At 38.0% G+C, this 70854-nt stretch overlaps 6 protein-coding genes and 1 long non-coding RNA gene across 13 annotated transcripts; 4 read left to right on the top strand and 3 right to left on the bottom strand.

Moving 5' to 3' along the window:
• Positions 1-7881: 7881 nt before the first annotated feature.
• On the top strand, positions 7882-16145 carry LOC131010315 (uncharacterized). Of its 2 annotated transcripts, none has more exons than XM_057937774.1 (7): positions 7882-8104; positions 10198-12189; positions 12275-12329; positions 12705-12853; positions 13412-13498; positions 15498-15626; positions 15754-16145. In XM_057937774.1, exons 1-7 carry the CDS (start codon positions 8036-8038, stop codon positions 15865-15867), a joined length of 2595 nt encoding a protein of 864 aa, XP_057793757.1. In that variant the 5' UTR covers positions 7882-8035; the 3' UTR covers positions 15868-16145. The 2 variants fall into 2 exon arrangements, with proteins under 2 accessions (XP_057793757.1, XP_057793758.1); XM_057937775.1 differs by having other exon boundaries at positions 7916-8104; positions 10223-12189.
• Positions 16146-27352: 11207 nt separating this feature from the next.
• Positions 27353-32200, top strand: LOC131010308 (kinesin-like protein KIN-7E). Its single transcript, XM_057937765.1, has 12 exons — positions 27353-27523; positions 27800-28124; positions 28196-28285; positions 28369-28469; positions 28545-28658; positions 28726-28807; positions 28889-28956; positions 29031-29096; positions 29367-29491; positions 29563-30362; positions 30432-31572; positions 31656-32200. The coding sequence occupies exons 2-12, from the start codon at positions 27914-27916 to the stop codon at positions 31975-31977; spliced, it is 3120 nt and encodes a 1039-aa protein (XP_057793748.1). The 5' UTR covers positions 27353-27523; positions 27800-27913; the 3' UTR covers positions 31978-32200.
• Positions 32201-32841: 641 nt separating this feature from the next.
• LOC131010317 (protein ACCUMULATION AND REPLICATION OF CHLOROPLASTS 6, chloroplastic) lies at positions 32842-37853 on the bottom strand. 3 transcript variants are annotated; one of them, XM_057937778.1, is made up of 6 exons: positions 37298-37853; positions 36162-36386; positions 35638-35898; positions 34597-35563; positions 34221-34354; positions 32842-33322 (listed from the first exon to the last, which is right to left on the bottom strand). In XM_057937778.1, exons 1-6 carry the CDS (start codon positions 37787-37789, stop codon positions 33032-33034), a joined length of 2370 nt encoding a protein of 789 aa, XP_057793761.1. In that variant the 5' UTR covers positions 37790-37853; the 3' UTR covers positions 32842-33031. The 3 variants fall into 3 exon arrangements, 2 of the variants coding, with proteins under 2 accessions (XP_057793761.1, XP_057793762.1); XR_009096529.1 differs by having other exon boundaries at positions 33308-33322; positions 34601-35563; positions 37298-37800; XM_057937779.1 differs by lacking the exon at positions 32842-33322 and having other exon boundaries at positions 33702-34354; positions 34601-35563; positions 37298-37827.
• Positions 37854-39401: 1548 nt separating this feature from the next.
• Positions 39402-41358, top strand: LOC131010345 (uncharacterized). Its single transcript, XM_057937832.1, has 3 exons — positions 39402-39723; positions 40176-40531; positions 40620-41358. The coding sequence occupies exons 1-3, from the start codon at positions 39462-39464 to the stop codon at positions 41190-41192; spliced, it is 1191 nt and encodes a 396-aa protein (XP_057793815.1). The 5' UTR covers positions 39402-39461; the 3' UTR covers positions 41193-41358.
• Positions 41359-42481: 1123 nt separating this feature from the next.
• LOC131010390 (uncharacterized) lies at positions 42482-45050 on the bottom strand. The gene is made up of 4 exons (XR_009096542.1): positions 44711-45050; positions 44297-44341; positions 43155-44013; positions 42482-43042 (listed from the first exon to the last, which is right to left on the bottom strand). It is a non-coding gene; the product is annotated as an uncharacterized LOC131010390 (long non-coding RNA).
• Positions 45051-47994: 2944 nt separating this feature from the next.
• On the bottom strand, positions 47995-56133 carry LOC131010328 (ruBisCO large subunit-binding protein subunit beta, chloroplastic-like). 4 transcript variants are annotated; one of them, XM_057937803.1, is made up of 15 exons: positions 56053-56133; positions 55210-55462; positions 54998-55123; positions 50604-50741; positions 50428-50523; positions 50068-50310; positions 49738-49972; positions 49399-49568; positions 49225-49302; positions 49068-49139; positions 48877-48981; positions 48636-48728; positions 48467-48559; positions 48227-48350; positions 47995-48143 (listed from the first exon to the last, which is right to left on the bottom strand). In XM_057937803.1, exons 2-15 carry the CDS (start codon positions 55447-55449, stop codon positions 48130-48132), a joined length of 1827 nt encoding a protein of 608 aa, XP_057793786.1. In that variant the 5' UTR covers positions 55450-55462; positions 56053-56133; the 3' UTR covers positions 47995-48129. The 4 variants fall into 4 exon arrangements, with proteins under 4 accessions (XP_057793786.1, XP_057793785.1, XP_057793783.1 ...); XM_057937802.1 differs by having other exon boundaries at positions 55889-56121; XM_057937800.1 differs by lacking the exon at positions 56053-56133 and adding an exon at positions 55672-56022.
• Positions 56134-64654: 8521 nt separating this feature from the next.
• LOC131010307 (probable LRR receptor-like serine/threonine-protein kinase At4g36180) lies at positions 64655-68559 on the top strand. Its single transcript, XM_057937763.1, has one exon. It carries the CDS (start codon positions 64897-64899, stop codon positions 68287-68289), a length of 3393 nt encoding a protein of 1130 aa, XP_057793746.1. The 5' UTR covers positions 64655-64896; the 3' UTR covers positions 68290-68559.
• Positions 68560-70854: the final 2295 nt, after the last annotated feature.

Raw genomic sequence — 70854 nt, 5'->3', positions numbered from 1 at the left:
ACCTCGTTGGAGTGTTTGTGCAAATTCTGTCGAGTCATCAACCAACTCTTCGGCGCGGAATACTTGAAGAGACCGACTTCCGCCGATTACCTAAGGCTTCTAGCACTGCACGAGGCGAAGCACGGCTTCCCGGGAATGCTAGGGAGCCTCGATTGCATGCATTGGGCGTGGAAGAATTGTCCAACGGCATGGCAAGGAGCATACACTCGAGGCGATCAGGGAAAGCCGACCATCATCCTCAAAGCTGTCGCATCTCAAAATCTATGGATCTAACATGCCTTTTTTTGGGACTCATGGTTCGAACAACGACATCAACGTACTAAATTCTTTGACGTTGTTCAACGATCGCCTACAAGGAAGGGCTGTGTCGATCACATAAATCAAGTCAACAATTCCTACTACATGAGTGGGTACTTCTTGACTGACGGCCGGCATCTACCCCAATTGGCCTATTTTCATGAAGAGTCCAACACATTCGACGGACGCAAAGAATAAGAGGCCCAAAGTGATGCAGGAAGCGGCTCGCAAGGATATCGAACGAGCTTTCAACGTGCTTCAAGCTCGTTGGGCAATCATCAAAGGACCATCGCATCTTTGGCACAAGGAGGAGTTGAGCGACATCACGATCTCGTGCATCATTTTGCACAACATGATCATCGAAGACGAAGGTGAGCACGCAATGGAATGGGAATAAGAGGTCGCCGACGAAGCTTTAAGTAGCGCCGCCGCATCTCGTCCTCGCACCGGTACTTCGCCGGAATTTCGCGCATTTGTGGCACGACAAGCATCCTTGCGAGACACGGAGATGCATGCTCGCCTCACTTTGGATTTAAACGAGCACATTTGGTCTCGTTTTGGTCCGATTGAGTCCTAGAAAATTATTGTAATTTTTTTTATTATCGTATTTTAATTAAGTCTTCAATTTTATTTTAATTATTGTAATGTTGAATTTTAATTTCAATGAAAATTTGAAATTTTAAAATTAAAGTGTCGAATTGAGGATTTTGTGAAAATGAAGATTTAAGACATAAGGACTGTGGAGGGCTGTGTCTTAAGTGGGGACCATCACCTAAGACACAGCCTAAAACACAAGGGTTGTGGATGCTCTAATGTACGAGGGAGACGTTGCATATTAATTACTTTAGCTTGGTGGTGATAAGCCGACTGGATATATAGTTGATTATTATATTGACTATAATATAGGCCTTTCAAAGTAAGCATATATTGTGTTTTATTCTAAGTTATCGTTTGTCCTTTCAAGGACATTCCAATAGTGAAGACATAGTATTTATACTCCCTCCGTCCCACTGTATGTGAGACTTTTTTTACACGGAAATTAAGAAAAATGTATTTTGTTTATAGGTGAAAAAGTGAAAAAGTGTTTAAAGGGTAAAATCTTTACCAAAAAAGGAAAGAGTCTCACTTACAGTGGGACGCCTTAAATAGAAAGAGTTTCAGATACAGTGGGACGAAGGGAATATTAATAATGAGGTGTAAGATTCAAATTTCATCTTTTCTTTTTCTCAAATAAAGAAATTAAAAAGAAATTAACATTGTTTGGTGAAATGAGTAGATCCTGAAACATGGACTCAATAGTCAATACTGTATTCACTTCCTTCAGGGGGCATTTACATTATTTGAAGGATTAACTTTGATAAATAAAAATAGTATGATTAATCTCTTGTTTATGTTGATGGATTGAACTTTGGGATATTTCAAAGGTGGTCTTAATTATTTCTATCATTTAAACTAGTTTTACTTGATTTTATCCCATTGAAAAAATGGTCTTGGAGAAATCCAATTATTGAAAATAAAAATACTCATTCATGCAAAGTAAACGCCCCGTAGTTAATTCTATCATTTACTCATTATAGTCTTTTATTTAAATAATAATAATAATAACAATAATAATAATAATAATAATAATAATAATAATAATAATAATAATAATAATAATAATAATAATAATAATAATAATAATAATAATAATAATACTTTTATATCCTTATAACTCATTTTTAAAATTTTGATAAAATAATAATAATAAATGAAAACCTAAAATATGACTATTTGTATAGCCCCCAGAGAATTGAAGAAAGAAATAAAATGTCAAAAAAAATTACAAATATACTTTTCACGTACATAGGAATGGCAATCTACCCGCGTGTAACAGATATCCGCGAAAACCCGAACCTATTAGGGTGGGTTTGAGAGACATTTGATATCCGCGAATAGTTTCGTGGTTGCGATTCACTATCCATTTAGTTCATGGGTATGGGTTTGGATACTTACTATCCAAACCCGTGAAACCCGATTACCCGCAAAAAATACCCGTCAATTATCCATCATATTTTTTGTGAAATACCCACAAAATATATTTAAAATAGGGAGGAAATCTAAAATACCCACCTTTTGCAAACTACATTTTTCATATACCCACTTTTTCAAAATGATTTACCCCATACCCATTGTATTATTTTAATATTTCTTACCCTGAAAAAAGCTGTGCATAATGATTGGGCGTGTGATTAGCAGTGTGGATTTCCGTGTACTGAGTGATTCCGTTAGTTATTGTTTGCGCATAGTCAAAACTCTGCGCAATTAATATGCGCAGAGTTAATATTGGTGCGCATAGTTGAATTAAACTATGACCAATTTGCGCATTATTCAGTTTGCGCTTAATTCAGTCTGCGCATCAATTTGGTCTTGCGCATTATTGCAAATCAATATTTCAATAATTAATTCTTGCGCATAGTTGGTCTTTGAATTAAACTATAAGTAAGTATGCGCATATTTTAATTCTTGCGCATAGTTGGTTTGTTTGCGCAGAGTTGTTATTTTTTGCGCATAGTTGGTTTAATTCGGTAATATTAATTTTGCGCAGAGTTTGTATGCGCATATTTTTTGCGCAGAGTAGTTGTTTTAATTCTTGCGCATAGTTGGGTCAAAATCACCTACACCCAACTACCAATCATAAATGGGTCAACTGACACAACTTTAGAACTACAAAAAGTAAATAGTTCTGCCCAGCTATGTACCTTCTATGTACCTTCAATTATTTTTTTATTGCAATGGGTATGGAGTGAATGCATTAGGAAAAGTGGGTATAGTGTAAATTAAGATTGAGAAAGGTGGGTAGTTTTATATATTACCACTTTAAAATATGGGCTTTAGATTTACATATTAGATATGGCCTATGGGCCACCACATTTTAGATTTAAAATATATTTGAACTATGTTATTTGTGTTGATTTTTTTTTTTTTTGTATTAAATTTGTTATAAATTTATATTTAAATTCTGAGTGGCGGGTATCCGACGGATAACGGATTCGCGGATATCCGACGGGTAGCGGGTATCCGCGGGTGGCGGGTTTGGATATTATTTGATATACATGAATAGTTTCGTGGTTAAAAACCACTATCCATTTAGTTCGTGAGTATGAGTATGGATAGCCACTCTCCGTACTCGTCGTACCCCATCCCTACACGTACATTGTGGACGAAGAAATTTTAAAAATGAAAGTGAAGAGATTATCAATAGCCAATAGGATTCGAGAACTATAAAAAGTGATTCTCGATGCTTCGAGTGTTGATGCACTAATCAAATACATTTATCTCATTCTTTGAGTGTGAGCATCCGCATTGGGGGTTCCTTGATAGCCTACTTGATATTGTTTGTGTTATTGAGTAGGTAGTGCTGCATTGGGGTTCCTTGATAGCCTACTTGATAATATTAGTTTTGATTTTATGTTTTTCATTTAAATTTTATTGCATAATTTAAATAGCATAGTTTTGTAATAGTTAAATACTGGATTAAACATAAATTTAAAATTACTTAAAATATTAAAATTCGAATAAAATTCGAATTTTTGAATTTTTCCTTTTCTTTTTTTTTAAAAATTGGGCGCGTGCATTGCACGCGCCATCTCCTCCGCCCTTCGAGCATACTCGATAACTCGAGGAGTCCTCGAGGAGCTCCACGCCGCATCGCCCTCCTCGACGCCCTCCCTCTCCTCGAGGAGCTCCTCGAGTACCCGCGATGCGGGTGCTCTAATGATAATTGGGCGATACGTTATAAGCATTTTGAATTCTTTATTTTCCACTTTCTATTTTCAATGTTTTTTGTTTAATTTTATAATTAGAGTTATCAATTCAATTATAATTTATAACTAATTTATGTTGAGAAGCTGGAGGAGGATTTGGTGGTCGGTGTTGTTGAATATCCTTAAGAGGATTGATAAAAATCGGTGCTGTCTAATTAGGTGACCTTGAGATGATCGATAAAACCGATAAATTTTGTGGGTTAACGTGATTTGGGTGTTTCTGCAAATTTTTTATTTTCGTAAATTTGTGGATTTTGCTGTTATTTTTTTATGATTTTGTAGATTTATATATTTCTATTTTATAAATTTTTGGCATGAAGATATCAAATTCTGAAGCTACGAATATGGAGGTCAGTTTGAATTGTTAGTGTTCTTGAATTCAAATTCTGAAGCTACGAATATGGAGGTGAGTTTGAATTATCAATGTTATTGAATTCACAACTGAATCACTTGTGTTGGTTGTGAACTATAGTTTTAAAGCTCGAATTCACAACCAACACTATCTATAATTGTGAATTTAAGTTTTAAAACTCAAATCACAACTGAATAGTATTGGTTGTGAATTCAATCTTTGACATTTGAATTCACAATTGAATAGCTAGTGTTGGTTGTGAATTCGAGTTTTGAAACTTGAATTCATGACTAACATTATTTCGAGTTGTGAATTCAAGTTTTAAAACTCGAATTCACCACTAACACTAATTATAGTTGTGAATTCACGCTTTAAAACTCAAATTCACAACCAACATTAGTTATTCAGTTGTGAATTTACAACTAAAATTAGTGCTAGTTGTGAATTCGAGTTTTAAAGCTAGTATAATTTACAGCTAAGAATAATCTTAATTGTGAATTCGAGTCCAATGGATAATTTTTAAGTTTTTTATGTGAAGGGTAAATGGTAAATGTGGTCAATTTTTAATTTTTATTTTTTTTAATTTATCTTAGTGGACAATTTTTTTTACTATTCTAAAGTGGTCATTTTCAAAGTTCACTCAAAACATATTTAACTTCAATTAAAAAATTATAAATTACTTATATTTTTTAAACTAATTTAGTTAAATAACTATTAGCGTGCATCGGACGGGAGCAAAAATTTAGTAACTTTGAAGTTCAGGCTATTTTTGTTTTATGTTTTAAAGTACAGACCATATTTACAAATGACTCCAAAATTTGAGCCATAAGCTATAATTAACCCTATTTTTTTGGGAACCAACTCAATTAATGTTTATTATAACATGTGCACGATAAAAAGGAGTATTATTAGCCTATTAATAATAAATATTAATAATAAATCCTGTATTAGTGGCTCTCAAAGAAAAAAAAAATCTATCTTGTATTAGTGGTTTTCGAAGAAAATAAAAATCTTGCAAGACAAAAGCAGCAATTTAGCCCCTATCATTGACACTCCTATGACCTCTGGCACCCAATATTTAAGATTTGATCAGATCTGCATTGAAGCTATCTTCGGCCTCGCTGTTTGTGGCGGCCACAACGATGTTGGTGATAATGAACAAGCTGCAACCTTCGTAGCTCACTAAATTACACCAAGAAATCCAATGACGTTGACCCTACACGATTGTGTTATCGAAACAGACGTAGCAAAGGCAATGGAAAAGAGTACTAGCTCTGGATAGAGCCTGCCCACTTCCTCTGATCTGAGTATTGCTAGAGAAGTTTCCGGCGGAACTAGAGGCGACCGTGTGGTGGCCACCGCTGAACAAAGGAGAAGAGCAAGAAATATGTAATGGAGAAGGAGATAAGGGAGATTGTTAGCATTTTGAGGGAGAATGATAAACAAGAATGCCTCAAATTAGGCAACGCAATTCTCAAATTGAATAAGATGTTGGTGTTTTAGGGTCGGTAGACGTAAGATCTGCATTATCGGATCCTTCTTGTATTGGAGGCTTGGGCGTGACTTTTACAGCTGGCGGTGGCGTCGTGGCTGTTGCAGTGCTGGCAAGGGACCCACAAGATAATAAAAAAGAAAGGGTAAATATCACTTTATGTCTCATCGTTTGGTCGAATTATCGATTATGTCCCAACTTTTCGATAATATCTAATTGATACCCAACCTATCAACATCTTTTTAATTGTGTCTCGTAAAAAATTTCTGGCTCACGGAAATTGACGTGGAACGCCGAAGTTTGATTACATGGACTTATTAATCCACTTGGAATTGCCAAATTCATTATATTTTAATAAAAATAAATTTAACATAATCCATATCACCTCATCCTCTTCCCCTGCGCCAGAAGGACCGCATCATACCCTTCTCCGCCTCGCCACCGACCTCCACTCCTGCGACGCTGCCGCCACCATCATCACCGTCAAGCCTACCGTCAACGCCGTAGAAACACCAAAGGCCGTCTACCATCTCCAGCCTACTGTCGACTCTTCTCTTCTCCTCACCTTATTTCCTCACTCTCCACGAAACACCACAGGTCGTCTACCATCTCCAGTGGAATCCCGCATTCCCCGCCATCGCAGTGTTTCCGACGACGAGAACAGTCGGCCACCTCCTCCCCAATACTCAACAACACAAAGAATTTTGTTTATAAATCCTTATATTTCGATTTCTCTTCATTCTTCGATTTATGTTTCAAAAATGATCTATTGTGTAATAGTTGAAGTGAATCATGAATAGAGAAGAGAGCAAGAGAAAATCTTGATAGAATTTTGGTGGGTATACGATTTTGCTATGATTCTTGTAAGGGAATTTTGCTATGGTCCTCGACATCCCCAACTCCCTCCTCAGCCCCCAACCTCCCTAACGTCTTCCGCTACCATGTAGCCCTCTTCCCCTGCGCCAGAATGGGTCACCTCATCCCCTTCCTCCGCCTCGCCGCTTCCACTGCCCCGTGTTTTCTTGCCTCTCACCGGCTCTCTCCGCTGCTGTCGTCGATCTCCCTGTCCTCCGGGAACATCAAATTGACTTTAGGGTTCGAAATCATCGCACGATTGGAACAGAGGAAAGGTATTTCATGGCAGCGGAGGAATACCTGAGAGGAGAGGCCACTGCGTCGAACGTGTATTTCGTGGCGGTGACGAGCTTGGAGCGGCGGCCATCGTAGGTGCCCTTGCCCGACGAAGAGTTATTCCCTTTTCCCAAACTTTAGAATTTTTGAGTGCTGATTTGGGTTTTTTTTTCTTCACACTCGTTAGTATTGTTTTAGTGCCATATAATTATATATCTTTTTTTTTTAAAGTTTATTATAGCTGGAAAATCCAACTGTTTTAATATTTCCATGTCACAGTTTCCGACGTGCCACGTCAACTTCTGGGCGCCGAAATTTTTTTAGGGGACACAATTGAAAAAATGTTGTTAGGTTGGGTACTGATTAGATATTATTGAAAAGTTGGGACATAATCGATAATTCGACCAAATAAACGATGGGACATAAAGTGGCATTTACCTAAAAAGAAAATTAAATTTTACAATCAGTTGACCTTCATATAGAGCATGAGAGACTGTCTAATTAAATCTTGAATATAAAATATTAGAGATTGTAGGAATATATACGGGTGTTTAGTTGTTACTTTTGCCATGTTGTAACTTGGCCTCCAACTCCAAGGACCCAAAAACCGGAAAAGATATGAAAAACCGAGGATAACCAATCACGAGAGAAAAAGATGGAAGTTAATCATCATAATAGGATGGACTTATAACTAAAGTATTTTCGTTTTAGAATTGTGCTTAATTTTGGGAAGAAATAAATAATTAAAATTAAAGGGAAATGTGATGTATGCCCGTTGGTGACGCCCAATGACCAAATAGTCCAACTCTTTTTTTCCAATTTACAAGGTTTCTTTGTTCTCCTGCTCCCCGTTGGTCTCCACTGTCCCACCACTCCACACAGACTTTAAAATACAAAGAAATAAACAACAAACTGAAAGCGGCGCAGACACAAACGAGTTGCAGAAGGTGCACAACAATGGGAGCTATGGCTCCGCCTCCTCATTGGATTCCTCAAGACGACGTTTTGCTCAAAAACGCCGTTGAGGTACATCCCTTTTATTTTTTCTTCTACTATTTATTTTCCTTGAGCAAATTATTTTGTTAAATTTTACAGCCCCCACCAATGGCTGCTGCTCTTTTTCTGTATTCTAGGTCCAATTCATGAAAACCCCCTTTTTGCTACTTGTATTGATTTCGAGTTGTTTAAGATGGAATGTGAAAAGAGCTCATATTTTTATGGAGTTCAAGAAGTGTTTTGTTCCTGTAATTTCCCTTTTAGTATTTTTTTTCCTGCTATCTAGATTTCTGCGTTTTCCCCTTTATTCGTAATGGCGTACCCGCAGCTTTAATTTTTGGTTTGTTTATGTGGTCTCGTTGCATAATTTCGTACTTGATGTTGTTGCATGGATACCAGAGGTTCTTTGTTTTGTCTGCTTCGTGTTGATTTCTTTTGCCATGAGTTTCTTGAAACTTTATGTGAATTGACTTTTGATTTCTTTCGCCATGAGTTTCTTGAAACTTTATGTGAATTGACTACAGAACAACATTTAGTTATGGTGATTCTTACATTATGTGGAATGGGTTTAAAACTGATATCGTAATGAAGAGAAACCTGTAGAATTTAGTTTATTTTCAGTTAGAAATGCATGGTGTTACGATAAGAGGAAGTTTTCTATAATTGGTCATATTGATGAGATGTGATTTTATTAACTAAAATGCTCTCTTTTTCAATTTTCTATCTGTTGTTGTGAACTTGGAATTAGTGTTCCGTGATATGCCCTTGTTCCATAGGCTGTGGTTAAACGTGGTGATTCTAGGAATCCACATGTATTAGTTGTCCAAGATAGGCTATTATTACAATCGGGAAAAAATCTTTCAAGTGGGAATGAGCTTTTCATCGTAAAAGATTATTACCAACTAGTGATAAGGCTACGTAAGACACCTGCCAAATGGTAAGTTTGAACTGGCATATGTAACAAATAGTGCAATCTCTTTCTTAATGTTCTGTAATAGTTTTTGAGCAGCTGGTGCTGAATTTTGCCAATCTTAGCTAAACGTCAAAATCTGAGAAAAGTTGAGCAAAAGTAAAACGTAGTTTAGTTGCTATTGTAAATTGGTGATTTATTCCAGAACCTTGACTGGTTTTACTCACTGCATGAGTCCAGTAATAATAACATAACAAACTTTGCTAGTGAATATTGAAAGCTGCGGCATTGTTTGCTCAAATATTCTTAACAATTTGACTTCACACCGTATCGCCCTATTGCTTGTTCAGATCTCATGCTAGTTTATAATCCTTGGTGCTTTAAATAAAAGGTAAGGCTGCTTTAATTACTATGTGAAATAGATCACAGTAAAAAGATTTATGGAGATGAAATATATGGTGCTCTACTCAAATAGAATTACCATCTGCTATCTATGTGGACTGAGGTTCCTGCGGTTCATTCATGATAAAATCATGCAATACCTTTTCCGTAGTTACTAGTACATGTTAAGTAAGAAGGGTAATAATTATATAAGCCAAGTCCTGACGTCCTGGAAGCCCTTTTCTCAACTTAAGAAAGAAACAATTGTCAGTAAAGTCTGGGTGCCTTTTTTCTTTGTGTTAGGAATTAAGTATCACAACTACTCTTTTCCAGATTAGAGAAGTAAGGAATGTCATATTTGTGATATGTTTATTGTTGACAATGACATCAAGCAGGCAAGTAATAATTCTCTAAAACTTTATAATAAATGGCTCAATGTGAATCATATGTTATAGATGAATTTTGGTATCTTCTTTCCTCATATTATAATCTATTTATTTCCATTGCCTAGTTCTTAATAAGAACGGTTGAATGCGCATAAATTTCTATATAACTATATTCATGTAGTGCAGGCATATGTTTGAATAATAATCAGGGCGTTCTGTTGCATTCCTTGTTAATTCTTACCAAAATAACCAAATACAAAAACAAATGAAATTTTAAAAAATTCATTGTTTGCTGCATTGAGTATCTGTTTGGGAGACCATTTGTTACTTTCCACGTTATTAATCATGTTTGATTATCCTTCACGACCCTATTATCTGTACTTTAATGCACCAGAATGGTAACATAGAATTTCCATCTGTTCCTCTGTTTCTTATTTTGACTCTAGGCTGGTGCTTCTTTGGAATCTCTAGCTAAAGGTGCTGTGCAATTTTCTCGGAGATATACTGTACAGGAGCTGCAAGATCGCTGGGTTTCTCTTCTCTATGATCCTGTTATTTCTGTAGAGGCATCAACCTACATGATTTGGGTTGAACGTTTTGGGGTAACAAATCAATTGAGACCTAATAAGTTCGAAGGAGTAAAAGATATAGCTTGCAGTTCAGGGAAGAGAAAAGCTGAAAGTGTCCGGAAGTATTATTATGCCATGCGTAAAAGAATCTGTAATGAACCACTGGATATGATGGGTATCAATCTTGCTTCTGGACCTGGTTGTTCTAAATTTAGAGAGGGTAATGAATTCTCATCTGTAGATTGCAAAGTTGGCAATCCATCTTCAAATATTCTGGGAGGTCAAGGCCCAGATTACAGCATTACGCCTCATCCCTTTGCTGAATTTGGGCCGCATGCTGCCGAGTCCACTGGAAATGGTCTTACGCCCTCTTTCAGTGGTGTTCAAAATCATGGGCAAGAGGACCTTGGTGGGGAAAATGTGTCAAACAACCTTCCTTATCCATATGAAGAGAATATCTCATTAACTGGGGATTGCAGTGAGATCCCTGGATTTGGCCAATCAAAAGATTTGCCTCTCTGTAACTTGTTTGAAACTGAGGGTTTAGTGAACCAGGCTAGTGCGGTTTCAGAATTTGGTGATCAGTCATTTCCTAGTTTTGGGTGTTCACCTCCTATGCCTCAGATGCCAATTTGGCATAGTTCCGAGGACATTTCTGCAACAGAACTGCCCATTGAAATTGTAGATGCAGACCTGCAGCTAGGAGATGAATTTATGATTCCCCAGACTGCAAATGAGTCAGATGCATTAGGATATGGTTGTGGCCCCTCAAACCTTAAATTGGAAACTCCACTCTCTTGTGATAGCATGATAGATATGACTTCTAGCACACAGGAATATCTTGAGGTGTTGTTCGACCTTTCTAATGACGAAGGGCTACTCTACATGGAAAATGATGGAAAGGAGGGTATAGAAAAGTCTTATCTTGATGGTTTGAGTTCGCTTCTATTGGATTCTCCCAATCAGTGCGATTTGTCTGGTTCAGGTCTAGGCGAGGCTGCAGTGGTTCCAGATGGACATGTAGCTGAAAGAAGTGATACACATGATGGAGGGTCCTATGACAAGGGCATCCGTGATCAGCAGGAAGTTGCAGATGCTCAAGTGTCAGCCTCTGAATCTACTATGAAAGTAGGTCCTGAATATCGTAATGGAGTCATTTGTTGCACATTAAACACCGAAGACCCAGAAATTCCTAGCAATGATGATGTTTTTCTTCCCTTCCGGTTTCCTTCTCCTACTAATTCCTCAGGGGCTCACTGGGCATTGCATGAGCCTAGCTATCTTGGGTCCTCATCAGTTAAAAAATTCTCAAGCACTTGCAATGCAAATGGAGGACATCTTTTGATGAAAAACACCCGAAAAGATTCATCTGTTCCTTCTGGCAGGATGGGATCATTCCATCCGTCAGATGCGGGTTTAAGATGCCGAAGAGATAATGGAGTTAAATTCGAGCTGCCCGAAAGTAGCGTCCAGCATGCAGCACTTAGAGAAGCTCAGAACAGTGACAGTCCGAATCATGTCAGTTTAGCAAATGTGAATGCCCACAATTCAATCACTGGAGTTGTTAAGGGAGGTCCCACAGAGATGGGACAGGGAAAGAATATTGGTTTTACATCCCTTGGCCCTTGCCAAGACAAGCATGAAAGTAGTTTGCATCTTCATCAAAACCTTCAAAAGAATTCTATTGGCAGTCGGAGTGCAGTGGATGGCATAGCTGAAATTCCAAATAATGGGTCATCAAATGTGGACTTGAGTTTCCAGCAAACTGATGTCCCAAAGGCAATGGATCACTCCCTACTGTCAGATCACGAGGAGCTCTTGTCTGAGAGTGAATTTGACGTGCCTTATTTTTCTGATGTAGAAGCAATGGTATAGCATCTGAAGTTTCGTAATTCGTTATTTTCCTGTAATTTGCTCGCATTAATTTCAGCTTCTGCTTGACTACGTCCTGCAGATCCTAGATATGGATTTGAGGCCAGATGAATTTGATTTATACACCAGTCCTGAAGGTATTTCTCCACTTTTCTACATGTTAACTTGCAATTATTCCAAACTCTCGGCCAAAGGGATGCTCATAGATAATTACACTTTGGTCGTATCTTTGTTTTTCTAATCTAAATGAGTTTCTAGGGGGTATATTCGCTAGAGTTGCTTGTGGAAAGCTTAACTTTCCATTTTCGCATCTATCTAGTCTCTATGTTACCAGAAAAGAACTTGGCTGCCACTCCTTTGCTATTTGGCTATTAGCGCTTGGTTTATAGTATCCTACAATTTTCTTATCTTGTGTGCTCTTATATTATCTAAAGTAATACTCTGTCCCTTAGTTGTCTCTAATCTTTTAGGGTATCATGATTCTCAAATTATGCACAATGAAATCCTTGCAGTTCAGCTATATCAACTTGAAGAAACCAAGAGAACAATCATAAGACTGGAACAGGCAGCTGATGCTTTCACACAGAGAGCCATTGCTGGTCAGGGCGCATTTGCTGTTTTATATGGGCGTTGCTCAAGACATTTTATAAAGAAAACTGAGGTATGACCTCTCAACCAAGTCTATAAATCTTGCATAAAAAATGCTGCTTACGTCTGCCATAGTTGCATAATCACTCAGCCAGTGGAGAACACTGTTGCCTGCAAGATAACAAAATCTGCAATGAGCTTTCTCGGTTGTCTTCTTTTACTGTATATCAGTTCTTGGAGGTGGAGTTCCAACCACTGCCTTATTATTAATCAAATATTAGGTCAGGTCATCATTTATATTGTGTGAGGCTCAGCTAGGCTGGTTAAGGTACAAACCCACAAAGGGCTATACTAAGGCACAAACAACACAAACATCCACATTTGTGTCTGAAAATGAGCCATGTTTTTCGTGAGACTCAGAGCTTTGGTTCTTTAAAGCTTGTTTGAGCTCGTCTATTGAGGCCTGTTAAATTAAATGAGCCAAGCTTGAATTCGAGAATACTCAGCTCATTAACTCGTGATCAGCTTGTTAATGTACTTGTAAAATTGGAAATACTGTGAACTTTGAGGTACTTTATGTCCAATTTCCTGTCTGAATTTTACTTTAAAAATGAAACGTCATGGCTTTCAGGTGTTACTGGGCAGGGCAACAGATGATATTAAAGTTGACATTGACTTGGGAAGAGAAAAAAATGGTGGTAAAATTTCTCGAAGACAGGTATGCTAATCCCCAAACTTATGTTATGTGAGTAGATAATCATAATTGTTAGTTTTAGAATTTTCCTTTTGGGTCACATTGATCAATATAATACAAAATAGTGCTTTCACCATACTTGCCAAAATTGAGAAATTTGTGGTATGAGCTCATTGGGTTTGGGCGTTCTGTGTTTGTTCTCCTGAATTTAAGATAAGGTCCAACAAAAGTTGCTGCATGTAAGTCACTGCGTTCTGCAGAAATAATTATTAACTAAAGTGGGTTCACATAAGATAGGATGTCAGGCTAAGAGATGTAACTTTACCGGGACATGTAGGAATTAGGTGATTGGAAATCTGGGTTGCATTCTGGACCATGTGTTATTTGTTAACTATGACTGCCCAGCACTTTGGACGTCTCATTGTCAACAGCCAGTCCCCATATGGGTGAAGTGTTTCCTATTTGTTTCAAGTTGTACATACTGTCCAATAATAAGTGTTAATTCTCAGAACATGCATCCTACAATATAAAAAGGGATAATTGGTTGTAAATACACAAGCTTTGGACCTTCTCTGGGATCGCACACAATTTTATTTTTCGGCATAGAAATACATGAATTTAAGACTTGTCTGATTTGGCACACGAAATTGAATTTCCCCCAAATTGATTTTTACGTGGCAATCAAAACGAAGTTGTTTTGATTGCATAATTTTTTTTAAAAATAAGAAATAAAATGAAAGTACACCTAGCACGCCACCTCTCTCTCATCCCTCCAACAGCCCCCTTCCCCGGTGACCAGTGTCTCCAACACCACCACCACTACCACCACGCCCCCTCCCTGTCGACCACCACCAATGCTAATTTCCACACAATAGCGAATAGCGATCAATGAAAACCTTCCTCCTCTCACAATAATGGCCACCACTGTTCTCGTCTGACCACCTGAAATCTACCAACAACTGAAGCGGCAGAAATTGGGCATGGTGTCATACCTGACATGGCGCCGCAAACCGTCACCGACTGCCTGCTGCTCAGCCGTCACAACCTGCTCAATGCACTCAAGCTTGTCTGCAATCTTTGTGTCAAAGGCACCAGAAAATCCGATATGAGAAGGGTTCTACAACGCTGCACTGTGGCTGCTCAAGCACCACCCCAAAACCCTCGCTGGAAGAGAAAAGGTCTGAGTTTCGATTCCATTTTGGGGCTGATGGTTTGTCGGAGCAGGCTGCGTGTAGATGAAGGTTTGTCGGAGCAGGTGGTGGGTCTGATGGTTTCACACTCCATTTTGGCACTCCAGGAGGAGGGAGGTCTTTGTGGTGGGGGGATGGTGGTGGTGTTGGCGGACAAGGAGAGGTGCTGTTTGGGGGGGGGGGGGGTTGAGGGGGAGAGAGAGAGATTGAGGTGGCATGCTAGGTGTACTTATCTTTTTTTGAAAAGTTATGCAATCAAAACGACATTGTTTTGATTGCCACATCTATTGGTTTGAATTTCAAGTCTTAATTTTGGTGGAGTGCAGACCTTTTCCTTTGATTGTTGTATGAGATGAGAGCTGACGTTTCTTCATTCCTTAGTACATATGATGTACCTTTCCCAACTCACTGAGGAGATTTGTATATTTGTGTGCATGCTTTCTCTATGCTAAGTATAAATGATTGACACTGAACAATGCTTCGACTTCACTTTATAAAAAGACTAAAAGAGTCTTAGTCTTCTGAAAACTGTAATTAATGCCTTGGCAGTATTACTGGATAAGTTGACCGGTATTTCATTCTCCTCTGAAACCCACTATCTAAATTTAATCCATCATCTAGTGCCAACAAACATGCAAATACTAGTATTAGTTAGAACTTTGGCCTGAGCTGTGAATTTGTGTTTAGTTTCTTCATATCATTTACGCTGGATTTTCACAGCTGATTTAATCTGTTGTTAGAAGGTGTCTGCAATGCAAGATTCAAATTGATGTACTGCACAATATCTTATGCACTTACATGTATGTTTCCTTTTTTGTCGGGGCATTGGTTAGGCTACAATGAAGATGGACATGCATGGAGTGTTCCATTTGAAGAACCTCGGAAAAACTCCAATTTACATAAATGGCAAAGAAGTAGCCCCTGGACAGAGCCTAGGCCTTACTTCTGGCTGTCTTATTGAGGTACATCTCACACTTTAATCGTCTTACCATAATTCATCCTCTTTATTAAGCTAATTGTTCCATCTGGCATATTTCTTGTTTCTTTAGAATACTTAATCACAGATTAATGCAAGCCTCTAAATTCCAGGTAAGGGGATTGAGCTTTGTGTTTGAGACAAACCGTAAAATGATAAAGCAATACGTCGATAGCTCTGCAGGAGGAGAGGTTTTAGCAGATTATAAACCTTCGATGAGAAGTTGAACGAGATAATCATATTCAGGAAGGTGCTACTTTTTTCCCAACACTTTCTTGAATCGGTACATGTATAGAGTAGTCACCATTATTTTTTTTCCTTCTCTCATAGTTCCAACATTAGGTGGACTACAGCTCTTTTCTGCTAACGAGATTTTTTCTTGCATCTGTTTACTCCTAACCACATTTTTCTTGAACCTGGATAGCTACAAATTTAGCTTGTTCATATGCTGTAGAAACTCTAATTTCACAGGAATTAAGCCAAGTAGAAGAAAAGTTCTACTAAATGCCATTCAATTTGTGATGTTGATGCCACGGTATGTTTGTTTGCTTCCTCCTTCTACGTGCTTTGTATTGATCCAAGAGATGCCTAAATATTCTTCGATATTTTTCTCTTCTCACATATTTTTTAGTACTAATATTTATTTTATCTAACGAGACATATATCCGTGTTCTAGATATTATCTCGAGAGTTACAATTTGTCGTGCGTATCGATAATTTGGGGAGCAATAGACAGTGTGTTGGGAAAATTATGAAACAGACGTAATAATTACTATGAATTAAACTTGCACACGTATATTCGTCTAAAAAAATTGCACATGTATATTTCTAACTTTTCGAATTAAATGTGGTAAATTTATATGATTAAAACACATACTTATATTTCACAAAAATTTGGGTACAATCGGATGTACCATACAACTGAGTTGACTCGTACTCAGACCTTGACCCGCTTTTTTGATCTGACCTTGCATCCTGACTCAAATCGTGTAAATGACTTTATTCGGTTATATAAATGACACTGCCTATAATTGACACTATTCGGTTATATAAATGACACTGTAATATTTTAAAATGTTATAGTGTCATTTTCAATCTTATAGTGTTAATTAAAAAAAGTGTCATTTATATTTCTGAATAGTGTCAATTATACACATTATCATTTATAATGTTATAGTGTCATTTATACGCAGTATTATTTGTATAATTGAATAGTGTTAATTACAGACAGTGTCATTTATATAACCGAATAGTGTCATTTACACGGTTCGGGTCAGGATAAGGATGCGGGTTAGGGTGCAACCTTTCATGTTATTTGTTTATGGATATATCATTCATATATTTGTTTCATTCATGAATTCATTCATTTAATATTTAAATTATAAAAACATTCGGATGAAAATAATGTATCTTCATCTAAAAAAAATAACCTGCTAGATTTTCACTAGAACTTCCAATGGTATTAAAGTCCCCCGAAATCAAAAGGTTATAGTCGAAAATAGCAGCTAAAATATTATGGTCGATTCTTTAAAATTATGAATTTACCTTAAAAATGTAATTATGACCTCAATTTTGACGTTTTTTATTTATAACTTCACTTGTAATTTATTTTTTAAAATATCCCTTGTAAATTTGTTTAATTTAATCTCACAAAAGTTTCGAATTTAATTAATATCTAACTAGGTTCACCCGTAAAACATGTTTCTCGCGTTGTAGCATCATCTTTTTTATACCCAGCTCAAGAAAATATCCAACAATCGATCTTTTTTTGCGGGATAAAATTAAAAAAAAAAAAAGGTTGCAATGTTCATGATAATAAAATAAATTAAAATTGAGGTCATCAAAGAAAAACGCCACCAAAATTGGGTTCACAAACTATTGCACTAATGAATCATGTTATTATAATTCAATAATAATAATAATAAATAAGCATGTTCTTAAATGGTTCTACTTTTCAGTCTTTCGGTTGGTTACATCTATAAATTATGCAACACGTTGATTGGACTGAATGTATCATCGATCGAAATATTTTTTTACATGTATAGAGGATATTTTGTGGGTATTTCCTAAATCCTAAGGTTTTAGGATAATCGCATTCGCAATGAAGTTTGGGCCTTCAACGACATGAGCTGTCTCAAAATTTCCCATGTAAATAATACACACGCCACGCCAGAATCATGATTCCATCACACATCATGCATGAAACCACTCCCCCATTTTTTTGCGATTTAATTGTGAAATAGAATCGGTAACAATTGCTGTTAAGAAAAAGAAATGGATATATAAAAGTTATGTTATGTAAGGGAAAGAATAAGGAAATTATGAGAATGGTTTTGTTGTTGTTGCTGTTGATGTTTGCAGTCGATGTGGATGAAGCGGCGACGGTGGCGGTGATGAAGGACGACGAAGACTACCCGATATGGAATCCGGCTCCATATTTTGGTGGTGGAGGGGCTGGAGCTCCTATACCTCATGCAGAGGATACCTCCTCTCCTCGCCAACCATCATCTACTTAATTCATTACAATATATATTATCTTAAACACCAACACGTATTGTATTGTGGGAATAAATGAATGTGCACACGTACGCTCTTATGTTATGGTTACTGTTTTGTAACGTCTATAATTTGTATTTTTGTTCTAATATTTTAGGCAACTTGCATCCTTTTTCTTCTTGTCGTTCGATTATTCTTTTCACATTGTGAATCCGCAAAACAATTAATTCATCATGTCACCTTAATTACACTATCGTCACCTTAATCAAGTGTATGCATATGGATCTTGGTGATTTAATTTAGTTGGTATTCAATTGTTTTTTTGGAGTACTTCATATGATTCATTTTTGGGCTCAGAAGAAATCCTAACGAGTTTAGAATTAGGGCTCAGTTAGTTGCTATAGTATAAATAGTAGATCTCCATTTGTATATTGTACTCGAAAAATTATAGTCAAAAATCCTAGCTTGACGTTGCCCCCAAACATAGTTACATATAGTAACGAATTGGATAATAAATTCTTATTTGTCTTTTTCATTTTCGTGATTGTTTGTTTGTGTTGTTTCTTAACAGTAATATTGGTATTTATAGTAATTTAATAAAGTAGTTTAATTGATTAATAATTGTTCTAGACATGTACTGCATGCGATGTTTATTAGCTAAGTTTATTTTAAAGAGTAGAGCTTATAAGATGTTTGAAGAACTTATAAGATGTAGTTTCTTAAGAATTTATAAGTTGTCAAAGTGTTTGAGTAATTGAGCTTATAAGCTAAAGAGATATTTTTTTGTTAGTGAGAAAAAAATTGTTAAAGAGATAAAATCGAAGAAAAATGAAATTGGAATGATATATGATGAAAATAAAAAATTATAGTTGAGTTATTTTTGTAAAATGAGAGTTTCTTATAAGATGATGAGAAAATAAGTTGGGGTAGATGAACTTATATTTTGGGGAGCTTATAAGCTCTTAGAGCTTATTTTTACATCTTATAAGCCTCTTTATTGTCGCAGCCCGATATAGCCAGTGATAGCGTATACCAAGTATCGTACGACTAATAAAAGAAATAGTGAAAGAAATAGAAATACATCTTGTTTTAGCGGAAGCAATTGCAAACTTTACTCATTTTCAAGAAAGATGTTAAGACTAAAATAATTACCAGCTTGGGTAAACATAATTAAGCAATTGAAACTTAGCAAGGGTTTGAGAAGTATTTCCCTTAAGGGATATTACAGGCATAAGCAAATTAAATAAAGAGTTTCATCAGAGTTGTGCAGCGAGATGCGTTACTATATGTGTGAAGACATATAGCAGGGAGTTCAAATTCTTATAGAGTCAAAGCTTATAAAGATAAATGTGAGACATAGGAAAGACACAGCCAACTGACAATTTCAACAGCCTTCACCCATCCTCGCGCCAAGCCAGACCTGCACATTTAAAAATACATGCAGGGCTGAGTACCAAAAAGCACTCAGTGGACTCATGCCGGAAATAATTGAAATGTTGCTCTTAAAGCTATATGTCAATCTTGCCTTTTTCAATGCATCAACAGGATTTACATGAGATTAAAAATACATGTTCACGTTTTTCTGTCATAAACTCATTTGCATCATCATAATAATATCATTAGTCTGCAGACAATATATTCACGGTGTGTGCCAACTATGAGAACTCATATAACATATATATATACTAGGTGAAGAGAAGGAGGCCTCCTTCAAATCACCGTGACCGGCCGACTAGAGACGGCTCACGATCACCTCTGCGCACAAAACCTTTACTGTAATATAAATCAGTCAAAGGCCGATATCTTGCATCATGATCATAATCATGTCTTTCATAGAGGCAACATACCATATCTCATTCTTATCAATAATATATATGGCAAGATGACAATTTTCATAATATGCATCAATAATGCTTCAACATGCTTCATTTTCATAGTACTCATCAATAATGCTTCATCATGCTTTATTTTCATAATACTTTGCATTTGAACTCATTATTATGGTAGCTTGCCATAATAGAGTTAGAATAAAGCCCACCTGTCTCAGGAGTCGATGACACAACGCTCGGGATCATACTAACGCCGGCTGTCACTCGAACCTTTGGTGGCGCACGTGGTTTAGATTGCCATGTGACAAAATAAACTCTAGTTAGAATTTAATCTAACTAATATCTAATACTTATACTTGCATCAATGCTTAAACTCATCTTATAACTTCTCCACTATTTACCCAATTGGACCTCCCAATCTAATTGGATATCTTATCCAATTAAAAGACTCTCAATCCTAGGTAAATAGCATTCATAAAAATCACATAGTCATTCATGCTTCAAATAAACAAATATTTCACATAATAATATAAATGAATTATCTCAATAGTCAAATGACTTAAAAGTCATTCTATGAACTTGAAATCTTTTTCCTTGTAAATAAATACTCAAATATTCATGTGAGCTTTGGAAAATATTTACAAAACTTTCTAATAGCATTTTCATGCCATATCATGGTGTATAATTCCACCAAAGCTCTTTAAAAATTCTTAACACAAAATCAAGGTAAAATTTTCGAACACTACCAGTTTAACATTCTGTTCTGTCTCAACTTTAACGAATAAACTGCTTTAACTCAGGAACCTCCTGGATTCGAGACTTATACAGATGAAAACCTCTTTGAGTCTAGTTTCGTTTAAAAAAAAGTAGAGTGAAAAACTCCAAGTGGTTTAAGAGATATGGGTGTTTTCCCACAGTCTACCAGATTCGGCAGTTTTGCACGACTGGAAGCTAGGATTTTTGAAAAATAGTAAGAGTTGGCCAAAGGGTTTGAAATTTTACACGCATCTGTATAACACATGTATAATTCTACCATAAAAATTTGGGAGGCTGAATATATTTGGAGGTCACTGAAAAGTGTGACTCAAGGGACTGCCCTTCTAGATTTCCGGCGGAAATGTGCAGTAAAAGTTTTACATTTTAAAAAGGTAGTAAACGAAGTCCAAATGACTTGAAATTTTACCAGCGTCCTCAAGACACATATATCTACACACTGTACAATTTTGAAGATTTTTGGACGAGGGAAACCTCGTCGACTGATCAGTCCAGAACGTAAGAAAACTTCTCAAAATGGTTGAAATTATCACATATACACATATCCTTTTAGATCCATGCTTTCACCATCATTCTCATGCATTTTCACACTAATAACTCATCATGCTTCACTTATCATAACATATAGCCCTTTCAAGGGTTCTCAAGAATATATCTCTTCCTCTCATGCATTTAACATGTAGAGGTGTATGAACACATGAAGGTAGTGGAAAGTTGAAAGAATTCATCATGCTTTCTTTTTTCAAGATTTTCGAGAATTACAAGAGTAGAGAGGGGACTATCATGCTTCAATATACTTCAATATACATGCTTATACATCAAGGAAAGTATATATATAACATAAGAGGAGGATTGAGGTTGCTACCAACAAGATCAATGGAGGTGGAGTAGAGGATGATGCGTAGGCCTCTTGGAGTTTGTGCTTGAAGATTGAAGTACACTTGATAGCTTGGTGTGAGGGTAGCACTTTTGGCTTCCTTAATCCTTTCCAAAAATGGTGAAACAAGGAGAGAAGTGTGGTGGAGTGAGGAGGGGAGGGGGCTGCCGAAGGGAGTAGAAAAGGAGAGAGGGAAGCTTGCTTTGATGAGCTTTGATGAGATGATGTGATGGAGTGATTGCTTCATTCAATGTGTATCTTGCAATTAAATGGGATGATAAATGGTGAGTATGTCACCCTCTTAATGGTGCAGGAGAATGAGAAGAGAGAAGGAGAGGAGAGAGAAGGGAGAGAGAGCCGAGTATGAGGGAGGGAGAGGGAGAGATTTGCATGTGCATGTGTGATCTTTCCATTAATGCCCAATCTTGTAGTAAATGAAGAAGTAATGGTTGAGGATGTCATGAGGTGAGGTGAATAGAGAATGAGAAGAGAGGGGGAGAGAAGAGAGAAGAGTGAGGGACGAGAGAGAGAGATATGAGAGGAAGGTGTGCATGTGTTGTGAGAGCTTAAAAATGGGGATTATGTTTGGCTAGATAGGTTAGCCTTTTAGGGTGTTTACTATGCTTGCATGTGTGCTTCATTGATGGTGAAGAAAGAAGTAATGAGGGAGAGGGGAGGGAGTGCGTGAGGGAGAGAGTAAGACCGAGAGAAAGAGTGAGAGTGAGAGAGATCGAGAGATAGAGAGAGTGAGAGAGAGTGAGAGAGATCGAGAGATAGAGAGAGTGAGAGAGAGAGAGAGATATAGAAAAATATATACATATATGCTTGAATGACTTACATCACTAATTTAGTGTGTAGGAATATATCCCACGGAAATATATTTATCTCCGTGTGGGAAAAACTTATGGTATTACAATATCATAATAACGATGCATCAAAAATCATATGTGAATATTCTACCACGTAAAATATTAATATCACATAGATATCTCAATAAACATATAGGGCGAAGATAGGCTTCTCCATAATAGGATTTATAAGGCCCGAGAAAATAATATCGCCGCCTATTAAACTCAAAAAAAAATTCTTATCTCATTTATTCGCCCACGTGCATAATTCCTCTAGCTACTATTTAAAACTCAATTTAAATCGAGCTAGGGCACAAATAGTTTCTCAAAATACGGGGTGTTACATTTATGAACTTATTTTGCCAAATACTTTGAAGGACCTTATAAGCTCCTAAACAGCTTATAAGTTGCTTTAAAGTGCTTATAAGCTCAACCAAACACCCTCGTAGTCAAGTGTGAGACCATTCAAAATTTATAAATGCGTCTAAATTTTTTAATTTATATTAATAGAAAAAGTGTCTCTGGCATAAAATATAGATTGTCTATTATATATATCTCTATTATATATTTAATTTTAAGGGCAATTATGTAAATTATATATTATATACTCCAGTATTTAGAAAAATATATAAATTCATTAGATATTAAAATACTACAAAAATATATTAATTAATTACATTATTTTATTCCAATTTTATTTGATATATATATCTGAAACTCTTTTTAGAATCTTGAAAAATATAAATACCCTACAAAATTTAAATACTTAACTAAATAAATGAAAATAACAATCTCACTATTATATAAATAAATAAGTTAACATGCTATTCATAATTTTAATATTTTAATAATGATTAATTTATAATATTAACGGGACCTATATATTTATAAATTAATGGGGTTCTACAAAAAATTACTCTCCCCATCTTTTAAAAACATGCAGCATATGAGTGGCACGGGTTTTAAAAATATATTAGATGAGAGTTTATTGTGAGTGGAAAATGCCACTTTGTAAAGTGTTTAGTTAGATGAGAGTGTATTTTGGTGGGCCATGATGATTTTTTGTGAATAAGTATGAAAATAAGGGACACATTATAAAAAAATTGTGGTGTGGTAGTGTTCAAAGATAGAAAGTGCATATTATTATGAGACGACTCAAAATGGCAAAAGATGCATGTTTTTAAGAGATAGTTATTGATTTTTTTAATTGGCCCAAGTTGGGACTGACGAAATTTATTTATTTATAGAATTTATTGAATATTATTTTAAAGATGTTTCAATATAATTGTAGAATAAAATAAATCAAATTACTAATTAAAAAAGGGTTAATTACGCTAAAATTATGAACTTTGGTCGGATTTTCAAACTTTCCATGATTTTTTTTATAGCAAAAAATCCCTGAATTTAATCGTCTGAACAATTTTTCCATGATTTTCAAGAATCCCCATGTTGGCATGGCATTTTTAAGTGACCTGAAATATGACATGGCACCACCGGACGGGAACCAAAACGACGTCTTTTAGTTGGGGGTAAAACGACGTCGTTTTAAGCCCCATCCATGCCTCCTATCCGTAAAACTGATGAGACGTCGTCGGGACTGCTCGCTTGGCGGTGGCAGCCTCAGGTCAGCTACTCGCCGGAGTCAGAGACAACCAGATTCAGCAAGAGAGATGAGAGTTGGACTCGATTTCGAAGAGGAAATAAGACTAGGGCACAAATGAGAGTGGGGAACGCATGGAAACACGGCGATGGCGCCGAAGTTTGAAGGCTGAGGCGGTGGCTACGACTTTAATGGAGAAGCTAGGGCACGAATTGGGGAGGGAAGAATTTCTGGTCAATTTGTGAGGCTGAACACGATGAGGACAACGACCGAGCGATGTCGGGTGGCGGCGCCGCACGAAAGAGGGCGCAAACCCTAGAATTTTTGGGGGAGAGAAGAATTTCTGGAATGGCTCGAGGTCTGTGGTGAACGGTGGCGCGGAAGGTCTGGGGATAAGAAGAATTTCTGGAACGACGCGAGGTCTACGGTGGACGGCGACGGTAGAGGTCTGGAGGAACTCTCAGGAACTCTGTTCTGTCGTCGGGGGCGTTGTGGCTGAGGTTGTGCAGCCGAAACTGCGCGCAGACAACCAGTGTTTCGCCCGCGGTGGAGTTGATGGCTTGTGAGTTGAGATTTTGGAGGTGGAAGTTGTCCATTTTGTTAATCTGCAGGTTCACATTCATGTCCTTGGCGAAGGCGATGGATGTTTGGGGAAGAAGAAGAACAATTCTTTTCAATTTTGCTTTTTTTTAATGTTTTTTTTTATATTATTTTTCATGTGTCAATTTTCGGTCCACATAAGCGTCATGTCAGCTCGTATTGCCTAAGAATTGCCATGTCAGCCCGGAGCTTCACCGAAGGAAAAAATCATGGAGAAATTGTTCAAACGATTAAATTCAGGGAATTTTTGATTAAAAAAAAGTTTATGGAAAGTTTGAAAATTCGATCAAAATTCATGATTTTTCGCGTAATTAACCTATTAAAAAATAAATATAATAATTATTATATCTATATTTTTTATTTTTATCAAATAAGCTAACACTAATTACACGTACAACGTTTGCTATTTCTGTTAATGTTTACAAATAGCACGTTGTATTTTAGGTTTTACTTAATCAAGAAAATATAATTCAAGTTTCTTCTCGATATTAAGAGCATCTGCAATGGAGTTACATGATAGCTTACATGATAGCCTACTTTATGATGGGGGACCACATGATGTAAAGATGCTGCAGTGGGGTTACATGATAGCTTACATGATAGCATTAGTTTTGATTTTTTTCATTTTTCATTTAAGTTTAATATCATAAATTTAAATTCCACAATTTACTTCAAATTTAAATTGCATTAATTTTGAAATCCTAAAAATTACATAAAATTTAATAAAATAAAAACAAATCCTACAAATAACTATTCCGATCCTAGAGGTCCGAAACGTGCCCAAACATGCTCCATCAAATCATATTGGAGCGCGGCGTGCAACTGCCTATCTCGGAGAAGGACATCTCTTTGCACATATTCCTCGAATGAAACTGGGGTTGCTCGACCACTCTCCGTCGAGTCACTGCTAGACGCCCCATGTCCCGCGTCGTCATCTCTCCAATTGGTTGCTCCTTCACCTTCGTCATCGCATGAGCTACACCGTCGGATGAATCAGACGAAGAATCGCGGTCGGATTCCGCCATTTTCGGAAGAAAGAAGATGAAAGCGCTTGAAGGAGGAAGAAGAAGGAAAGAAATTGAAAGAAGAAGGAGAATTGTGGAGTGAAAGTGAGGAAGAAGAAGGAGGAAGATGGATTTATAAAGAGAAGAAAAAAAATTAAAAAAAAAATTCAAACGGTCAAATTTCGGCACAGAAACCGAGGAGTCAAAGCTGCCAATTCATTCAAAATTCGAACTTTTGATTTTTTTTTATATAGACGCGCCTCATTTCGACCGTTTAAAGGGCTACACGATAGAACGTGTAGCCCTCGTGTAAGCTGCGCCCGCAACGCTTACACGATAGTACACTTACACGAGTAAGCAGCTATCGTGTAGGCATTGCGGATGCTCTAATAAGGGAATTTTTTTTTCTCATAATCCCTAAACAATTTCAGAGAAATAACTTATGCTCCTCAGCTCCACTTAATTTGGCATGTATTTCTTTTTCGGGTGTCCTATTTAACTTGACAAATTTCCTTTTCAAATAATCAATTTTCACTACAATAAATATGATATGAACCCATACATTTTTATATTACAATCTTATTTCGTAAATAACTATGTCGAGAAAACTAGGCAAGTGAGGTGTGACTAAGGAAATATATATATTATTCATCAAAAAAGAAAGAGGCAAATATTAAAATAACCATTTTGATATAGCAAAGGTTAATAATAACCATAATTATATATACTTTTACCAAAGTATCCTTGTATTTTATTTATCAATAATTTAAAATAAAATCTTTTTAAAAATATATTTACAAAAATCAAAATATAAAAGAAAAAAAAAAAAAAACTTCCATCGTCTTTCTCTTCTAGTCAGGAGGTCACGCCACTGCTTGCATCACCTCCATCAAGCACCAACATCACCGCCGCCGGAACCTACCGTCGAGCCTTCTTTTATCAATTTCAATACAAAAATCAAAATAAAATCACAGCAGAATAATCGATGGATGTTGAGTTGCAGTTGCAGAAGGAAAAGGGAGTGGGAGAGAGGGGGACTACAACAAGATCGGACGAGTATGATTTCCGATGTAGAGATGAAGGGAAAGAAGAGAACGGGGCGGACTGAAGGTAGCTGCAGAGAAGAAGGGATGGGGGTGGGGGGAGGGAGGGGGATGGGGGAGAGAAGGGCCTACAGGCCTGGGTAATTGGTGAGAGGAGGAAAGGGAAAGAGGAGGGGGAAGGGGTTGGCGCAACTTGGCGGAGAAGTGTCGCCGGCGGTCTGCATAGTTGGCGGATAAGGAGAAGGGGAAGGGGGAAGGGGGCAACGTGGGATTAAATTTAAATTTTTTCTTTTTACAAATTTTTATATAGGAGTATTTCTTTTTCTTTTATATATTTTTACTATAATTTTCATTAAGGATAAAATAGTCAACTAACACAAAAAATTATTTTTACTATAATTTTCATTAAGTAAACTGGTTATTTAGAAGTATTAACACAAAAAGAAATACTTATATTTACAATAAACAGAGATGTATAGGCAATGTGCATATAGATATCTTTAGCAAAGAAAAGTTGTGTAGGCAATTAATTTTTATATTTGTCCGATGTTTTCTGTGAACTGTCCGAATTAGAGATTTTGGCGTGATTTACGGTATCAGCATGTCTCTCTTTCACAACCATAACCAAATATCTCTCTTTCTCCTCATTCTCTTTTTTGTGTATGTGTTCGTTTCTCCAACCCTACAATGGGTTATAGTTTCATCTTGCATATACCATATTAATTAATTTCTCAGTTTAGGAAAATCTAAGCCTGCGATTTCCAGAACATAATCAATCCACAATTTCATATATATCTACATCTACATATAAGGTCCACTCACTTTACCCATTTTCTGATTTTTACTTATATGTATCTTTGTTTGTGCTTTATTCATGAAAATTTTACGTTAATCTGCATGATGTAAAAGGTTGCAGTTTAACTTCCATTTGCACTACATCTTTTCATGTTTATGAGTACATCTATAGTTGTACGCATGCATGCAAAATCAAATTATTTATTAGATTAGATAGAAATGTAATAAGATGTTGTTACATTATTTGAACAATCAATATTTGAGAGATGTGATATATATGTATGTTGATGCAGATAAAGGAGAGCAGAGGCTTAACGTAAAAGGTGGGGACATAAGTCCCTCTCTTTGTTAAAAAGAGAGGGCAGAGGGCAGCTTCTTGAGGTGGGAATTAAAAATAGGATTAGAAAATGGCATCGGTTTGTGGAGATGAGATGGTGGAATGGGAGAATGCAAGTGCACATGAGGAGAAAATCTATGTTGCAGTGAGGGTTAGGCCTCTGAGTGATAGGGAAATCTCAAAGAATGATTTGTCGGATTGGGAGTGCATCAACAACACCACCATCATTTTCAAGAACACTCTTCAAGAACGTTCTCAACTTCCCAGTGCCTACACCTTCGGTAATCTCACAAAACCAAATCAAAAAAGGCAACAAATGAAGAGCTTAATTATATATATTATGTGACTGCAGATAGAGTTTTTGGGGTTAACTCTCCAACAAAGCATGTCTACGAGGAAGCTGCCAAGAAGATTGCACTCTCTGTGCTCAGTGGGATAAACTGTGAGTAGTTAACTTCAATAAATATAAATAGCCTTCAAATATACATTTTGTGATGGGCATGTTTGGAATTTGGTCATCTCCAGCAACTATCTTCGCGTACGGCCAAACAGGCAGTGGAAAGACATTCACTATGTGTGGAATCACAGAATGTGCCATAGCTGATATATACGACTACATACACAAGGTTATTATTTTCATCATCCTATTCTCTTTATACATAAATTCCATACTAATCGCCTCACTTGGTGCATATATATAGCATCATGAGCGAAACTTCGTTCTAAAATTCTCTGCCATGGAGATCTACAATGAAGCAGTGAGGGACCTTCTGCAATCTGATGGCACTCCCCTTAGACTTCTTGATGATCCGGAGGTGAATCTTACTGTCTCTGTTGTTACTCTTTTTTGAATCATCCTTAATGCTTGTTTCTCTGCTGCAGAGAGGGACTATAGTCGATAAGCTTACAGAGGTGACCTTAAAGGACTCGCACCAGCTAAGAGAGTTGTTATCTATTTGTGAAGGTAAGAAAGTAGTCATGACTTGTCACTAGAGTTCATGGATTTACACTTAGCAAGCACCATCTTGTGTGGTTTTTGTTTCAGCTCAAAGGCGAATAGGCGAGACTAATCTCAACGAACTCAGCTCTCGATCTCATCAAATTCTGCGCTTGGTATATACTTTTTGAGTCAGCTTATTTGTGTTATGAGGTTGGGGAGTTGATCGACTAGTTTTCAAATGCTGCAGACTGTTGAAAGTGAAGCTGTTCAGTACATGGGAGTGCCAAGTTCTAGCACTTTAACAGCTTCAGTGGTAAGAAATACTTTCTCATGAACTAATAAAACATCAATTTTGTTATCATAATCACAAAAAATGATAAATAATTCATAACCACGAAAGCTCCTTGACTTCATTTTGCCTTGTATTGACAAACCACGAAGCTTTTTAATAAGGCTAATTCACGTGAATCGAGGGCAAAACAGTAGTTTAAACCATGTTGAGAAGTAGTATTTACTATAATTTTGAGAAGAATAAAATGATTATTTAGATATAGTATTAAGCGTAGTGATAAATGCATGACAGAATTTTGTTGATCTGGCTGGGAGTGAACGTGCTTCTCAAACCAACTCAGCTGGAACACGGCTCAAGGAAGGGTGCCACATAAACCGCAGTCTACTATCCCTTGGAACTGTGATCCGAAAACTAAGGTGATTTGATTTGATTGAATGGGTTGTTTGGTTTGAAGTTTGAGACAGGATTGATAGGTGTTGTGATGCAGCAAAGGAAGAAATGCGCACATCCCATACAGAGACTCGAAGCTGACGCGCATACTGCAGAACTCGCTGGGTGGGAACGCGAGGACTGCTATCATATGCACCATGAGCCCTTCCCACAGCCACGTGGAGCAGTCGAGGAACACCCTTCACTTTGCCAACTGCGCCAAGCAAGTTCACACCAACGCCCAAGTCAATGTGGTCATGTCCGAGAAGGCACTCGTCAAGCAGCTCCAGAAGGAATTAGCCAGGCTAGAGTCTGAGTTGAAGAAGATTCACTCCCACTCCAACCCCGCCCCAACTGCTCTCAAAGAGAAGGAACTTCTCATTCAAAAGATGGATCAACAGATAAAAGAGCTCATTAATCAACGCGATCTCGCTCAGTCTCGCATGGAGAATATGCTGCACCATCAAACCTCAAGATCTTGGAGTCACGACGGAGCTTCCTGGACTGATGAATATCCGGCCTCCGAAGCTTCCGAGCTCATGGATCCCCTCAGGTTGGACGTTGTGTCGCAGTCTGGCAGATACCAACCCAGGATTGCGGATCAGTTCCCCGACAACAACGAAGAGCAGTTCCTGTCCGGTACCATGTCACCCAGAATCTGCATCGACAAGTACTTCGGCCCCGATCCATGCCAAGGATGGGAGAAGATGGCTCAACAGAATTGCACCAATTCAAGAAACTCCCTCTCAAGAAACTCCAACTCCTTGTCAAGTGTTTCTTCGCCACGCAATCTCTCTTCTTCCCCACGCCATCACTTGTCCACTGCTTCCTCTCCACGCACCAGAGAGCGCCTCTCAGGTACTAGTCGTAGCACTAGTAGTAGTCGGCCTTCATCTTTCGTGACTAATTCTTTCTGAAACTGTGTAGGGCGATCTCTTGCTTCCTCAGACTTTATTGCATCTGATCTGAGTCCAAAAACAGATAGGACCAGAAACAGTGTAGGCCGATCTCTTGCTTCCTCAGATTTCAATGCATCTGATCTGAGTCCAAGAACAGATAGGAGCAGAAGCAGTATAGGGCGATCTCTTGCTTCATCAGACTTCAATGCATCTGATCTGAGTCCAAGAACTGATGGGAGCAGACACTGTATAGGGCGATCTCTTGCTTCCTCGGACTTGAATGCATCTGATCTGAGTCCCAAAACAGATAGGACCAGAAACTGTGAAGCAATCCTGGCATCGATCATGAATGCGAGTGAAACACCACCGATTCTAGAGAAGATATCCGGTAAAAAGACACTGGCTGCTTTGCTCAGAGAGAACTCGCGGAGACTCTCTGATGCAAAGATACAGTCTATTACTGATTCTCTAGCCAGACAGGACTCGGAGAGGTTTTCCGACGTTAAGCTGCACTTCATTAGTGATTCTTTATCCGGAGAGGACTCCGGGAGGTTCTCCGATGCAACGATGCAATCTGTTAGTGATTCTCTATCCAGACAGGATTCCGGGAGGCTGTCTGATGCAAGAAGGCAGTCTAACAATGATGCTCTGTCTAGACAGAACTCATCCGATGTAAGAAAACAGTCGAATAGTGCTGTTGCTCTGACAAGACAAAACTCCACAAGGGGAAAATCTATGAGCATTGAGTCCCACCAACCTAAGACAGTGAAGCAACAGGAAACGAACAAGGTGAGTAGTGCTGCACAAGGCAAAGCTAAGAAGGAAAAGACAGCTGAAGAAAGTGCAGGTAGCAAAGCTAAGAAGGAAAAGGCAGTGGAAGAAGGTAAGAGTAAGAAGGATAGGAGGTCAAATGGCGGTGAAGAGATTGCTACACCTACTAAAGCTAAGAAGGAAGAAAGTGATGCAGATTGGAAGGTTGAGTTCGAAAGGCGGAAGCGAGAGATAATCCAACTCTGGGACGAATGCCACATCCCTCTTGTCCATAGGAGCTACTTTTACCTTCTCTTCAAAGGAGATCCATCAGATGCAGTCTACATGGAAGTAGAGCACCGCCGCCTCACCTTCCTCAAAGCTGGAAACAAAGACGCCAAAGATGAGGTCCCTTCAAGGTACGATTCATAGATAGACAGATAGATAGATAGACAGATAGGTCATGCATGCTTTACCAATGGGTTGTTTTGTTTCAACTCAGCCCAAAGGCTCTGCAACGCGAGCGCGAGATGCTGAGCAGGCGGATGCTGAAGAAGCTCACCAACAAGGAGAGGGAAGCTCTATTCCAAAAGTGGGGCATAGAGGTGAAATCAAAGCAGAGGAGGCTGCAGCTGTGCCGTAAGCTGTGGACTGATACCAAAGACATGGATCACGTGAACGAGAGCGCCGCAATCGTGGCCAAACTGGCTGGGCTCAAGGAAGCAGGGCAGGCCCCCAAAGAAATGTTTGGCCTCACCTTAGTCCCCAAACAGACCAACTCCAAGTCATTCAGCTGGAGGCATCCCATTCCTTCCATCATCTGATTTACCCATCAAATGGTTTTGTATTTTTTTTGTTAGGTTTTCGACTACCGTCTGTATATACGATACATTGTTGAGACCCTAACTCCTCTTTCTTATTTCCCTTCCTAATACACTAAAGCTCCACTGCAGTATGTGAATTCATCCTATCATTGCTTCATAACTTACATACAAGTAAGAGGCTCTAACATTATGAATTTAGTCAAAACCATATCTTTATTCAACACTCTTCATGTATGGGGCAATTTTCCATATACATATATTTTTGTATACTTGTCAATTCAGCTCAAAATCTATAAGACTTGACGACATTTAGTTTTTGGGTCATAACTTTCACTAATTCTTATCTTTTCATTTGATCAGTATATTCATGAATTTATTCATGTTATGAAACTCATAGATAGTACGCAGTATTATACAGAGAAACTCGTGTTTAAATATGTGATCCATAATATTATCATAGTTGTTGATCCTTTTGGTACTACTCACAAGTCAAATTTAACATTTTCTTTTGTTCTTTTCCTTTCCTCTTCTTATTCCTCCCTCAACAACTGCCTTCATTTAATTACATTATAAAACATGCCAACTTCTTTCATAAACTTGTTAGCCTGTAAGAAGAATCAAGAATTAGTACCATGCGTTCGTTGGCCTAACGGTAGGTTGTTAATACTCAATGTCTGAGATGCTGGGTTCAAGTCCACCGTCGTGCAATCTTTAAATTTTTTTATTTACTTATGTAATTTACCAACAAAGAAAAATTAGGACCAATAATAATCAACTGTAAGAATATTTATAGCCCAAACGAAATGACCCACCCAACAGCCCGATAGGCTAGCTCGGAATTGAATGTGATGAGCAGTCATTGGCTTTCTTTCGAAAAATTTTATTTTGCATCATTCTAAGTTCAACTCGAACATGTATACAACATGGTTTCACCTATGTACGAAGATGGCAGGAAAATGGAATTTCACCCTCTGTAAATACCATAAGCCTTCATGAAGAGCCAGCAAATTGTACAAAATATCACATGTACACAAAGGTTAGTTTAACAACGGATTTACGATTTGAGAACAGCTCCCTCGACAATTTTCCAGCCTGACTTTGAAAATGACATCTCATACCGCGTTGTATATGTTGTACTATACGAGTCATTATGCTCCGGGTGAGCCCCATCAGTTAACTGTGCAGACTCTTCAAGAGTTGCTTCCACAATAGCACGACGACCATCAACTGACACAGTCACGCTATCAATATTAAGGTTCAGAAGTTGATAATCCCAGAACCAGCCATGCTGAGCAATTTCCATAGCTCTGTCGGTCCAGATCTTTAGCATTTGACCATCCAATACCTAGCACCATAATTCAGTTGCTTTACTCATATAAGGGAGATGCAGTGTGAATTACCAGCTATAATGCACTTATACATGCAACAGGCAGAAGCACAATCCATCATGAAAACTTAAAAATCAGAGCACTTACAAAGATCAGAATTCTAGAGGAAAATGTGGAACTTATAGCGAAATGTGCATCTTTCTATAAATATGTCTAATAATTACTCCCTCCGTCCCGGCCAAGACGCTACATTTGCTTTTCGGCACGGGATTTAAGGAGTTGTAGATTAATGTTTTAAATGTGTAATAATAAAGTGATAAAGTAGGAGAGAGAAAGTAATAAAGTGATAAAGTAAGAAAGAGAAGGTAATAAAGTGATAAAGTAGGAGAGAGAAGGTAATAAAGAAATAATTAATTAGTATTAATTAAGTGTTTAAAATTCCTTATTTTTGCCAAATATAGAAATGTAGCATCTTCGTTGGGACGACCCGAAAAGGAATATATAGCATCTTGGGCGGGACGGAGGGAGTATAAAGAAAGATTCTGCCAAATTTCATTTTGTATGACCGATATCGCATAATATCATTTCATACAAGTGAAGTGATTCGCCCACCTGAAATAATCATTGAAAATTGTAACAGATTATGAATCATCATATGAGTAGATGAAAAGAAGATGCCTCACTCAAGCAATTATTGCAATTTCTGGAGTATGCTTCAGGAGTTTTTCCGACCATATTTATTTATTTTCTAGCCTCTACTTAATGTATAACTAACGGCAGAATCTGATTTTCCATGAGGATTACGAGGATAACATAATCAAATTAAGCTAAGGGCTAAAAGGTACCAGAAGTAGGGGGTTTTACAGAGAAAATAACAATTAAGTCAAAGCCAGGCATGACTGGCTAGTTTCTCACCTCTGATAATTTTTCAAAACAATGATCAGAACCAAGTGCTAGAGACTTGACAGCCTGCCACTTGCGCACCAGATTTTCTGCAAATCTTGCATCCATTCGGGGTACTTCTTCAGAATTTTCAACTAGTGGCCCACCTGAGAATAATATAAATATTTCAAACCACAAAAATTACAGACCAAGAACCATAAATTGGAAGAAATTATGATACATTAATACTCTTCAGTTAAACCACTGTTTAACCAAGGAGAGGATTTCTTTCCAATCATTCTTTCCTGGTTGATTTATTTATTTATATGCCGAGGAGAAGGAGATTTGGGTTCAGGAGCTTCTACTAAAGTAACATAATTAGTAATTACACTAATAAACTGAACCGTACCCACATTGATGACATTAGAAGCGATAGCAGTTGTGCCAGGGTCTTTAAGTAAATCAGAAGAGCCAGTGCGATGTGACAGGAATTTCAACCCCACTAAAGTCGCAAGACCAACCGCCACACCAGCACACGTGATCTTTATAGTTGCATCTTTTATATTGTTAGTAATAATTTCTTGCTGCTGCAGTTCATCAGGACTAGTCATCTCTGGAACTCCAAACCTGTAGGAGTCATCTTGATTAAGATCTATTCCAGTCTCTCCACTCACAACTGGCAGACCATAACTCTTGATATCATTCTTCTGATAAAGTCTGATATTCTTTTCCCCACTGCCAAGAGGAAATACTCTCTGCAGTGCCTGAATGGCACTAACCTTCACACTGTCAAGCACAGCAGTAGCTTCAGCTCCAATCCTCGCTATAGCTGCAGCAGCAGCCAAGGGTGAGCGTCCCTGACCTTCCAGTTTCTCTAAATACCTCAAAACTGTAGGATCGTCATAATAATCTCCAAGCTTGAATATAACATCTTGGGTCTCTCTAAATCTAGGAAATACCACTTCCATCAACCATGTCTCCAATAGTTTGCAGAGCCCAGGGAGGAGATCATCTTCTCTGTTGTCACTAGAGTGTTCAATAACAAAGTTAATTATCGACTGATCTCGATAAGGCGACTCTTCATTATCCAAGCCCAACCATGCACGACATTCATCTACTTCCCCAACAAGAAGAGAGCAAAGACCCCTCTCAAGTGCAAAGTCTATTTCACGATTTTCTCTGGTGCCATAGGCAGATAAGGAGCCCCCACTAGCAGTGATCCTGGTTTGTTGAAGTTGCTGAAAAAGGTTGTCAGCATCTTGAATGAGATGAGGCTTTTTGCTTAAGAAGGCTTGAGAAACTAGAGCAAGGGCCACATTGTATGCTTCAAAACTTTCTGCGGGTATGTTACGTGGTGTGGCAGCAAACAGATCAACCTTACATGAAAAAGAATCATATAAGAACATAAACTGGGACCTGAACATATAATTTGGATAAAGTAAAATAATACCTGCTCTGCTGCAGTCATACGCAGAAAAACCTCATTCATAAAATCTTCACGGGTGAATCCTCCTGCCATGGCAGCTGCTCCCCCTCCACCAACAGACCACAAAACATTTCGCACACCTTGAAGACCCTGTCTTCTTCTTGACTGGTACTCATCACCCAGTGGAAGTGCTAGGAGCTCTATAACACACTTGGGATTGATTTCTTCTAGGGTTTCATCAATCTGTGCTTGCAAATCAGGGGCAAGGTTGCTTGCACCTTCTTCCTGCGTGAAGAAGATTCATATGTATGTATGACACTTGCAAACAAAAAAAAAAGAACTTCACAGTGCAAAGAATTCTGGCCAAATGGATGATAAGATAATAATAATAATAATAATAATAATAATAATAATAATAATAATAATAATAATAATAACAAAAACTGATCCCAGTCCATTTCATAACACGGACAGCCAGAGTGTGCTGAAAATTATATTTTGAACTAGTGAAAAGAATACAAAGTATACGATGATAACAAAATTCTTACCTGCAATAGCTTGAGTGCCATCTCAAGCACTTCACAGCCTCTGATAAAATCAGGAGGTGACAATGCCATGGCATCCCTAGATAAATCAACATAAGCAAGCGCCATTGACAACAAAATGTCTTGCTTGAATGACTTGGGCAACCTCTCTTTCAACAAGCTCTCTCCAATTTGAAGAACCAACTCCGTCTCCCCAGCTTCTTGCAGTACACACAGGGCTCCAGGAACCTAGAATGCCCATCAGGTCAAAATTTAAAGAGGGTATCTAGTTAAAATTTGGATAATGGGAAGTTCAAGAATTAGGACTTGATTTTTGTGAGAGTTGTGTAATACTAGTAAACATCAATGTTTGTTATAGAATTGGGGGATAGTACATATAGACGCCAAATACTAGTAGTATATATTTTAGAAATGTGGGAAATAATTGTTACTATAGATGTATGTTTGTGAACTGAGGTAGAGATTGGATTGTTTTCTATTTCTCTGAATAAATAGATCCCAAAGTTGGGTTTCCTTAAATGTGCTCAATCGAACAAGCTCCAATGTTTCAATTGTAGTGAAAGCAGTGATTTTAAAAACTGTAAGGAAACCACCCAGGTGTTTTTTCATACTCCACAAATATATTGTGAAGTAGTCATCTAATTAGCAATCAATAAATACAAATCCCAAGGAGAAACGTCATGAGAAATAAGAAATAGTATATAATTGTAAACCAGCGGTAACAGTGACCCGATAACAAGGGAGCTCACGTAAACCATCTCACAATGAAAGACCCAAAAAATCTTCGTACAGAAACCAATTATTACTTCCCAAGTGCAGTATGAACACTATCCACAAATTGCTTGTTTCTCGAAAAAAAGGGTTTCTAAAAACATATCTTATTTGGTGAGATTTAATCAAAATGTGTATCAATTTTCTTTTCACATTCCCCAAACTCTATACATCAAGAATTTCCGATATTCGACAATAGTATATACTCCATAAAACAAAATATACGAATGTAGGAATAGAAAATATTACTTCCCCATTTCGCCATCTTCTTAGTAAAGTATTCCAGTAGAAAAAGTCCAATTCACAGCAATTGCAAGCAAAATATATTCACAATTAGCTTTTAAAAGTAACATTTCTAGAAGGAAAACCTTATCCCAGGGCACTTGAGTGAGTATGGTATCAAATTCATCATCAGCGAGCCCCTGATTGTACTCCCTGCGAGAACTGGAGTTAGCAAGGGTCTCACAAGCCGCTTGAAGAATCTGCCGCCGGCTAATCAAAGCGTCGTCGCTGTAACCATATTGCGGCGGCTTCGAAACCCTAGCGTCGTAGGCTCTGCGAATGCCGTCGCCAAGGAAATGTGGCTCCGCTCCCAGAACCCGATAGAAATCTAGCGGCATTGGAACGAGGCGCTCCGGGAGGGAAGGAAGAGGCGGAGGCGGCGCAGAGATTGCGACGTCTGGAGTGTCTGACGGGGAAGGCAGGAATTGGAAGTCGGCGAAGAGGCGATCGGCCCATCTGCTGGTGGTGGGGCCGCCGCTGACGGCGGCGCTAGGTTTAAAGTGAGGTTTTCTGTTGGGTGGAGGTGAGAGGAGGCGACGGGGGTAGGGTGCAATGCTCAGCTGCGTAAGAGCTTCCATTTTTGGGGCAGTGACTCTTACTTACTATACCAATAGATAAACGAAAATGAAATACTCCTGCTATAAATTTTGTTTTTTTAGAACGGTAAAGATTTTTTTACACACCTAGCGAAAAAATTGATTCTTGCTTAAATATTAATTTGGCCGATTTTTTATTATTTAGTTCTAAAATATTATTTTCAAAATTGAGCCAATCGATTTATAGTTATTTTTGAAGGTTATATTTCTAAAATTTTAGATATTTTTCTTTTTTGTTTTCAAAATTATATTATTGATTTATTTCCACTAATTTATAGATTCCCCTAAAAATAATCCTAAATTTGTTTCCACTAGTATTATTTTTTTTTTCAAAAAATATTTTATTTTATTTGTTTCCAAAATAATCCTAGATTTGTAGTTATTTTCAAAAGTTTTATTTCTACGTAAACAAGCTGATAAAACAACGATTTGTGATTTTAAATTTTGAATTTTTTATTTTATTCATGGAAAATAAATCATAGATTTATGATTTATGATTATCTCTATACATTGAGCAACCACATTTGGATAGATTTGAATTGTTTGAAAAAGTCCTAATTTGTGGGATTTATTCATGGAAAATAAATCATAGATTTTCTTTTCGACTATTTAATATATGTATCTTCTCATAAATAAAAAATAAAAAAAAGCCCAAATCCCTTTCGGTGTCTCTTTTTCCTGCAAAAAGCTTGAATCCCTTTGGGTGATTTACAATCTCCCCTCGTCCCTTTGGGTGCCAAAACCCAAATTCACTATAGTTTTTCTCTTTATCGCCACTATTTTGGAAATGTCTATGCTGCACAGTGTGCACATCCATATTGCCGCTCGAATTTTGACATGTACAATTCACTTTTTACTAACCCAGACCGGTTCTTCACATCAAATACCGCCGGTTCATTGGAGAATCTGGTTTCGGTTTGTACCAGTCCTTGTTTTCCACTTTTTCAAATTTGTGTTTTGAAACATTTGTCCTTAATATTCATACCTGGTATCTCAGATTTCCCTTTTTTCTTCTTTATATTTTCAAACATTAACAAATCCCTTTCGTACCCCTCCATCTTTCGAAGAAAATTATTTTCGTCGCAAAAAATGTATCTGAGCTTCGTTCCTGAGATGTCTTTGATGTTGTATTTTTAATATTTTGCCCATTTTGTAGTAAAGGATTGTTAATTAGTTTATTTTGAATGTTATAACAAATTTAACTAAGAATAAAAATACAATAACCGCCAAAATTGAAAGCCCAACATACATTAATATTAACAAAAAATTATATGCAATTCTCAAATCCAAATTAGAATACCGAGGAACGATTTCAAAGTCATCATAAAATAATAAGATTACTAGGAAAATGATTTAGAATTCTCAATTTTCAACTATACACGGTTACACGAATGCACGCTACACGGTATGTTCATTCGTACACGATGTGTTTAACATGGTATAATCATTCGTGCACGGGTTTCTTGTCCGTGCACATACTGTGTAACCATGTAAGAAATCGCTAACCATGTACGCTAAACCCGTGCATGTTTGATTTGAAGGAATGGATTTGTCCGTATACACTAATTACAATTTCCTTTGCTAGATTGAACTGGATTAATAAAAAAAAACGTGTTTGATAGGATGGGCAACATATGTATTTTATGTTTGGTTCATGGTATTACTAGTTAGATTATATGTTGGAATTACAAATTTACCCTCCACTAATTGCAAAATCCCAAGAGTCACCCTTATGCAATCCATGCGGCACAATATAAGGAATTTGGAGAGGCGAGATGATATTCCACCCGCCAAATTCGCGCACTACATCTGGAAGGATTTCACATCTGCTTGCTTGGATAAGGGTTCCACGGATCGTTTTCTTCTATTGGAGACGTTCTACCCAGCTGGTATCATGAGTTCAGCAGCAACTCAAGGTCTGTGATATATCGGTGATATCGTTTGTCCTATTGATTCGCCATTGCTGTGTGGTTTTGTTTTTTAATTTTTTTTTTCTCTTTTTGGGTTGTTGATGATGTTTCTATTTTATTGTTTGATGATGTTCGACATAGAAGTCCATGATGTCCTGTTTTGTGGGTTTTGCTGTTGCAAATGAACTTAGATTTTTAATAGCAGATTATGAAACAACTCATGTGTAGTGCTTGGTTGAACTTAGATCTTAACGAAGCTTCTTTTTTTAATGTTGGGTTTATGTTTCTTGAATATGCTTCATTCGAGATGTGCTATAGGATTCCTACACACAAATTTAAATAGAATATGTATAGTTACTCTGTAGCTCGCCATGTGAGCATCAACGCTTTATGTTTGAAACAGATTTGCATTCTCTAATTAATGGTGTTTTTTGGTGGTGTACTGTCGATTGTTACAGGGACCAATGAGGCTGCCCGTGGTTGTCGTAATAATAAGAACGACAAAACACGTAGGAGCTGGTCGGAACGAGAGGAAAAAGTGCTATTGGCAGCATTGAAAGAGTTAGTTGTGCAAGGGTGGAAATCTGATAACGGTTTTCGCGCGGGATACTTAACCAAACTGGAGGAAGCCATGAGGAAGGAATTTCCTACCACTGGCCTAAAGGCAATGCCACATATCAACTCGAAGACGACTACCTGGAAGAAGAACTACTACTCGCTCTGTGAGATGCTAAAGTTGACTGGTGTAGGATTCAATGCGAACGGAACGCACATGGTGGACTGCAACAATGAGCAATGGGAAGCAATCGTGAAGGTTTGAATTTCATAGCCTATGTAAGGTTGTTTTACATGTGTGGAAATAGTTGTATAGTTTACTAAATTATGGTCTTCGTGTGTTATAGAAGGATCCAAACGCCAGGCTGATGCGCTATAAAAGCTGGCCATATCTAGATGTGTGGAGAGAAATCTTCGGCAAGGATAGAGCTAACGGTGATACTGCCGAGGACATGATGGAAGCAGCCCACCAAATGTACCGCACCATTGATCTTGATCAACATGGAGGCGAAGGCGATTATCATGTCCAAATGGAGGATGTGTTCGAGCAAACTGCAGAACCCGAGAGTGCGAGTGAGACGAGGCTACCTGAGGTCACACCGCGTGTGATAAACAGGAAGCGTAAGACACGTGAAGCATTCAGCGGTGTGTGTGACACGTTGGTTGAGATAAGTCGTGGCACGAAGGAGAGTTTGGATGCAATCGGGAAGAGAATGGGGCACGATGTCGACATTGCCGAAGCAAGGAAGCAGGTTTATGTGCAGCTCAGTGTCATCCTCGGTTTGACTCAGAAAGCGATATTCGAAGTTTGTGACTTGCTCGCAAAGGAAGTCGAGCGTTTGGACATTTTCACATCTCTACCAGACGCTGCGAAGCCCGACTATGTGATGCACTTGCTCGAAGATAAATATAAGAAATGATTTGGAGAAGTAAGCTTTTGACGTAGTTTTTAAAGTATGAATCTCATAAGGAGATGATCTATTTTGTGTTTTATGACTTGGTTTTTGTAAGCGCTAATGAACGCTATAATTAAACCTATCTGTGCTTGTATTCGAACTTAGGTGGAAATTTCAAGTGCCTACTGTAGGAAGCCTTAATCCGACGGCCCTGATGTGTATATTTAATTAGTAAGCTCAAACATGGAAGTTTCGTCTTATATATTTGATGCTTAATTTCTTTTGCATTGAATCTTATCATATTTTGCAAATTTTGACATACGAAATGCTAATCAATTGAGCCTTGAATTGGAATACAAAAAGTTTGTGGGAACACACGTCATACATAGAGAAATACTTAGCAACTTCATATTTGATTAGTAGTCATAATCCAGCAACTAAACAACTTCGCCCCCTTACATAATTATTACATATCAGCCAAAAAGAAAGCTCCCTTAAACCATTGGTAACCCACAAAATGTATAAGTAGGAGCTCCCATAAACGGAGGCGAAGAAGTTGCAACAACAAATTACATCATTTATATGGCGAAGAAGATGCACAAGAGCTACCTCCCTTGTCGGAATCCGGGGTGTTGGCGTGGTCTTTAGGCTTCAGTGGGAACGCGTTTCGTGGTGGAAATTCGTGTGTCACTGCGAGGCTGTAGTTGCGCGGGGGCTGACGGAATGGAGCATTGATGTCCAAGGGTTGCGTGGGGGTGTCCGGGATAACACTTGAAGAGCCACCATCGTCAAAGATATTACGTACCACATTCAGCGCAGCTTTTGCAATCGGTGAGACAATTTCATCGCCAGATGAGTTCTCCTCTAGGACCTCTGTGCTCGCCTCTTCCTCCCACTGTGGCTCGTCATCATCCACATTAATGACAGTGGGTTGCCCCTCGTCGACGCCAAATAGTTGCTCGAGCTTGTAGATTTGTGGTTCACCTTTGTGGCGATATGCTTGGAAGAATCTTTTCTCCTTCAAAGAGACAAAGTATATAACAATCATTTTGTGCTTATTTAACAAGAATGATTAGGAAAAATTTCGCACATGCCGTTGGCAAGTACCTCGAAAAGACGAGCCCACACGGCATCGTCAGCGTGAACAACATTTCGAGGGAGTTCCCATCGCGTCTCAGCCATCTTTGTTAGTTTCTTGAATGTCACGAAATGCTTACACACGAGGTGAATAATCACATAAAATGAAATGCCAAGTTAAAACAAAAAATATAACAGTTCACATAAAATCAAATGCCAATTTAAAACAAAAAATATAACAATTCACAGTTTTCAAAGTCGAACATAAGAAGATTAATGCACTGTGAGAAGCAACACATTCTATATAACAAACGAGGTGTTTGTGAATAGTTTCACCTAATTAGGATTTAGATATTGGTTCCACATCTCCTCAGCCAATGCTTCTCTCATGGCATTCCATTGAGGTGAAGCTTCAATACTGTCAACGAAGTCATCAACCTCTCATTCTACACCACCCTGCCCCTCATGCATATCATCGTATTGTTGTTCAACCGGATCAATTGACATCCCCCTACGAATGAAGTTATGTAATAAAAAGCACGACATAATCAACCTATTTTGAATCTTTATGGGGTAGAATGTAGTGGATCGAAGAATTCCCCACCGCATCTTCATGATGCCAATGGCTCTTTCAATCACATTTCTCGCCTTGCTATGCCGGAGATTAAATAGTTCTTCCTTATTTTGAGGTCGTGAACCCATTGGACCCCATTCTTTCAAGTGATATCGTACGCCTTTGTAGGGAGTAAGAAAACCATCGCTGTTGGCATAGCCATTGTCACACAAGTAATATCTACCTATATATAACCCAAAGAAATAAAATCTCAACTGTTAGTAAGCTTTTTTAGGTGGCATATTGGATAAACATGTAACTAGCCATAAGGAACTGAATTGGAAGGGTTTAACTACCTCTTGGCACCTTTAATCCATGTGGCCTATTCAAAGCATCTCTTAAAATCCTACAATCCGATGCTGACCCTTCCCAACCGGAAAGTGCATATACGAATTGAAGATTGCGATCGCAAACGTCTAAAACATTTGTGGAAATTTCACCTTTGCGTGTTATGTATCTTGGTTTGTCGGTAGTACTGACCAAAACATTCACGTAGGTGCCATCTAATGCCCCTAAACAACCCTACACAAGACATAAGAAACAACCGTAAACACAGGTAAAACTCAACAAGTAGCCCGTATATATGTCAATTTATATAATAGCTACATTAACCAACTAGAGGTACCTCGAACCATTTCCACCTATCGTTTGTGCAATCGTCCGCGACAGCCTCGGGTTTTGCTAGAAATGTCTCATGTAATCGTAAAATAGCCCCTAATACGGCATGGACGTAATGTGATATTGTTTGGCCAGAACGCCAAAAATTGAACCTTACTATTCGATTTTTTTGTGATGGGCAAGGACCGAGACGAACATAGCTACTTGTTCTTCAACACTAACGTGTCGCCCATGAACTAAGCCCTCCATATCCCTTAATATTTGACACAAACGACCAAATGCATTACGGTCCATGCGAAGGTTATTGATACAATCTACATCACTACAGCCTATTAGTTGTCCTAAATGCCTCTCCTAATCAGGCATACGACATATCAAGCCGTAAGGAGCAGCTGCCCCCTCAAGCGTTCTTCTTCTTGAACACAAGCTATCAACATAAGCAACAACAATAGCTATTTGCATCAAATGTTGGCGCAACACCTCTTGCACCAACATATACACAACATCAGATTCTCGTATATGTTCCCTCCCCGACATCTACAAACCAAGAAGGCACAATTATAGCCCAATATGCAAATCAGTCCCAACCAAACATAAATACAAGGAAATGACTATACTACTCACAACAAATAAAACAATATTATCACTATTGAACGCAGAACAAAGAGCCAATTAAACTAGAAAATCACATCAGTTTATGTCCATGCAACCACACCCACAAGCATCAACTACAACTAGTACCACTATCATCGGCAAAATAAAGACGAGCCATACAGGGTCTAACATAAAGCATTGCATAAACAGAGGAAATCACGTATACCGTGTATTTGGGTTACCAAAATGGCGTTCCTCGGACCAGATGTCCCTGAAATATAAAAACAGCAACAACATGGTTATGAAACACATCCACAGATTATCAACAAACGAACTCAATTTATATAAATAAAAAATTACATAAAAAAATTATCTCAATCTGAACCCTAGCGTATTTTTTTTCCACCTTGAAGTTCTATAAGAAGCATTTTAGTAGAAAAAATTACACTACTTGCAAAATTGAGGGGAGTGAGGAAGTCGAAATAACAATCAATAATATAGAAATCAAGATTAGGGGCGAATTGGTTTTCATAAACCAAATTCGCTAGAACCAAATACAATATGTAAACCAACACTGAATCGAGAAGAGATTCAGTAGATCTTCGTTAGAATTCGATTTTTTTGAGGAATTGAAGCGTACCTTGGTTTGATTCAGTTGCTTCCGTCGATTTTTCTCCAAAGAAGATCAGAGTTCCCGGTAGGCGCAGAGAATTGGGTAGAGAATTGGGGGATGCGAATTTGAACAGTTTAATGATTGAATTTGAAAAAGTTGAGGGCAATTATGGTAGAAATAAAGTAGTATTAAAATCTGGAAAATGTATCGGAGGGGGGTGGCCGGCTGGGTAACACTGAATCTACAGTGAATTTGCATCGGGCCATTACAATTCTCAGGGCCATGTTGGATTTGTTTATAAGAAACCAAACACCCATATAAGCCTATATCCCTATGCTATCCACCCCTTTTACAACAAACCAAACGCACCCTAACTGTGTGCCCTAACCGTGACTTGTAAGAGATTGTCCATTATTTTGTTGATTTCATAATTTTCTATCATTTCCCATATGTATATTAACGCAAATATGTAATTGCCATATGTTACTATATTATTCAACTAATAGTCATTTGTTTTGTATTACATGGATGATTACTCTTTATGAAGTTTACTTACTAGTTCTAAAGTATTTCATTCAATTAGTATAGTTTGATCTATAGATGAAACTATAGTAATCATTCATATCGAAGATATTGTTCATATATAATAAAGGATATTTAAAAACATATTAGTGATGATATATCTGATATTTAATTACAAAAATATCACAAAAACTATGGTTTTCAACTATACACGGTTACACGAATACACGCAATACGGTATGTTCATCCATGCAAGATACACGGTATAACAGAACATGCATTATTTTCTAATGCACGGTAACTGTACATGGTATGATTTTTAATGCATAATTTGTTTATTCGTGCATGGTATGCTTTAAGTTAAGGTGCACGGTTTGCATATCATTGACTGTGCACAGTATGCATCTCTGCCATACACGGTACTCTAGGAAAACAAGGACATGTACAAATCGAAAACCAAGTTATCCAATAAACCGGCGGTATTTGATGTGAAGAACCGGTCTGGGTTAGTAAAAAGTGAATCATACTAGATTATAATGAAATAATACATGTCAAAATTCGAGCGACAGTGTGCACATGCACACTGTGCAGCATAGACTTTTCCGGTTTTCCCCCTATTTCTCACAAAATACGGCCCTGCACATCTACACTACAAATTGTTGCTTGCCACTAATGGGAGAAGTCTCTATCCCATTAATTCATAGTCTAATAAACTTAAATGCCTACAAAGAAACACCCAAAATAGGTCATTTTTTTAAATCATTGTGGCTTCTGGAGTTGAAAAAATAAAGTTATTGGTGATGAGAATCATGGGATTGGAATAGTAGTTGGACTCTGCATTAAAATTGTTCTTGATAGATTGGTTCAAGAATGTATAATATATTCTCTTCGTCCACAAAAAAGTTGTCACATTGTAAACGACACAAATTTTAATAAAATCGATGAAGTATTTTTTTGATTCTATAACGGTCTTTCTCATGCTTATATTTTATTTTATTTTTATCAAAGACAAATATCCAACTAGTGAAGACATAGATCAGATCATATCAACTGAAATTTTCGATTAGATATTGGACGAGGCTTACTACAATGCAGTTCGTGAGTTCATGATCCATGAACCATGCGGTTTGATAAGAAAAAAAAATCTTCTTGTATATTCGATGGTAGAAGCACAAAGCATTTCCCGAAGAAATTTTGTAAATCCACGTATATTGATGAAGATGATTATCCAAGCTATAGAAGAAGGGATAGTGGACACACCAATTTGAAAAATGATGTTTTGCTTGATAATAGATATGTTGTTTCTCATAACAATATGTTATAATGATATATGGAGCTCATATATCAATGTAAAGTAGTGCAATCAATTGAGATCGATAAAGTATTTATTGAAATACGTTACCAAAAGCAATGATAGGGTACCTTCAACTTTCTACCAGAGCAATGGAGATAAACACAAGAAAAAGTCGTGGATGCAGTGAATACGTAACACTATTATCGATATATTTCATCGTGTGAAGCGTCGTAGGAGGGTATCAGGATTTGATATTCATATAAAGATCCATCTGTTGATCGTCTTAGTTTTCACTTGCCAGGTGAGCAAACAATTATTTTCTCAGAAAATGACGCAATTGATAACATAGTTAATCATACCACAGTTAGACACAATATGTTCCTTGCTTGATTTGAGGCTAATAAAAAGTATGTAGAAGCTAGGAAGTTGACATATTTTGAATTTTAAATTTTGTCTGTTTGAAAAGTGATAAACAAGTACTAGAACCTAGAAAAAAAAGAATTTTATATTGAAATAATTTTCTACTACATCTAGGAAATAGTGAGATCTACTATTTGAGATTGCTTTTCAATGTTGTATGCGGGCCAACATGCTTTGAAGATTAAGATATATAAATTGTGTACAGTAAATTCAATTAAGGATGCATTTTATTCATTGAGTTTGTTAGATAACGATGCTTTGAATATTAAGATATATAAATGGTGTACAATAAATTCATTTAAGGGTGCATGTTATTCATTGAATTTGTTAAAAAACGCAAAAAAAAATATAGCGATAGAGTTATAAAGCCAAGTTAATGAAATTATGCGTTGTCAATTAGATATTTATTTGCAGAGGTGGTCTTGGGTACTGTACATCTGTGTTGACCCGTACTCAAATCATGACCCGCATCCTGATCCAAATCCGCATCATGACTTAAATCGTATAAATGACATTATTCGGTTATACAAATGACATTGTCTGTAATTGACACTATTCTGTTATACAAATGACACTGCGCATAAATGACACTATAACATTGTAAATGACACTACCTATCATTGACACTATAAGATTGTAAATGGCACTATAATATTTTAAATAACACTATAAGATTAAAAATGACACTATAATATTTTAAAATGTTACAGTGTCGTTATATAATTGAATAGTGTCAATTATATACAATATTATTTGTATAACTGAATATTGTTATTTACACGATTTCGATCAGAATATAGGTTTGAATTAGCATGCATACAATCAACCCAAATATACGATACAGTCTGATGGAGATTTCGTGTTATTTGTACTAAGTGCTAATGAATAGACTAGAGATTCTTTGCCAAAATTAACAAGCAAACTAAATGTCACGATTTGTCATGCTTTCACATACATGATTTGTCTTCTTGCAATTTATTCAAACTTTTCTGTTTACTTGTTAGTTTTGGCAAATAAATACAAAACTGATCACGCAGCATATTTGATTGTATATTCATTTCAAAGGGAGGAGATATTTAGCAAACACATAAATTTATTGCACTGCTTTAAATATTGAATTGCAAGTTTCGTTACATGCAACGCCTCACGAAATCTAATCTAATCCGCCACCATATCGGAGCTCCGGCACCACCTCTTTTCATCGACTCGCTTAGTAACCATACCCTGCCATCAAACACAATCCCCCAAAACATTAGCCATTGCACTCTTTCCTCAATCATAATAATGTCAAAAAGATCCAGCATTACCTGAGTTGTCCATTGGATTTCCTGCCACGACGGGCTCGGCTTCCTTGATCTCCACCACCACGCAGTCGGACATCAAGAATGTCTTCGCCACCGAAGATGCGTGCTCTAAGCAACACCTCACCACCTGAGCTCAACAACACAACCAGATGAGGTATTAGGACTAACTTCATACTTTGTCATGCTTCTGTGTATTGAACCCTAATCCACTATCCCACGAACGACGAGAAGTGAAACACCTACCTTAGTTGGATCGATAATTCCAGCAGCCATGAGATCTTCATACTGTCCAGTTGCGGCATTGTATCCGTATTTAGGGTTATCACTTGACAGCACCTAAACATATAAGCACTTGGATTTTAGAGGAATGATTTTCTTCAAAAGAGCACGTAAATGGCAAGTATTCACACACCTTTTCACTAACAACACTTCCATTAACACCAGCATTCTTGGCTATCAATTTCAACGGATAACTCAAAGCTCTTTTCACTATGTCTGCTCCAACCTGCAACCAGATACCCCACTTAGTTGGATTTACTAAATGATACCGATTTGAAACAATACACTCCAGAACTTTAGAATATCAAGGAATGGCCTGAGACTCTCATCATCAAGAACCGATCCCGATAATGGAATTTTGGTCAAGGCTTTACCTTCTCCTCAACATTATCAAGAGTTTCCTTGATAGCATCGACTTTGGATGCAAGCCTCAATAACGTGCATCCACCTCCAACGACAATTCCTTCCTCAACAGCAGCCTGCAGCAAGCAAAAATTTCATTAAAACCTATTAACATCCTCCAGCAACAGAGAATATTGACCTTTTAGAGTGCTAGAAAGCTAACCTTAGTGGCGTTGAGAGCATCTTCTACTCGAAGTTTCTTCTCCTTCAGTTCTGTTTCAGTTTGCGCTCCAACCTTCAGACATCAGAGGTGCAATGATTTAGATGATTATAGAAACAATAACATACACCTTAAAGATAATAAACTGAACCTAGATTACCTGAATCACAGCAACCCCTCCAGATAGCTTTGCAATTCTTTCATTTAATTTTTCCTTCTCATAATCTTGATCAGCCGCCTGCTCAAAAGTGACGCATCATTCCAGAGCTTTACAAAACACTAAATATAGATCAAACCAGATACACTGACGCAAAAGTAGGCAGAAGTTACACACCTCAATGAGGTTTCTTATTTGAGAGACACGTTTGTTTATGGCATCCTGAGTACTTCCATCCCCAACTATCGTAGTGGAATCCTTAGTCAACACCACCTTGGCAGCATGTCCCAAAACCTCCTTATCGGCCTTGTCTAAGGTTAGCCCAACTTCCTCCCTGATCACAGTTCCTACATATAGAATGAAATTTCCTCTTAGTGACAGACAAATATGTTAGGACACAAAAATTGTTTTCAACCGACAGATATGGAAGAAAGCCAAACAGGTGACGAGTACAAAAGTCGTGCAAAGCAGCTCAATTCCAAAATATCAGCAAAGGAAGTTTAACCACAAATGTACCTCCTGTCAAAGTAGCAATGTCATCAAGATACTGACTCTTTCTCTCCCCAAATCCAGGAGCTTTAAGTGCAGCAACTTTCAGTGCCCCCCTCAGCTTGTTCACAACGAGAGTTCCTAGAGCTTCTTGTTCAATATCTTCAGCAATTATCAACACAGGATAACCACCTCTAATGGCATCTTCCAAGACATTAATGAGATCTCTTGCATTTGTAATTTTCTTGTCGACAAGTAACAACTGCAGGAGCAAATCCATTTGTTAGCAAGAACAAATTTATCACGCTCCTACTACATGTAATGGATACTTTGTTAAATGGACAAATAAATGGTTACCTTGCAATTGTCATACTCAACAGTCATTTTCTCGCTGTCGGTTACAAAGTAGGGAGAGATATAGCCACGGTCAAACTGCATTCCTTCAACAACATAAAGATTGTTTTCTGCACTTCGGCCCTCTTCGAGAGTAACCACACCTTTCCTACCAACTTTGCTCAAAGCCTCAGCTATCATATTCCCTACTTCATAGTTGTTTCCTGCACTTACAGCAGCAACATCTGCTAGTTCACTATCTTCAACCTGCAAATTTCACCCTAGTTATTCCATTCCATCGTAACATTGCATAATAATCGACTTATACATTACAGAAAGTTCGTGCACATGCAGACTGTTAATCGCCAAGATTGAAAAGGCTACCTCTTTTGAGATCGCTTTCAGTTCAGCAACCAATGCTTTGGTAGTCTTTTCAATTCCTCTAGTAATAAGGACAGGGTTTGCTCCAGCTGCAACTACCTGAAAACATGGTGAATCCACAAGATATAAACATTTCTGGTGTAAGATATCATTGCCAGCAGCATAAAGAGCCCACATACCTTAACACCTTCGGCAATAAGCCCTTGTGCAAGAACAACAGATGTTGTTGTCCCATCCCCAGCCAGGTCATTTGTCTTCGCAGCTGCTTGTCTAACCAATTTAGCTCCTATGTTCTCAACTGGATCTTCCAACTCAACCTATATTGAAATCAATGAAGTTGCAAATATAAAATTGAACAACCATGAATCCATGACAAGACAAGACTAGGGGTGGGAAGATAGGGTTCGGGTATAGGGTACCCGATTACCCGACCCGAAAAAATCGGGTATCGGGTACCCTATACCCGAAAATTTCGGGTTCGGGGTCGGTATCGGGTATTTTGGGTACTAAAATATCGGGTATCGGGTATACCCGATCGGGTATCGGGTATATCCGAAAATACCCGATTTTTTCAATTATTTAATTAATTAAATTAATTTCAAAACACTTTACTTTCCCACCCAGCCCTAGAATTAGACTTCGTTCCTTCTTCCTTCTTAGTTCTTGCTGCCCGCCTCCTTCTTTCCTTGCCCTCCCTCTGCCCGCCTCCCCCAGCCTCCTCACGCGGCGCGCCGGCGCCGGCCACCGTCGCCCCCAGCCAGGTCGCGAGCCGTCCCCAGCCAGGTCCGAGCAGACGCCGCCAGCCGCGCAGGACGCAGGACGCAGCTGCCGCCAGGTACGATTCTTGTTGTTCTTCTTCTTCTGAATCTTCTTATTCTTCCTTTTTTTTTAAATGACTCAATGTGTTATGAATTCAGTTGGCTTTAGATTTCAGTTGAGTTCAGAATGTTTGATTCAGTTGAGTTTGAATGTTTGATATAAATTAGCTAAATCACATCTGTTATGCATCAATTTATTGCCAGCAGAATTGAAATACTTATGCCCATTGCAAACTATAAATTGAATTGACAAGTAATTTGTTAATTATAATTAAGAAATTAATCCATATCTATGTTGTGGTGAGATGGAAAACAAAAATATAGAGAAAGGGAAAGTGTGTGTAAGTGGTGGAAAGTTTGCGCATATAATATTGATTTGAGTGAGAAATGAGAACTGATTTTGAGTTCCAAATGTTTTGCTTGGTTTGAATGATTTTGAGAACTGATTTTCAGTTCCAAATGTTTTGCTTGGTTTGAATAATATTGATTTGAGTGATTTTGAGAACTGATTCAGTTCAGAATTCAAATGTTTTGCTTGGTTTGATTGATTTTCAGTTCCAAATGTTTTGCTTGGTTTGATTGATTTCATCATATCTATTATTGGTTTGATTGATTTCAGTTGGCTTGATTGATTGTTTCTAAATTAGTTTGAGCTATTATGACAATTTTCTTTATGAATTCATTTTCTAAATGACTAAATGAGTGTGTGTACTTATTTTGTAGTTTGCTACATTGTTATGGCATCTTCTCGCAATAGTAATCGTGTTGAGGAAGACGCTATTGATATGAATGATGATATGGATGATGATGGGTTAGAGGATATTCCTATCGGCGAAGAGGGGGAAGAAACAATAGAAACCGGATCTCAAAGTGGTGTATCAAAGAAAAGGAAAAAAGGAAGTGCACGCTCAGATCATTGGAAAGGTTTCACACTTATGTGGGTTGAAGAAGGTGATCCTCCGGAGAAGACACGCAAGGGGAAGTGCAAGACATGTGGAGCTGTAATTTGCGCCGATTCATACCGTAATGGGACGAATGGCCTCAAGAACCACACTATTTCGTGCTCCAAAAAGCATAAAAATACAACGGAAGGTCAAACTGTATTGCATTTCACACCTGCCAGCACGGATGGAACTAGCTCATTGTCAGCTTGGAAGTTTGATCAGAAGTTTGTTCGACTCACTTTGGCTGAGATGATTATCCTTGATGAGCTCCCATTCACACATGTGGAAAAGGAGGGCTTCCAAAAATTTGTTGCTGCTGCTTGCCCAATGTTCCAAATTCCTACAAGGCAAACGATCAGAGCTGACTGTGTGAAGATCTTCTTGGAGCGGAAAGATAGGTTGAAGACTTTCTTCACCAAGAAGGGCATGGGTAGGGTCTCATTGACCACAGATAGCTGGACTTCAATAAACAACACCAATTTTATGTGTGTTACTGCACACTTCATTGGTAAGGATTGGAGATTACATAAGAAGATCATTACATTTGTCAAGATCGTTAGTCACAAAGCCATTGATATTGGTGAGGCTATTGTGATGTCGATGAAGGATTGGGGCTTGCAGAGATTGCTTTGTTGCACGCTAGACAATGCAACAGCAAACGATGGGGCAGTAAGATATGTGAACTATTATCTTGATGAGGTGCAGTCTAGAGTTCTCGATGGAGGTTACCTCCATATGCGTTGCGCAGCCCACATCTTGAACTTGGTTGTGAAGGAGGGTTTACTTGAGATTGGTTTGTCGGTTCACAGAGTTAGAGAAGCAGTGAAGTGGGTCAAGGCCTCCCCAGCAAGAGCTTCAAAGTTTTATGACTATGCAAAGTTAGTCAAGATTGAATCCAAGAAGCAATTGTGTTTGGATGTCCCTACACGGTGGAACTCAACATATCTTATGTTAGAGTCAGCTGAGCCGTATGAGGAGGTGTTCGGGGTGTGTGGGAATATGTTCTCTTCTTATACAGAGGACTTGAAGAACAAAAAATTCGACAATGGGCCCATTGGACCACCTGAAGCGGCAGATTGGGTGAATGTTAAGAAGATCATAGAATAGCTCAAGAAATTCTACGACCTCACTCTTCTTGCATCCGGGACTTCATATGCCACTTCACACCTCTTCTTTGTTGAGATGTGTGATATATTTGATCTTATTGCTGAGTTGCAGGTGAGTGAAGATCTTGAGGTGTCTTCGATGGCTACCAAGATGAGGGCGAAGATTGGAAAATATTGGTTGGAGGATGTCGAATCAAATCCCAATATGAATAGGCTTCTTTATATTGCTGTTGTGTTGGACCCTAGGCAAAAGTTGAAGCATGTTGAGAAATGCTTCAAGTCGGTGTATGATCAAGAACGTGCTGCTGTTTTGGTGAGTGAGGTGACAAGCTTATTGAAGGCCTTATTTGAGCTTTATAAGGCATATCATCAGGTGGCACCCACATCTCGACCACGAGCAAGTGCTTCTACATCTTCAGGAGTTAGAGAGAGGAGGTCGGAACGTCGTAGTGCACTTAGCCTTGTGTCATTGCAAGAGAGTGAAGAAGATTGTGATGATCTTGATGCAAACGAGCTCACCATCTACCTCACTGAGAAGCAACACAAAATGGGTAAGAATGACGTCGACCAGTTTGATATTTTGATGTGGTGGTCGACCAATACTCCACGGTATCCTGTATTTGCTGAGATGGCCAGAGGTATCTTAGCTGTCCCCATATCTAGTGTTGCTTCAGAGTGTGCATTTAGTATGGGAGGACGTGTTCTATCACCGTATAGAAGTTCTTTGGCGCCGGAAATGGTTGAGGCCTTGATTTGTGCTGAGGATTGGTTAAGATCTAGCAGCTTTGATAAAAAAGATGAAGAAGGCGTTTCAGAAGAAAAGCAACAGCAGGAGTTTGAATCGGGTAATTACATATTCTAATTATTCCACTTCTACATATTATTATTTATTACATTACTTTGTTTGATTTATTTTTACTTCAATTTCAATTTCTTAATTCTTACAGTGCTCCATAGCTATACTCATGGTGATTCGAGGCCGGCACAGAGTCAAACGGAGCTAAGTGGAACTCGTGCATCGTAGTCGTAGGCTCGTAGCTATGGGCATCATTTTGTGATCTAGTTGACTAGTTGTGTACTAGACTTTGTCTTTGATATTTGTTTGAGACTTTGTGAGTTTGTGTACTAGACTTTGACTTTGTGTATTAGACTTTGTCACTTGGGTACTAGACGTTCGTTCCATTTAAAATTTTAGACTTCGGAGTTGATATTTGTGGTTGTTGATTTTAGATTTGATGTTATATATTATTTGTTAAAACAGGGAATTGAAAATGTACAAGATTATATAGGGCAAAGCATGAAAATAGGGGTTATATTTTCGTTTTTTTTTAAAAAAAAATCGGGTATTTTTCGGGTATTTTCGGGTATTAGGGTACCCGAATACCCGATTAAGCACAAATCGGGTAATTCGGGTACCCTAATACCCGAAATACCCGATTTCAGAATTTGACCTCAAAAACCTAATTTTGACCGGGTAATTTCGGGTACCCGAGTCGGGTATTAGGGTACCCGATTAATTTTCGGGTTCGGGTTCGGGTGGCGTTTTTCTGTCATTTTCGGGATCGGGTACCCGATTTTTTCGGGTAGGGTACCCGATCCCGACCCGATTCCCACCCCTAGACAAGACAACTCATGGAATCATTTTATCAGTGATTACTCAATAAGCACGCAAGTATAAACAATTCAAGATGTGGTGATTGGTTACCTCTCGAGCCACAGTAACTCCATCATTGACAATTTTGGGGGCACCATACTTGCTTTCAAGAACCACATTCCTTCCCTTGGGTCCAAGAGTGACACCCACTAGATCCGCAAGTTTGTTAACACCAACCTGCCAACAATCGAATCACCCTTTAGTAATCACCATAAGAGAAAAATACTAACTTTTAGCAGAAATCAAATGTTCCAAACAGGCACCTGAAGTCTCTTGATGGCTGAGCCATCCTTGTTGAAGTACAAGTCCTTGGCGGCTGCTGTTATCTGAGAAGGGCGTGTTTTGCGGAGGACCACATTCTTTCTCCTCCCAAGTGAACTAGCGGATATAGAAGCAAGAGACGACAACCTGCTCGATGAAACTGCGATTTTATCATCAAGCACCCTGCTGCCGGGGGCAGCCAATGAACCGACTGAGGACAGGCCAGCAAAAGTTGACGTCATTTACTTCGTACACCTATATCAGCAACAAATAGTTGAAATCAGTAAATAAGAGCATTACATATAACTTGCAGATAGACAGAACTGAATAAGGATAGTCCAACCAAATCGCAAATCTTAGCTAGAGCTCATATTACAAGCAAATTCTCTATCATCTTGCAAATGCAGTAACAGTTTCAATAACAAACAGTGAAGCATAAGGTGCCTTTGCAAAATCCAACCCACCCAAGACCCGCACCCAATTAGAAATTCTGGGGTTTCACAGAAATGGCATCTTTAATCAATAGACCGAGCTACAAAAACACAATAACTTGTTCATAATCAAGAAGCAGAGGCGCAATACAACGGCAATAAACATAGCGAGACCACAATTCGACATAGAAAATCATTTCCGTGAGTCCACAAAAAACGAAAATGAGGGGAGATGAGTGAGGCAGCTCACGGAAAATTGGAGGAGGATTGAAGAATGAAAGTTTTAGAAGCGAGGCAGCGGATGAGGAAGAGGGTTTATCCAGAAGCAGCCGCAAGTCGAAGATGGGTCTATTTAGGTTTTTAGTAGAAGTGGGTGAGTGTGTGGAAATGAAGTCAAGGGGGTAGCTCACTCACTTCTTCAAGTTTCCCGTCAGGTTGCGCCTCGGTCGACTCGCGGAGAGGAACAATCTAGAAACTCTCCCACATAAATTTATCCAACTAACCATAATAAAACTGTAATCTTTGCAAAAAAAATAAAAATAAAAAATCAAATTACATTCATTATTTTGCAATTAATTACATTATTTTAATTATGAAAATGTCACTTTATTTAATCATTTCCTCGGGGGTCTTGAAATCAAAGTGCTGCTGTATATTATAGGAATTGCATTAGGTAACAATACCGTAACATTCATTTATTTGTTCAATAAATAATAATAATAATAATAATAATAATAATAATAATAATAATAATAATAATAATAATAATAATGAGCAAATTTTAGATAAAACATTATAAAAGGCTAAATTTATATCATATAGTACATTAGTTTTGCCAACTTTTATTGTAAGAGTTGGAACTATCTCACATTAATGAGGTCAACGATTAAAATTTTGTTCCTTTTTACGCTTGGATAAACGGTCGAAAAATAGCCTTCTTAGTATAACTCAACCACATATATATAGTTGACATGTCCATCAAAATATACTAACTTGTTCACACCTATTTAAATTGCTTCTCAGCTTCTCAACACATTTGTACTTTTCAATAGAACTTCTCCATATATATGATCGCATTCTACAAGAAAATGAGCTTATACAATAAATTAAGAAACATTGAACATGTCAGTAATACGGTTGAACATACCAATAATTTTATTGAACGTTTGGGGTTTTTTGGGGGGGGCGAAACCTGGATACGTTCAACACAATTACCGATATGTTCATCAAAAATATGAATGTGAAATTTAATCTTAGTTATTGACCGTTTGATGGATCATGATTAATGGCTGAGATTGTTTCTCATTTCTTTGCAAACATTTATTTTTCTATTGAGCTTCCTCTTATATATATATATATAAGAGCGTTCTAATGAGATTTCTTGTATGTGATGAGATCTTAGATTGATTTGTAAGTGTTGATTTAATATATCATATGGCTGATATTTATATGTAGGGGAAATTTTATCTTGAATTTGAATTCTTGAGGAAGTGAAAATTTTACTAATTTTTTTAATATCGTTATTCAACACTATATACTGCATTATTCAACACTATATATATCTTATTCATTAGTCTCACGATCACGAAAAATAATATATAGTGTAACAAGAAAGCAAAAACACATTGAATCATATGACAAAGCACCAAAAAAAATAAGAAAAAGATTATATATATGCATGTGATTTCCTACTAGGCCTATTTTGTTGGTATGAAATAAGCTCAACAAATTAAAACAGAAGAAAGAGAGAAATTTAGAGCGTGCAATTTAGCCATAGTTAATTAGAGTTGAATTACTATATACGATGAAGGAAAGGTTGCAAGTAGCATCAAGGTGCAGAGGCTCTAATGAATCCATTATGTATCACATAAGCGGCCACACCTTATGGTTGTGATCGAGGCATTGGAAAGTTAGCATGGCTTCTTTTTGGACACCCTTAACAGGCTAGTTTCCTTCGAGCTTAACATCTACGATGTCGATGACCTTCTTCTTATTGAGCAACAGGATAGCCCACTGTGTGAGGTTCTGCTCTCGTGCTAGCCTTGAACTTTCCAAGGACTTCCTGTCTGTCGCAAGCTCAAGGAACACGACTCCAAAGTTGTACATGTCGATCCTGAGAGTCAAATGGCCCATCATTATATAGCGGGTGCATCGTAGCCATATGTGCCCATTATGCGAGTGGAGACATGAGTCGTGTCCCCCTTTGGCCCGTCTTTGGCAAGGTCAAAATTAGAGAACTTCGCGTTGTATTCCTCGTCCAACAAGGTATTGGATGTCTTGAAGTCACGGTAGATGACGGTGACGGGCTTCTCTGCATCGTGCATAAAGACCAGCCATTTTGCAAGTTTTCCTAAAAAAAGAAGAAAAAAATGAAGAAGTAAAAATGCAAAAGAAAGAGTAAGAAGTTATTTAAGAGAGAAGGTGTGGGAAGTTATCTCCACGTGGACGGCATAAATCAGAAGGAAAGTAAAAAAAGAAATGCCCCAAAATATATGGTAGAGATCGCTTGACAGTTAAAAGAACTAGGGAATTTGAAAAATGACAAAACTAGTAAGAAATATGTGACAAGTACTTGGCTGTAGTAGTGACACTGCCTCGGTAAATCAAATATCACTAGGGAAAAAGGTGAGCCATGAGGAAGGAGCCGGAAAAAGAAAAAAAATGGCTAATCTAAGATGATTACCAACATAATCATGTGGAGTAGGGGGAGTGATTGATGCGGAGCAAGCATGTATATTAATTATTTATAGCTATCACAAAATAAATCTACGGCTACAGTAAGAATTTTATCTTGTTGTAGTTTAATTGCCTATGAATACTTTAGAAATTATGAATTTAACATGAGAATCCTCTAGTTTATTACCTCCTATAGCTTGAATGTCAGATGGACAACGATGCGATAAGCCCAATAGCCGAAAGAAGAGCACAAAAATCCTCGTATGTTAAGGCAAATTTTCCCCCTATCTTTGCTGTGGGAGGAGTGTGAAAATTCTATGTCTTTTTTTATGCAGGAGTTTTGTTCTTCCTTCTTCCCTTTTTATAGGTGTAGATGGGCTAAGATAGAGATTTCTAAGAGGATCAAGATAAGACTTCCTGATATTATTAACTATAATTCTATCGTAACTTAAATTTAAGTCTATCAATATTGATTCATTCCATTAAATAATTAATATTGCACTATTTATCCTCATTTTCATTTAATTATCCATCGTGTTTAAGGTAGTACATATCCATTGATTAATTTAAACTTATTGGTAGCTTTAATTAATTACTATTATCCAAGAGTTTTAACCGCTCTAACCTTATTATTGTGCTTAGAATTAATTCCAACCGGCCGGGTTTATAGTACAATAAACCTTATGGGCATCTTAAGGGGATATCATCAACTCGACGCATCAAAACACGATTTTGTATAATAATGTAACAACAGTTATCAATATTAAATTACCACTGCCCAATATACCTAGATATAGTTATTAATAGTGCTCACCGTGATAAATCAAAATAGTGCATAATAAAATATTGTATGCACAATATTATTAATGAGTTTACCTTCATGATTTGCTCCTACTGCTTATTGTCACAATGATTCGCTTTCGCATTGAAACCAACCCCGCTGCGACTCAACATACTCACTAGTGAAAAGTAATTATTCTTAGTTAGAATTGATATGGGGCTTTCCTTTTAGATCAATCCCTGGCTTTTTTACTGCTTCTTCTAATCTATTTAGGTAGTCTGCTCTAAATCCATTATCGGATTTCCAGTCTTGCACTACTAGTTCATTCAGAGAAGCAAATAGGACGTCTTCCTCATTAGGCGACCAACAACATCGATTCCTATCAGTTTTGTTAATCCTACCACGATCAACTCACTGTTACATGTTTTCAAATTGCAAGGATAATGTGTTCTAGTTATATTTTTGTATAAACATAAATTCAGATTACATCGACACATAATGAACTATTATACATAGGCCTTACAATTGCGTAGCAATAGGAAACAACAAAGCTTCAAAATAGATTCATTAACATCGGAAACAACGAAGTTTCACTTCTATATTCATAGAAAATAATACAATACAAAAAATATATTCATCAATAATCAGAAACAATTAATAGAGTGTCATGACCATTTCTATATTCGTAGATTTCATGCCAAAAATCTCATCGAACACATGCCGAAAAGCTCATCGAAATCATGCCAAGAAGCTCATAGAAATCATGGAGTCTGAAATCATGCCAGAAACCTCATCGAAACAATTATATTTTCACGAACCCAAATGAAAAAAACCCTAGGTAGAAATAACTTGGAGAGTTTTCTATTTGAATATTATACAAAGTCACTAACCTTGTTGCATAGAGCTCGTGTCTAACTAAACCACATATATCGCGCACATATAAATCGGTGATCAATTCCTACTTTAGTTAATCGAGCCACAAATTCTATTTCAATTTTATTCATTGCGTTCAAAGCGAATCTTTTGTTCAACAAATGAAGAAAAGGGATTAAGGTTATGAGATATATTTGTCTTTTTAAATTTTATTAAAAGTTATATTTGTAATACTCTATTTAATCAAGAGTTTAAAATTGTCTAACAAACACAAATAACAATACATCTATATTTTTTTATTTATTTTTATCTCATCTACCAAACAATATGATATACGAAACCTATCTCAACATATTTATTATACATATTTTGAATTTTATCTATCTCAACATACTTACTAAACAAGGCTTAAAAGTTAAAATGCGAAACATGATTAACCTTTAAACACCTATTTGGTATCTATCTTTAGAAATGAACTGATTCATAAAAGTAAGATAAATGATACAAATAATTATTGTATTATTACGATTAATTTATCTCAGGTGTGATGTGAGATTGTTTTTCAGAGAGAAATAGTGAAATAAGAGAGAGACATCCTCCATTAGGGTTAATGCTAATTTAATACATATAGGAGGCGTTCGATTTGGCGGATGAGATAAATAAGAGTGATAAGGTAGGGGTGACTAAATAATCCACCCAACTTTGGGGTGATAAACAATAATTCATTTGGGTGATTAGATGTGGCCGAGTTATCAATCATGAGCCCAATTAGGAATGTCAATTAGGTCAACCCACCGGGTTTCGAGCTAGCCCTATTGGGTTATTTATGTGCGGGCTAATTGGATTGAAATTTTTTCGAAAATTTTCAACTCTTACCCTAAACGTTCGGGTTTCGGGCTAGCCATCGTATTATTCGGGCTTGAAAATATATTTTGAAAAAATTAACTAATATATTCCATTTGACAAAATATTTGTAATAAACAAATACACACATAAATAAGTGACATTTCAACATTGACTTACATAATAATGCAACTCTTAGAAGTTGCATAAAGATGCAAGATTTTTTGTTAAATAATTATCATTTTTTAATTCTTACATCTAAATTTTTTGTGTTAAGTATTGAATTAAAAATACACATAAATGAAATGATGAGTATAACTTTCTAATATTGAATCAAAATACATTTCACAAATTTTTGGAAAAAATATTTTATTAATTGAAATTAAAAATCAAATAACGAGAAAATTTTCATATAATCAGGCGAACACATTATTTTCGGGTCAACCCTATAGGGTTTCGGGCAAATCCTATCGGGTTGGTTTGACATCCCTGGGCCTAAGAGCATCCGCATTGGGACCTCCTTGATAGCCTTCTTGATAGCCTACTTGATAGTGTTTGTGTTATTGAGTAGGTAGTGCTGCATTGGAGTTCCTTGATAGCCTCCTTGATAATATTAGTTTTGATTTTATGTTTTTCATTTAAATTTTATTGCTCAAATTTAAATAACACAATTTATTACAAATTTAAATTGCATTATTTATAAAATCCTAAATATTACATAAAACTTTAATAAAATAAAAACAATTCCTAAAAATTAACTACTCTGACCCTAGAGGTCCGAAACGTGCCCAAAGGTGCTCAGTCAAATCATATCGGAGCTGAGCATGTAGTTGTCTATCTCGGAGAAGGCTATCCCTTCGCACATATTCCTCGAAGGACACCGGTGTTTGTCCATCACTCTCCGTAGAACCACTGCTAGACGCCCCGTCATCATCTCTCCAGTTGGCAGCCGCTTCACCTTCGTGCTCCACAATCATGTTGTGGAGAATGATGCAACACATCATGATGTCCTTCAGGTGCTCTACGTACCAATTGCGCGCCGAACTTCGAATGATTCCCCACCGAGCTTGAAGGACTCCGAAGGCGCGTTCCACATCCTTCCGTGCCGATTCTTGCATCTTCTTGAACCTTGCCTCCTTCGGATTGGTTGCCATTGATGGACTCTTCACGAAGCAACGCCACTCCGGATATATGCCGTCACACAAATAGTAGCCCATCCGGTATTCGCGCTGGTTGGCATGAAAGACCACCGGCGCCGCAGTTCCTCCTAACACGTCGGAGAAGAGAGGAGACTGATTCAGCACATTGATGTCGTTGTTTGAACCAGCGACGCCGAAGAAGGCGTGCCAAATCCACAAATCGAATGAGGCAACGGCCTCCAATATCAAGGTGGGTTAAATATTAATATTTAACAAATGCCTTTGTGGTTAAATAAAAATCTGCAAGTTCGAATCTATACGCTAAGGGAGTGTTTGCTTTCATGTATAAGGAAGAGATAAACTACATTTACCACATTAGACCTCGTTTGCTTTGATGTATGAAAAAATCTGATTAGATTGTATAATTTTTCCGACAGCTCATTATGCAGTCGGTTCTCATTATTAATTAGACCGTCGTCGGTTCTCGGTCCGGTTCGGTCCAAAACCGAAAAAACTGGGCAGTTTGCGAAATTAATCCAAAAATCACATTTTTACACATATTTTAACCTGTTTAACAACAATAATTTAAATATTAATGATTAAAATATTAATAATATTAATTAAAATATTAGAAATAATTAAAATATTAGAGAATTAGGGTTTTAGAATATTAGAAATAATTAAAATATTAATAATATTAATAAAAATATTAAATATATATATATTCGGTTCGGTCCGGTTTTCATCGGTTTTGGCCTCCTCCGGACCGAAACCGAACCGACCATAATTCGGTCCATGAAAATGGGATCGGACCGGACCAATCACTGGACCAAAACCGGCCCGGACCGACGAAACCGACCGGTTCGGTCCGGTCTGTCGGTTTTGGTCCGGTTTTGCTCACCCCTATATAATTTTATACCACTTTATAAAGAGTGGATAAATATATTATCCTTCAAACAAAATAAGATATAAAAAATATAATCCCCACTTTAAGTGATAAATTTATACTCCCTCCGTCCACGAAAAAGAGTCCCATTTGGGACTCGGCACGGGTTTTAAGAAAGTTGTTAAAGTAGGTGTAAGTGGAGAGAGAAGTAAATTTATAGGGGTAGTGGTAATATGACTTTTAAAACTCCTTAATCCTCAATTTCGTTTTAAATCAAAATTTCTTACTTATTTGGAACTTAATTCGAGTTCCTCATTAATTAAGAATTCAATTTAAATCAAACACTGAGACAAACAGAGATGATGAAAGGAAAACATTCCAAATTAAATCAAAGGCCATACTGCTGATGTTCTTCTCCTTCAACACTGAGACAAGAATTTATTTTTCCTATTTTTAGCAAACAAATTCAGCGAATTGCAAACAATTTCAGTAAATGAATAAATAAAATAAATTCAACCAAATTCAAATAAATTCGTGGCATTAAGAAATCAATTGAGCAAACAATTTCACCAAATTTCAAACAAATTCAGTAGATGGGTAAAGAAATTCAACAAATTCAGCAAATTTCAATCAAATTAAGCAAATGGGTAAAGAAATTCAACAAATTTAGAAAATCTGGCAACAAATTTCAAACCACATTTAGGAGCTCCTCTTGGAGTTCTTCTGCGAGCCGGCGCCGATGGGGATGTTTCGCAAGGCGCCGACTTTGGTCCAGTAGCGCTTGCAGCTCCAGCAGAAATGGATCTAGCAGCGCAAGATTCGATTTTTTTTTGCACCAAGCTCCGCGATTTTCTAATTTGGGCTAGTTTTGAGATGATGGGAAGGGCGACGGTGGCGGCAGCAGGTCCTCCTGCGGCTGCTGATTGCTGCGTCGCAGAGAGAGGTAGTCGGCGGCGGCGTTCCTCGCCGGGGAAAAGAAGTGGCGCCGTCGCAGAGAGAGGTAGGGCGAGAGCAAGTTCCTGTGGTGTGGAGTGGAGCGCGTCGATTGGGAGCGGAGCGGAGCGCGTCGTGCTCAGAGGAAGGCGGTGAAGAAGAAGGAGAGAGACGCAGCCCCGAGATCTAGAGGGATCTAGAAGATAGGGTTTGAAGAGTTGATGGGGGCGGTGAGTCGAGGCACGGTGGCGGCGGCGACGACCTAGCTGCTGCCGGAGAGGTGAAGGGGAAGTGGAGCGTAGGTCGGGTCCGAGCCTCGCCGGAGGAGGAACCACGCCGGGGAAGAGGGGAAGAGGGGAAGGGGAAGGTGAAGAAGGGCGTAGGTTTGATGAGAGAGAATGTTATGGTTAATTATCTTTAATTAAGTTTAAAGTGAGGAGAGTTTTTAATTATTGAGGTGGGTCCTCAATGGCAAATGAAGTAAATACATAAAGTTATAAAGGGTATAATTGTATAAAAATTGAAACAGGACTCTTTTTTGTGGACAAAAAAAGAGGGGAAATATGACTCTTTTTCGTGGACGGAGGGAGTATCTTATTATATTATCATTTCATTTAGAGGGGCAAAAAAACAAACGACCCTAATACTTATAGCACCGTTGAGAACGACATTAACCAAGTGAGACAAGGAGCGGTAAATTAGTAAATTTGATAACAAGATAATTTGAATCACTAGCCATGAGTATGATAAATTGATAAGCTAATTTATTTTTCATAAGAAAATTAGATTTTGACGTAAAATTTAGAAACCTGGCAACACACAAGTGGTGCGTGCGCGGTGTTGGACTAATAAGTGGATACATAAAGTGCAAAAAGTCGTTGTTCATCTCACTCCTTTTCTCCTTAATTTTGAATGCCCTTTTTCGGCGTAGACTGAACTCACTCAAGAGGGGGAAACAACAAAACACCTAATAAATATACACACAAAACTCTCTCTCTTCTCTTCCTCTCTCCCCCTCACTGGCAGTAGCCGCAGCCCTCAACCATATGGCGTTTCAGCTGCTCCTGCTAATACACTCCTGAAATCTCACCTCCCCTCCCCTCCCCTCCACTTCGTAACCATCGTCAATGTCTACGGCTAGTACTACACTCCTCGCCGTGGCGCTTTGCGCCTTCCTAACGGCTACCTTAACATGCGCCGGCCTCGACTCCGAGATCGAAGCGTTACTCTCCTTCAAGCAGAATCTCCATGACCCACGTGGCGCATTGGGCGGCTGGGATGCCTCCACGACGGCCGCCCCCTGCGATTGGCGTGGCATTCGATGCTCTGCCGGCAGCGTCGTCGAGCTTCGCCTGCCGCGCCTCCAGCTCAGCGGCCGCCTCACTGACCACCTGGCTAACCTCGCTCAGCTGCAGAGGCTAAGCCTCCACTCCAACAATCTCAACGGCTCCATCCCGCGCACCCTCTCCCAGTGCTCTCTCCTACGCGCCGTCTACTTGCAGGACAACTCGCTCTCCGGCGACATCCCCCCCGCATTTTTCTCCAACCTCACGGATCTCGGGGTTTTGAACCTCTCCCACAATCTCATCTCCGGCGAAATCTCCGGCGACATTCCGCCGGCCATGCGTGTACTCGACCTCTCCTCCAACTCTTTCTCCGGTCGAATTCCGGCGAACTTCTCCGCCGCTCACCAGCTCCAGCTCATCAATTTGTCATACAACCGTTTCTCCGGCCAGATACCGGCGGCCATCGGAGCCCTGCAGAAGCTGCAGTATTTGTGGATCGACGCCAACAACGTCTACGGAACAATTCCATCGGCGCTATCGAACTGCTCGTCTCTCATCCATATCAGTGCCGGCGATAATATGCTGTCCGGGGTGGTTCCGGCGACGATAGGTTCGCTTCAGAAGCTTCAGGTTATCTCGTTGCCCCATAATCACCTAACTGGTGTCGTTTCACAATCATTGCTTTGTAACATTTCAGTATTGAATGCTACAATTCGGATTCTTAACTTGAGTTTTAATTCGCTCACGGGTATTGGAAACAATGATGGCAAAATTTGTCACAGTGCTCTCCAAGTTTTAGATCTTCACGAGAATCAGATTTCTGGCACGTTTCCTGACCTTCTAATGAATTTCTCTACATTAAGGTCCCTGGATGTTTCTGGAAATTTGATCTCCGGATTATTGCCGGAAAATGTTGGGAATCTGGTGAATTTGGAGGAGTTTCGAGTTGGGAACAACTCATTAACTGGCGGAATTCCCGAAAGTGTCACCAAATGTGGGGTTCTTAGAGTACTCGATCTTGGAAAAAATCGGTTTTTGGGTTCAATACCGGATTTTTTGGGGGAAATGAGGAACTTGACGACGTTGATTATTGGTGGGAATGCGATTACTGGTACAGTTCCCTCGAGCATAGGGAATCTTGAATCTTTACAAGTTTTGGACTTGAGTGATAATGAGTTGAATGGGACTGTACCTGTAGCGTTGACGAGTCTTGCCAATTTGAGCACTCTAGATTTGAGCTCTAACAGATTTTCCAATCAGGTGTTGATGAATATTGGGGAAATGAAAGGATTGGAAGTTCTGAATATGAGTGTTTGTGGGCTTTCAGGAGTGATTCCTTCTAGCATTGGGAATCTTTTGAGGCTCACAACTCTCGATTTGAGCAAGCAAAACTTGTCGGGGGAGTTGCCGTTTGAGCTTTTTGGGTTACCAAGGCTGCAAGTTGTGGCTTTGGAAGAGAATTCATTCTCTGGAGATGTGCCTGAAGGTTTTAGTAGCTTGTCTAGTTTGCAGAGTCTTAATCTATCAGGAAATGCTTTCTCTGGTGAGATTCCAGCCAGTTATGGATTTCTTAGATTATTGACTGCTCTTTCACTGTCTGGTAATCGATTGAGTGGTGCCATTCCGGTGGAGTTGAGCAACTGCACTAGCCTTGAAGTCTTAGAACTGAGAGAGACTGGGGTAACTGGCCAAATTCCCTCTGATTTTTCAAGTTTGTCGCATTTACAGAGGCTCGACTTGGGTCAGAATAGTTTAAGTGGCCCAATCCCAGGAAGCATTTCCAACTGCTCCTCTTTGGAAGTTTTGTTGTTGGACTCAAATCATATCTCAGGTGGCCTTCCAGAGACATTATCCAAGTTACCAAAATTAAAAGAATTAGACGTCTCCTCAAATAATCTGACTGGTGTTGTTCCGGAAAGTCTTTCCATCATATCTGCTTTACAGCGCTTGAATTTGTCCGCCAATGGTTTTGAGGGTGAGATTCCACCTGCTTTGGCTGCTCGGTTCAGTGATCCTTCGGTGTATGCTATGAACAAGGATTTATGTGGGGAGCCACTGGGAAGGAACTGCAAAAGGGTGAACGAACGCAAGAGGAAGAAGTTGATTCTTTTCATTGTTGTGATTGCAGTTGGTAGCTTAATGCTGCTACTATGTTGCTGTGGCTATGTATACAGTCTTCTTAGGTGGCGAAAGAAGCTGAGAGCAGGGGTAGAAGGAGTGAAGAAACGAAGCCCCAGCCCCGGTTCACAAGGGGCTCGTGGAAGTGAAGATTATGGGCAGCCAAAGCTTATTATGTTCAACAACAAGATCACATATGCAGAAACTGTAGAAGCAACCAGACAGTATGATGAGGAGAATGTATTAAGCAGGGGCAAATATGGGCTACTCTTTAAAGCCACTTATGCTGATGGAATGGTGCTTGCTATCCGGCGCCTCCCCGACACATCAATTGAAGAGAGCACATTCCGTAAGGAGGCTGAGTCTCTGGGCAAAGTTAAGCATCGGAATCTGACTGTTCTCCGTGGCTATTATGCTGGGCCGCCTCCTGATATGCGGTTTCTTGTTTACGATTACATGCCTAATGGAAATCTAGCCACTCTGCTTCAAGAGGCATCACACCAAGAAGGGCATGTGCTGAACTGGCCAATGCGACACCTGATTGCACTAGGCATAGCTCGTGGTCTAGCATTCTTGCATTCAGTCTCAATTATACATGGTGATGTGAAACCACAGAATGTGCTCTTTGATGCTGATTTTGAAGCCCATCTCTCAGATTTCGGCTTGGATAAAGTGACGATTGCTACGCCGGCTGAAGCTTCTACATCTGCCGTTCCCATTGGCACTCTGGGCTATGTAGCACCAGAAGCAACATTGACAGGGAAACCAACTAAAGAAGCAGATGTGTACAGCTTCGGGATCGTGGTGCTGGAGATTCTAACTGGTAAGAAGCCTGTGATGTTCACACAGGATGAGGACATCGTGAAATGGGTGAAGAGGCAACTGCAAAGAGGCCAAATTTCTGAACTGCTTGAGCCCGGTTTGGTTGAGCTCGACCCGGAGTCATCAGAGTGGGAAGAGTTCCTGCTGGGCGTCAAAGTTGGATTGCTCTGCACAATGCCTGACCCTCTCGAAAGACCTTCTATGAACGACGTCGTTTTCATGCTTGAAGGCTGTCGGTTAGGCCCCGAGATTCCCTCCTCCGCTGACCCGACCACTCTGCCTTCGCCGAGCTGAAAAACCTATAACTCATTTTATGTATTCTTTCATGCTTGAGAGAGTTAGGATTGCTTGCAAGATTTCTGTGGACAATGTATGGTTGATTTGTTTTTCCACCAAATTCATCATCCCTTTTTTTTTTTTTTCCTACATTTTTTCATGCAATGGCGATAGTGTTTCTAACACTACTATGTATTCTTGCACTAGATTATGAAGCTTATTCCTGTTGTTATTTGTAGTCAAGATTTCTCAACTGGAGGGAAATGTACCATTTTCACATTTTGCTTACTTTGCACTTTTCTAGTACAAATTTCTTTGGGTTTACACTTTACAATCTAAGAGTTGCCTCTTGGTGCAAAAGAAGGCTTTTCCGAATTTCAATTATTGAATAAAGGTGATATAGTGATGTGCAGAAAAAGAGAAGGGGCATGAGGCCAGATTCCCGCAGGAAGAATCATGTTATGTTGCAGTAACTCCGTGAATAATAAAATATTATTGTTATAGAATTGTTGATTGGATATTTTTTCGAAAGAAAGTAGCCGTTACAGTGGGCAGGGCATGAAAATCTGGAAGTCTTTATCGGAAAAGGGCAAAGCGTACCGTTTCCGGTGGGGCCGCCATCTCCTTGGCTGTTACTTGGGGCCTCCTTGTCCTATTACATTGACCCCTCCTATTCTCAACAACATTTTATTACTCTAATCGTACTGCTACAATGATGCTTCAATGCTACCGTCTTCTAATCTATTTTTTTTTTATTAAAAAATGAGATAATTGAAAATTAAATTTCAAATTTTGGAGATTTGCCAAAATCCGACCTAAATTTTTCAAATTAAACATTTACACGTGTTTGAAGCTGAGATTTAGACAGACAACCGATGATCATTCATATTGTCAATTTTATATTCGAATGTCTGATGATTTGTGTAATTGAGTTGAGAATAGGTATAGTAGAGCTAGAGCTTTTCGATAGTACTCCATCCGTCCCACGAATCTTGACACGTATTTCTTTTTAGATCGTCCCACGAATCTTGACACATTTTCAAATAAGGTAATAATTACTATTACCTTATCTCTCCTACTTTATCACTTTTATACTTTATTAACTACACACTTAAAACACTAATATACAACTCCTTAATTCTCGTGCTGAAATCAAACGTGTCAAAATTCGTGGAACCGATGGAGTACTAATTTAAATTTAAAACGCTCGACAATAAAATTGACAATACATAATAACAACCCAAAAAACTAATTTCAAAAGTCCTTGATCAAATTTAATTTTAAGGTCCAAACTCTTTAAACAAATTACAAATTTACAAGGGTCTAGTTTGCTACAGATCGTAAGCTACAATCTTAATTGAAAATTGTTCCAAGTTTGGATCAAATTTAATGGCAATAATCTCCAAAGATTGGAATTTAACTTACAAGTATCTGTTAATAAATTTGAAAGCGCAATAACATAAATACTTTGAAAGGATCCATATAACTACAAAAGTTTTAATCCTCTTCAAAAAAAAAAAAACTAGAAAAGTTTTAAGGATAAAAAATACGTAAGTAGAGATGGTTGCCAATGTGGCAATCGTAAATTAAGATTGATTTTAAACTTAAAATAAGTAATATCATAAAAAACAAAGTCCAGCAGCAGCATCATAACGTTCGGCTCGGCAGATACTCATCATGAATTAAGTAGTAGTACATCATACTAATATTATTATACTACTACGTATAGATTTCTCAGCCATTCCAACACACTTAAAAAATAAAATAAAAGAATTAAAAATGATCCAGGTCGGAATTTATGGAATTTAACAGTTGACCTGTCTCACGCGGCCCACCCCAGCCCACCTATCATGAAATCATTTATGTCACGTGGGGAGTGATTTTTGGGGGTTGTCTGGCGGGATCTTTATTTATGGCAAGTGGGGGTAGGTATCACTACCCTCCAAATTCTTTCTCACATTCAAACAAACGATTAATTCAGATTTAAGGTCGAGTCCCTATAAAAACAAGTTTAATCGATAGGTTTTCGAATTAACACACATTTATAATTAAGAATTTATACTCAAATTATTCTTAATTAATAGTAATAATTTATCTCAAATAAAGCAATCATTAAGTCGTAAATGAAGATAGTTAATGAAGGACAGCTTTAATATAAAATCTCAAGACGTCGTTTATAATATAAATAACTAAAAAATATAAAAATGTCTATACTATGAATTTATTAGTCACATAGTGGTTTGCTTTACAAGTTAAAAATATTACATATACGTCTCGTTTGGTACGCAATGTGGAATAAGGTGTAATATGGATGCACAATATCATGTCTGATAGAATGTATTAAAATATTTGTAAATTTATATTATTGAGTATGATTTATTAAAATTATATAAAGTTAACAATAATTATAATTATTATTTTTATTATGTATACCACCTTTGTGGGTGGTATACAGAGGTGGTATACAGAATCATTAAAATCAATATAATATTTTCGAGCTTTTGATTTATAAAGAGTCATATGTTTCATACTAATTCTTACCAAATAAGATATTAGGATGTCATAAGTATATTATATACCCTA

The sequence above is a fragment of the Salvia miltiorrhiza genome, chromosome 2, assembly GCF_028751815.1.
Source record: "Salvia miltiorrhiza cultivar Shanhuang (shh) chromosome 2, IMPLAD_Smil_shh, whole genome shotgun sequence".
In the NCBI taxonomy this organism is placed as follows: domain Eukaryota; kingdom Viridiplantae; phylum Streptophyta; class Magnoliopsida; order Lamiales; family Lamiaceae; genus Salvia; species Salvia miltiorrhiza.
The sequence above is the reverse complement of the archived record's forward strand: the minus strand, read 5'-3'. Positions and strand labels throughout refer to the sequence as shown.

Excerpts from the sequence above, each read along its gene's own strand:
- LOC131010345 (XM_057937832.1), top strand. The coding sequence starts at position 39,462 with ATGGTATTACTAGTTAGATTATATGTTGGAATTACAAATTTACCCTCC. Across the intron at positions 39,724-40,175 it reads GAGTTCAGCAGCAACTCAAG|GGACCAATGAGGCTGCCCGT; the intron begins GTCTGTGATATA and ends CGATTGTTACAG. Across the intron at positions 40,532-40,619 it reads AATGGGAAGCAATCGTGAAG|AAGGATCCAAACGCCAGGCT; the intron begins GTTTGAATTTCA and ends CGTGTGTTATAG.
- LOC131010328 (XM_057937799.1), bottom strand. The coding sequence starts at position 55,449 with ATGACGTCAACTTTTGCTGGCCTGTCCTCAGTCGGTTCATTGGCTGCC. Across the intron at positions 50,742-54,997 it reads GAGTTACTGTGGCTCGAGAG|GTTGAGTTGGAAGATCCAGT; the intron begins GTAACCAATCAC and ends ATTTCAATATAG. Across the intron at positions 50,524-50,603 it reads TTATTGCCGAAGGTGTTAAG|GTAGTTGCAGCTGGAGCAAA; the intron begins GTATGTGGGCTC and ends CCATGTTTTCAG.
- LOC131010317 (XM_057937778.1), bottom strand. The coding sequence starts at position 37,789 with ATGGAAGCTCTTACGCAGCTGAGCATTGCACCCTACCCCCGTCGCCTC. Across the intron at positions 36,387-37,297 it reads CTCAAGTGCCCTGGGATAAG|GTTCCTGGAGCCCTGTGTGT; the intron begins GTTTTCCTTCTA and ends TGGGCATTCTAG. Across the intron at positions 35,564-35,637 it reads GTATGACTGCAGCAGAGCAG|GTTGATCTGTTTGCTGCCAC; the intron begins GTATTATTTTAC and ends TTTTCATGTAAG.
- LOC131010308 (XM_057937765.1), top strand. The coding sequence starts at position 27,914 with ATGGCATCGGTTTGTGGAGATGAGATGGTGGAATGGGAGAATGCAAGT. Across the intron at positions 28,286-28,368 it reads TGTGCTCAGTGGGATAAACT|CAACTATCTTCGCGTACGGC; the intron begins GTGAGTAGTTAA and ends GGTCATCTCCAG. Across the intron at positions 30,363-30,431 it reads CACCAGAGAGCGCCTCTCAG|GGCGATCTCTTGCTTCCTCA; the intron begins GTACTAGTCGTA and ends GAAACTGTGTAG.
- LOC131010307 (XM_057937763.1), top strand. The coding sequence starts at position 64,897 with ATGTCTACGGCTAGTACTACACTCCTCGCCGTGGCGCTTTGCGCCTTC.
- LOC131010315 (XM_057937774.1), top strand. The coding sequence starts at position 8,036 with ATGGGAGCTATGGCTCCGCCTCCTCATTGGATTCCTCAAGACGACGTT. Across the intron at positions 12,854-13,411 it reads ATTTTATAAAGAAAACTGAG|GTGTTACTGGGCAGGGCAAC; the intron begins GTATGACCTCTC and ends CATGGCTTTCAG. Across the intron at positions 15,627-15,753 it reads CTTCTGGCTGTCTTATTGAG|GTAAGGGGATTGAGCTTTGT; the intron begins GTACATCTCACA and ends TCTAAATTCCAG.